Source organism: Callionymus lyra, chromosome 1 (genome assembly GCF_982586985.1).
Source record: "Callionymus lyra chromosome 1, fCalLyr1.hap1.1, whole genome shotgun sequence".
Lineage (NCBI taxonomy): Eukaryota > Metazoa > Chordata > Actinopteri > Syngnathiformes > Callionymidae > Callionymus > Callionymus lyra.
Window position 1 is genome coordinate 27,428,168 of NC_141818.1, and position 72,089 is coordinate 27,500,256.

At 43.1% G+C, this 72,089-nt stretch overlaps 1 pseudogene across 1 annotated transcript; it reads right to left on the reverse strand.

Moving 5' to 3' along the window:
- Positions 1–18,893: 18,893 nt before the first annotated feature.
- LOC148088698 (uncharacterized) lies at positions 18,894–39,332 on the reverse strand (annotated as a pseudogene). The gene is made up of 9 exons (XR_015712926.1): positions 37,698–39,332; positions 37,453–37,626; positions 36,135–36,308; positions 33,979–34,152; positions 32,423–32,596; positions 30,625–30,798; positions 30,244–30,290; positions 29,172–29,582; positions 18,894–19,090 (listed from the first exon to the last, which is right to left on the reverse strand). The product of XR_015712926.1 is annotated as an uncharacterized LOC148088698 (transcript).
- Between the last annotated feature and the right edge of the window lie 32,757 nt (positions 39,333–72,089).

Sequence of the window (72,089 nt, forward strand, 5' to 3'; positions counted from 1 at the left end):
TGACCTTGGGAGTTTTAGCATCTCTAAGGGCAAAAAACTCTACCCATTTGTAGTAGTAGTCCACTACGGCCATCAGGACCAAGTTCCTGGCCTTGCTTAGAGGAAATGGCCCCATGAAGTCCACGCCGATCATCTCTCCTTTATGTGCCTTTATGTGGGGACTGTAGCAGCCCAGCTGGCTTCACATTAGCATCTTTATACTGCTGGCAGGTCTGACACGCACGCACATGACTCCATACATCCCTCCGTATAGATGGTCACCATGCCACTTCTAGTACCTTTAAGAGGGTTTTCATTCTCCCCAGGTGGCCTCCGAAAGGACTGTCATGGAAGTATGCAAGAAACTCTGGGACCATGGTTGCGGGCACCACAACCTGATAGTTGTAGCCACTGTATTTGGATGGGACGCCACGATACAGGACCCCTTGTTGTAGTTGGTAGTGGATGCGTCCCGGTTTAGGTGGCTCAAGAGAATGACAAGCTTCCTGACAGTGTGTGTCTGCGGCCTGAGCTGTCTCTATATGGTTCAATGAACTAGGGAGACTAGCCCAGTAGGAAGTTTGGAATGACAAACAAACCCCACCATCGTCGTTCACCGGTGCACGGGAAAGGGCATCAGGGACCACATTACAGCATCCCTTCTTGTAGTGAACCCTGAAAGTGAAAGCTTGGAGCCTCAGTGTCCAGCGGGTGAGTCGGGAGGATGTTTTGGGGCATTGAAAGACCCAGGCCAGGGCATTGTGGTTTGTAAAGACATCAAAGATTTCTCCTTCCAAATAGTGCCTCCATTTCTCCACCGCCCAGACCACCGCAAGACATTCCTTTTCAGAGGTGGAGTATCTCAGCTCAGGACCCTGAAGAGCTCGGGAAGCAAAGGCGATGGGTCTGTCTTGACCATCAAAGGTCTGGACAAGGACTGCGCCCAGACCCACATCGCTGGAGTCACAGTGCACCTGGAAGCAGAGATGGGGATCTGGTTGGGCCAACAAAGGCGGGGACTGCAACAGATCCTTCAGTTGCTCAAAGGCCTGTTGACATTTAGTGGACCATTCCCACCGGACGTCTTTCTTTTTAAGATGGTTGAGTGGTGCTACTATGTCAGCCAAACGAGGAAGGAACTTATGGTACCATCCCACCATGCCCCAAAAATTTTGTAGGCTTTTAAGGTGCTTGGGGGCTAGAAAAGCAGAGATAGCCTGAACCTTTTCCCTGTCCACTTCTACTCCTTCTCCGGTCACGACATGGCCAAGGAAATGTAGAGTTGTCTGGAAGAGATGGCATTTTTTTATGTTTAAGGTCAGGTGGGCCAGGTGCAGTCTCTCAAACACAGCCTCCAGGTCTTGCAGGTGTTGTTCTTTAGTCTTGGAAAAGATAATGATGTCATTTATGTAAACAAAGCAAGACTTTCCCTGTAATCCTCTCAATACAGACTCCATCAGCCACTGGAAGGTGGCTCCGGCGTTCCTCAGTCCGAATGGCATGACTTTAAATTGGAACAACCCCATGTGGGTTATCATGGCGGTCTTACGTTTGCTTCCTTCGTCCATTACTACTTGCCAATAGCCACTTTTTAAGTCCAATGAACTAAAGTATCTGGCTCCCTGCAACTACTCCAACACTTTGTGGACCAAGGGCATGGGATAGGCGTCATGGTGTGTCTTGGCATTGACACCGCGGTAATCTACACAGAAACGTGGTGTGTTATCCGGCCTTGGGACTAAAACCACTGGTGAGGCCCAGGCTGACATTGATGGTTCTATAACCCCGTCTGCCAACATGTTTTTTAATTCTTCCTCTATCACTACTTGCTTTTGAGGAGACACTCGATAGGCTCTCTTCCTCACTGGCACCTCGTCAACGGTCAGGATTTTGTGTCGGACTAAGTAAGTCGTGCCCTTCTTGAGGGACCAAACCGAAGTCCACTTCCGCAGCAGTGGCCTGACTACCTCAGCTTGGGAATTCATATAAAGTGCATTGGTCTTTATTTCTGGGAGAGGTTCCCTCTCGGCCATGTACAAGTGAATTGCTGCCCCGGTTGGTTGCCAGTGCAGTGATTCCCTTTCCTTTAAGAGAAATGTATATTCTTTCCCCCCGGTAGGCTGTACTTCTGCAGGTTGGGCTTCAAAACAATCTGACCTGCACACATAAAATCAATGCCGAGGATTAATGGCATGCAGAGCTGGTCATCGTCGAGCACATGGATGGCCACGGCAACTCTAGAGTCCTGCAGGTTCAACATCAGGATGGTTTTGCCCAACGCCTTGCCTCCTTGACCATTAGCCATAATAAATCGGGGTATTTCACTCTGGCCCAAACACTCTTCTGCACCTTTAATACACTTCCACAAAGAACTACTCATCAATGAGTGAGTGCTACCCGAATCTAGGACTGCATCCCCCGGAGCGCCCCTAATATGGACAGGAACAACTAATAAAGAGGGCCGCCCTGAAACCGCCGCAACTTCAGCCCCAGCGCCCCTAGATTGGCCTGGTTCTGGCCTTCTGGACGATCTTTTAGGTGCGTTCAAGGAACCTGCTTGCTGAACTCGATTCCAGTAGTCCTTTGAATTACTCCAATCTCGTTCTATGAGTGAGCCAACTTTAACCACTTGTTCTACAGTGGAGACGATCCCACGCAAACCGCTAGTCAACTTTGGGTTACAGGCATTTAGTATCCTGCGCACAATCTCCTCTTCAGGCATCTCCGGTCTCCATTTCAGACAAAGTGCTCGATGGTCGTACGCAAAGTCTCTGAGACACTGAGTAGGAATTTGGACATTTGAGCGCAGCTGTTCCTCAATCTCTGCCTGGTAGTCGGTGGGCAGGAAAGCTTGTGGCGTAAAGGGTTATTGGTCCAAGATCACTGACATCATCCTAATGACTTTTCCAGCTACTTTCATCATGTTTCTCAGTAGTCCAGTCCATCAAATTATCATCATCATCATCATCTGCAGTCGGTCTGATTGTTCTTCATCTTCCATAGTCGGTGTGACTGTTCTCCTTCGTCATCTAGTCTTCTTAGTCCATTTCCCTATTCCAGGCGTCCATCTTCTTCAACCTACAGACAAATAACCTTCATTCAGGAGTAGCTCTGACCATGACATTTTTTTTATTATTATTAATGTAATAAAATTTGGTATTTTCCCCATGTACTTATCCGTGTGTTTCTTTGGATAGGGGAAAATGGTTGATGATACTTCTCTTTTGAGTGCGTCTACTCATCCAGGTCAGAAAATCCTGCGTTCCCTTGACTTGATTTTTTATATCCTCCACTGATTTTGACCCTGGTTGGAGAGAGTAAAACACGTCCACTGCCCTCCTGCCTATAATCTGGCAGTATTAGCCGTAATAAATTTTCTTTTACCCCATTTGTTTTGTTGTTCGTATTTATTTTGTATTTTTATTATTTCCATATTGGATCTATTAACATTTTCTTTTCTTTTATTTTTAATTTATACTTTTAATATATATTTTATTTCTTCTTTAGTTTATTTTAAATCTAGTTTAGTTCAGTTTTAGTTTTAAACTAAATGAGTTTTCATTTTTCTTTTCTATTTCGTTTTGATTTACCCCAGGCTTCCCCCATTAGGACATAAAACCAGGAATCCCCAAATTAGGAACATCATTTTCATCAATACTGTTCACTGTTTATTCATTGCTCATTCCATTCATTCCATTCATTTCATTCATACATCAACCTCCCCTAGAGGACACATAACATTTTCTTATGTTACCTGTCCTTTGGGCTACTGTTGTCTGATCATCTCATAGATCACCTTGATCCAACTCCCCCCTAACTGCATCGTCTCCGCTGTAGCCCTTCTTTTGGAACACTGCTGTGTTCCATTCCAGGTATCTCCACCTGAATGCAAATTCAAACCTGGATACTCCATGACCTTTGTTAGGTCAGTCTTTAGGCTTCCTTTGTCTCCTTCAACTATATTCTGCAAAGGAGGACTAGACACATATGCGTTAAATACAAGCAAAACATACAACTTTTATTTCAGCAGAATTGAAACTGGGGTGTTATGTTGTCTGACCTCACCTGTGCTGTACCTTGGAAATCATTATTTTACCATTGAATTAAAACCTACATCTATTTTATATGAAAACTTTTTAGTTTTCTTTTTCAAATTAATGTCACCACTATTTATTTATGTTGCTAAGACTTGTCAGAACCATGCCTTCTAAATGAGATTGTCAAACATTGCACAGTAAGGATGCAAGATTAACTATTTTTACTTTCAATGGTAAATTACAAATATTTGTGTAATTAACAAATTCCTGATAAAAAAGATATACAGGTATATCTCATGGGCTTTGTAATGCAATGTTTTTTCAAAGTCAACTAGAATCCTCTGTGCATCATCGTCTTGCCCCAAAAAACATCTTTCCTTCTGACCAAATGTTTTTATCATTACTTATCCACAGACCTTTCTTAACCGACCATTTCGGCAACTGATTCACACCTCCACTTCTACAATCTGATTCACACCTCCACTTCTACTCAAAATTCTTCCCCTTACCTACAACTTACAACTGATGGACACAGGAGTCACTTTTCTCCATGAGCCTGACATCATCTCTCCTGCTGCACCACGGCTCATGTGGAATTGTTTTCAACCTGTGGAATGTCAGCAGGTGGTCCGTGTCCTTTATTTTATACTGTCCTCACAACACAACTCACTACAGCCTCTGTGCAGCTGATTTAAAACATCTCCCTTCCTGTAATTACACAACTTAACACATTCAGTTAGTAATAGCCATACAATTGAATTATTTTGTCTTTCTGATAATTAATCTGTCATTTTTAGCTTTTATTTCTGCCACCACTAGTTTGAGGGCTGAGGATTCATATCAGGTAGTGGCAGGTGATGCCGGCCCCTCCTACTCAGCTTGCGGAACTGTGGTCCTGCATGACTACTAAAGCCTCTACATCCCCTTTTTATTTTTTTTTATTTTATTATTTTTTTGACAAATGTATACAATACACAGGTATACAGAACTCCGGTGACGGGTGAAGATATAGAGGGGAGAGGGGGAGGTTGAAATGTTAGAGGTAGGTGTGTGTGTGTGTGTGTGTGTGTGTGTGTGTGTGTGTGTGTGTGTGTGTGTGTGTGTGTGTGTGTGTGTGTGTGTGTGTGTGTGTGTGTGTGTGTGTGTGTGTGTGTGTATGGTTTTGTGTGTGGCTGTGTGTGTGTGTGGGGTTGTGTGTGTGCGTGGTTGTGTGTGTGTGTGTGGTTGCGTGGGTGTGTGTGGTTGTGTGTGTGAAGAGAGTGCAAGTAGAGACCCAGAGGCACCAACCACCCAACCCTGCATGGTGGGCAGGCAGAACCCAGTGACACCAAGAAGCCACCACACTCCCAGCCAGGCCAGAGGGCACATACCTAGCACAGCAGGATCCAGACATGCGGGCCCAAGCCGCGGCAGGTACCCGCGGGAGACCAGGACCCGGCAGGCGAGATAACCACCAGAGCCGAGCCCGACCCCAAACACCCGGCGGCGCGCAAGGGCAAGCACCAGCGAGGACGACCGAGGAAGCAAAGAGGGGGAGGCACCAGGCGCAGGCACGGAGGCAGAGGGGCCAAGGGCCCGCCCTCCAAGGGACAGCCAGAAAACCAGTCAGGGGATAGAGCTCCGGGGCCAGGCCGGGCCACGGAAGACCCCCAGATCATCAGGCCGCCACCAAGTCCATAGCAGGGGACCGCGAGAAGACAAGCCAAGGAGATAGGGATCCACTACAGCAGCGGCAGCGGAGCCCCCCCCAATACCCTGTGAACACGGCCAGTAGTCGGGTCGAGCGCCACCGCATGAGCCCAGGGGAACAATAATAATAATAATAATAATAATAATGGCCAAGTACCGGCTCAGGTCTTCCGGTGAGAGTCCCCCGGGTCACAGGGGGGCCACGGTTGTGTGGGCAGGGATGCCATTAAACTTTCTTTTTTTTTTTTTTTTTTAAGTTGGCAGGGCGGGACTAATGGAGCTGCAGCCGTCCAGGAACAGCCCCCAATCTTCAAACTGTAGACCGTCCCCAACAGCCACAGCCCACCTCCTCCATGTCATGAGGGAAGTTGGGGGGCCAGCAGTATTACATGGGCGGTCAATGGTCTCTACGGTGCCAAGGCCCCGCCCATCATACGTACGCCCCACCACCCGGGAAGCCCCCGAAAGACCGACCAACCCGGCCACGCACCCCCAGGACCAAGGGCGACAGACTCCCCCACCACAGCACATGCCACACAGGGCAAGTAGAGGTCCACAGCCACCGCTGCAACAGACACCCACCCCAAGACAGGCCCCCCCCACCACAGACCAGGTGAAGCCATCGGGGCCGGAGGGCCATCCAGAACACCCCGCCAACCCCGTCAGCCGGACCAGCAACCCCCCAGCCCCAGCACCGCCCCCAACGCAACAATATAACAATATACAAATCCTTTCACAGTATGGAATGGTTAAGTTCAGAAATGTTGATATATTACTTGTAACATTAAGCCAAAATGATTCGACCGGTTTGCAAGTCCACAATGAGTGGAAGTAGGAGTCTTTTGTGTAAAGGGAGCAGCTGGTGCATCTGTCTGATTCAGTGAAGCCCATCCTGTGTAGTCTCGAAGCAGTATAGTGACTTCTATGAATAACTTTATACTGGATAAGCTGTACATGTTTGTTTACATTCTTAAAGAAAATATTGTTGCAAATTTTACTCCAAAAATCAGGGTTTGTGCTCATAGCCAGGTCTTCTTCCCATTTTGAGGTTGGTATGCATATGGAGGTGTCTGCCTGGTTCAGTACTGAATATATTTTGGATATTATTTTCTTTATCTTTATTATTTACATCTTTATTAGGGATGTTTAGTATTTTATTCACTAAGATAGAGTCTTTAGTCGCCATATTTTGTCTGACTTTTGGTAAAATAATAGAATGCAATTGCATATATTCCAAGAAATGTGAATTTGTCATATTAAATTTATCAACAAGCTCAGAAAAGCCAACAAGCGAGTTACCTTTTACGATATGGTGCAGGTGTGTAACATCGTTTTCCTTCCAGCTGCTGAAGTTTACCATTTTTTTGTTGATCGTAAAGTCTGGGTTTTGCCAGATGGGTGAATGTATTGAAGGGGCTATTTTTTGGGATTTGGTGATTTTTAAGGTTCTCCACCAAGCTTTTAATGTTGTATTTATCGTTAGAGTATTAAAGCATTGGTGATTTTTAATAGTTTGAGTTATAAATGGAAGATCTGACAATAGGAGGTTGTTACAATGAGCCTGTTCTGTGTCGAGCCAGGAAGAGTCAGACTTTGGACCATGCAGCCATTGAGTTAGGTATTTTAGCTGGTAGGAGAGGTGATAGAGTTCTAAATTAGGGGCTTCAAGTCCACCCTGTGTCTTTGATTTGTGCAATGTAGTTAGTTTTATTCTTGGAGTTTTATTTTTCCAATAGAATTTGATAATGGCAGTATTCAGTGATTTGAACCAAGAACAGTTTGGTGTGATGGGGAATCATTGTAAATAGGTAGTTGACTTTCGGCAGGATTGACATTTTAACTGTTTCTATTCTTTCTATAAGTGATAATGGTAATTTCGTCCAGCGACTTAAATCATCCTGTATCCTTTGAAGTAGTGGAGAGAAGTTCAAGGAGAACAATTCTGATAGATTTGGGGAGATGTTGATTCCTAAATATTTTATGTTGCCTACTGTTAGATCGTGAGGAGAAACTAACATTGAATGACATGATTTAGCCTTAAGAGGTGGTAAAATAGTTGATTTTGACCAGTTCACAGTATAACCAGAGATACTAGAAAATGTTTGGATGCTGTCAAAACATTCTTTAAGAGATGACTCTGGCTTCCTAAGGAAGATCAGCACATCATCTGCATAAAATATTATTTTGTGTTCCCTAGTTGGTGTTGGTATTCCTAAAATTGTTTTATTTTCCCTGATTAAAGCTGCAAGGGGTTCGATGAAGAGAGCAAAGAGAGACGGTGACAGTGGACACCCTTGTCTAGTGCCATTATTTAATCTGAAGTTTTTTGAAATTATCCCGTTAGTTGTGATTGTGGCCATTGGAGAAGTGTAAAGTGCTCTGATCCACCCTGTAAATGATTCCCCAAAACCAAATACTGATAGACATGAAAAGAGGAATTTCCAGTTAACTTTATCAAAAGCTTTCTCTGCATCTAGTGATAATACAAAGTCATCAGCATTACTTTTATTTGAAATTTGTATTAGATTGAATAGTTTTCTTGTGTTTTCAGAGGACTGTCTACCTTTGATGAAACCCGTTTGATCTGGATGTATTAGAGTTGGCATGACTCATTCTATTCTAGAGGCTAGCACTTTGCTAAAGATTTTAATGTCTGTGTTGATCAGTGAAAGGGGTCTGTAGTTAGCTGGGTTGGAGGGGTCTTTATCTGGTTTTAATAGTAGTGTGATCATAGCTGTATTCATTGACGAGGGAATTCTAGTTGTTGATGTGAGTTCTGTCAACATTCGAATGAATAGATTTGAGATAGTTGGCTAGAAGTGTTTGTAAAACTCAACTGGAAAACCATCAGGGCCTGGAGATTGATTAATGGACATTTTATTAAGAGCTATGTAAATTCCCTCTGGTGAAATTCGCCTGTCTAAACTTGTTGCTTGTTCTCTAGATAGGTGTGGTAATTTTAACCCAACAAGGAACTTGCTGATATTGTCTGTGTCTGGGTTTAAATCATCACTGTATAGTCGTTTATAAAAGTCTTCAAACACCTTATTAATTTCTGCCTGTGAGTTAACATATTTTCCATTGCTATCTTTTACGGTGGAAATAGTTGATTTTTCTTTTCCTTGTTTAATTAAATTTGCCAAATATTTAGCCGATTTGTTGCTGTGCTGGATTTCATTTATACGTAGTCTTTGTATTTGGAATTTCACCTTTTTATTCAAGATATCATTTAACTCCAGTTTAACTTTCCTAATCTGACACAGAAGAGTGTCGGCTGGGTTTTCTGAGTATTCTACCTCAAGTTCTTTTAGTTTGGTCTCTAGATCTTTTTCTTTCTGTTCTTCAGTCTTCTTCTTATGGGAAGAGAAGGAGATTCTTTTTCCGCGTAGCACAGCTTTAGCCGTCTCCTAGAGGAGGGACGCAGAGATGTTTGGTGTATCATTGGTTTCTAGAAAGAAGGACCATTCTTTTTTAAAATAATCATCAAAATCTTTATCCTTCAGTAGAGATGTGTTCAACCTCCATCGAGTGGAAGACTTCAGTTGAGGTTGGATATTAAGACCAAGTGAGACTGGTGCATGGTCACTTACAATTATGGGATGGATTTTTGTAGAGATTTACTGGTCAAAAAGAAGTCTATTCTGGATGAAGCGTGATATACCTGTGAGAAGTATGTAAATCCTTTCTCATCCTGGTGGTTTAGCCTCCAGCTATCAGCCAGTCCAAACTCCTCCATGTACTGTTTTAGTACTGCTGTTGATACTGAGGTTTTGGTGTTTGCAGTTGAACTGGATCTGTCCTGGACTGGATCGAGCACAGTGTTAAAGTCACCGCCTATAATAAGATTAGAACAGGGCAAATCAATTAGATTAGAGAACAAGGTGTGAAAGAAGTTTGGGGCGTCCTTGTTTGGCCCATATAAACTCACTATAGTCAGATTTTGTTTGTTATTTAAGGAGATATGAATAATGACGTATCTGCCTTCTGGATCAGAAATTGTGGTGTTAAGTGTGAATTTGATTTTATTATTTATTAAGATTGCAGTTCCTCTTTGTCTGGAATTAAAAATTTGCCATAAAGGTGTGTGGGAAGTTAGGAGATTGTAGGAGACAGATGTCTGTATTCAGTTTTTTTAATTGGTTTTTAAATTTAATAACTTTTGCCTGAATTCCAAGTCCACAAACATTCCAGCTTGTAAACCTAACCATGTCCATTGAACAGTATGTCTAAGAGGCTATCATCCCGACGTGTGTGCGAATGTGTGAGTGTGAAAGAATGAATGAAGTGAAACATGTTGTAGAGCAAAGGGGGATAGGTGTGGGGAGTAAACAGAAAAGAACAACAAGTGCCAGTGAGATGCGAGCAGATGTGAGTATATTATGTGTTCATCGTTTTATATTAGCGGTTGTAGTTTTTGTATCAGTACAGCCATGGCGTTAGATTGCTGTCACGGAACAATTGACCGTCGATGTAGAGTTTATCCACTGAGATAACAGCCCTCCTCTGTTTCTCCAGATACTGTCTCCTGTTCGGGAACAGGATCTTGCGTCGGGCATGGATCTCGCGGGGATATTGGTCGTTTATTCTGAAGTTTGTTCCTTTGAGCTGGACTCCCTGTTCCTTTTGTTTGTAGTGTTCAAACTTGGCGATGATGGGCAAGGGTAGTTCTTGTCCTTCCTGACTGGACCCAGGCGATGGACGCGGTGAAAATTGATTTTACTCACTGTGTCGGGGGGTAACTTCAGATTGTCCGTCATAAATTTTTTTAGGGCCAATTCTGGGTCGGTCGGTGCCGTCGATTCAGGTATCCCGGTGAATATGAGGTTGTCTCTCATGGAGCGGGTTTGGAGGTCTAATAATGATTCCTTAAGTTCTTTGTTTTCTTTTTTTATTTCGGTCATCTCTTTTGTTAGAGAGGTGACATTATCTTTTAGGTTTATTTGTTCTGTCGTAAGCGTTTCAATGCGCTCATGACAGAACTCTAAACTATTTTTTATGAACTGAAAGTCTTTGTGGAGTAATTCCACGAGGGCGATCCGTGACTCCAGAGCGTTAAGGGTTGTATTTATTGACATTAGACTGTCACTAACCTCTCTGTAGAACGGTGGTGGTGATGATGAAGGTAAATCCGTCTGGGTCGGCGAATCCATAACTTTAGGCGAGTCTGGAGATCTTTGCCGCTTCGCGGCTGGTGTGGAGGATTTTCCCTTCAAACTTTTCCCTCGGCTTCCCATGTTCTCTTGTCCGTAATAAAGAGTGTCAATATAATCCTCTAGTTGTTCGAGGGATTCAGTTGGTTTATTTTTCTTTCAAATTATAGCGTTTAGCGATTGTTTTTGATCAGTGAGAGGGGGCCGCCATGTTTTTTTTTTCCACTCACATCAGACTCTCGCGAGAACGTGATTCACAGCGTCATCCTCAATCACCCCCTCAATCCCCTTTTTATTTTAAGAGATTTGTAATATGCTGGGATCTGTGGGTAGAAAGGACATTCATTACTCCAGTGACCTGGTTGTCCACATGATGAGAAAAAGGTGCTTGATATGGCTCCCTACAAGTTCCTGCTTTTTCCTCTTTTTAACAAATTATCAAAACTCACACATGCCATAACAATTTGTCTCCAATCTCCAATAGCCAAAACAAACCCCTCCATTTCCGTGATGTAGACCTGTATCCATAGGCTTGCTCCTATTTCTAACTGCGGAAGTTCTTCTTTCAAACATTGCACGTTTATCGCACTTGGTGAGATGTAATCAGAAGAATCCCTCTTTCTTTCACTCTTCACCATTAGAGGAAACCGTCCATAGGCCTGTTCCCAATCCATCTAATCTCCCTTTCAGTGTCCCTTTCTCACCTTTTCTAGTTTTAACTTTATGTTTAGAGGGTTTCAGTGGCGTGCCTGGGTCAAGTCTATAATTGCAATGTTTGTCTTGTTCCTCATTCTTACTGCTGCTTCTTTCCTCACTGTCATTTTTCTTTTTCGATTTTTCTGATTCGTCATCTTCATCCTCACGCAGCTGCTCTATAGTCTCAAGTGTACTGTTCATGGCTGCACTCACATCTTTTTCTTCTTTTTCTTGTCCTTGTCTTATTGCTATCTCAAATGGTCTATTCTGCTGTGTCTAACAGATCTCTTGTGAGAATTTCTTGCCTGTGTGTTATTATTGTTACATTATTTATTATCTCTTTTAAATTGATCATTTTTGTTTTATCTATTTTATTACCCTCTTGATCCAACATCAGCTGCTCTCCTGTAAAATTGAGCACTGGTGCCTGGGTTCTTACGTTCTCTTTTATTACCATTTCTTGCAATACAGCAGACAGTTGGGCATAAAGTTCAAAATATTTTTTGTCTGACAGTTCAGTAACATTATTTTCATCAACAACTTCCTTTTTAGCAGCTTTCACTGGTGCCATCACTTCAGTATTCGACTTTATCATTTTTACCATTTCAATGAACACAGAAAATCAGTTTTTGTTTTTTCTAAAAGAGCCAGTTTGTGTTTTTCACTAAACAACATTCTTGTTCTTCTCCCCCTAATGACTTCAAGTCAAACAAAATACAAGCTTTACGATCGATCGGGCGAACTTTCTTCCGGCAACTGTACAGTTCAATAGCCCCGGGAGAAACGGTCCCGAGCTGTAGAAACACAGCGATATTTAGGAAAATTTCCCGCCCAGGGGGTTATCAATTTTATCTTGACCTTTAAAGTATGTACTTTATTGAATATTGTTTTGATTGTTTAAGCGCTTTGTGACCCTGGTCTGTAAAAGCGCTATACAAATAAAAATTACTTACTTACTTACTTTTCCGGGGCAAATGGTTCTTTCAAGTTGCCTGTGTCTCGATCACCCGCAGAGCGAACTTCCTAGCTTGCCCATTTGCAATCTATGATTCAAATGTTCTCGGGTGGGGGCCTCCATCTTCCAGCCCCCCCTCCTGGATGTGTCCCGCTTTGTTCTTTGATCCATGACCCAAGGTGTGAAAAGGCAGACAAACAGACATTTTTTAAATAACCGGTGTCATGTCTCTAATTCTGTTTCAAGCTTGTTTTGAAACAGTGTAAATCACTCTGAGTGAAAAGTTGATTGTGACTGTGTATTCAAACATTTAAGCTCTTAGATCATATGTGTCAAACTCAAGGCCCGCGGGCCAAATGTGGCCCGCCATGTGATTTTATGTGGCCCGCCTGCCTTACCTTGACCAATGAGCATAAAAAAAAAAAATTAAAAAAATTGTCCGACAAACCAATCCCACAACAGACAAAATGGTTTCCCTTATTTTATTCGCGCTGCTTGCTTTCCCTTCTCTGACTCTGACTCGGTAAGGTTTTCACAAGCGCAGGCACGCACGCAATCCATGGCGCAGCAGCGCTGTGGCGGTGCGCTGCAGGGTCGGGTTCTCATTGCCCAGCCTGTTGTAATGAAAGCGAGAGGCGATGGACCATACAGTCTGTCTGTCGATCTGTCTGTCGGTCTGTCTGGCTCGAATCAACAACATAAGCCCACCCGAGATTGTCATCCAGGCTACGTGTTTTCATTAGCGCCGCTGCTTTGGGAACACCGGCACACACGCACATACACACACACACACACACAGTCCGTGGCCTGTCAATCGCTCCCTGTCACATGACCGATTTCAGCAGGAAAAAGTGTCGCACAAGTTGCTGGCTGCTGGCTTGTAAAGAAACCTACATTTACCCACAATGCATGCCTACCGGTATTATGTTTCCCACGATTGACGCAACACTAGGCTGCAGCGTCTCCAAATCAATGCCAACAGGTGGAATTGAGAAATTCAAATACATCCTCGCAAAATGTCCAAGAAGAGAAAAGTTGATGTGGAGGGAAGGCTATTTCAAGAAAGGTGTGAAGGCGAACACATGTTTGTGCTTCAAGGAGAAAGGCCTGTATGTCTTTTGTGTTATGAGGCAGTGTCGGTTGTCAAAGAGTACAATCTACGCCGGCATTTTGACACCAAACACGGAGCTAAGTATGCCACATTTACCCATCAAGAAAAACAACAAATTGCCGAAGAATTAAAAGGCAAACTGCAAGCACAGCAGAATGTGTTCATGAAAGCCACAGCTAAAAATAATGTTATTTTCAGAACATGACCAATGGATGGTGGAGAGGGGATCCACTTGTCGTGTACAGGCATCTACTCATCAACAAGAATTGACAGCCAATATATAAGCTGGGGAACCTAAAAACGTGACCAATAACTGGTTGTGAACTGAGACTTTCTTTCTTGTTGGGACATATAAAGACTCACCAATCTGATTTTCCTGCAATGTATTTATTTTTTCTCTGCTTGAGATGACAAGTGTGATGACACATGTGCATCAACAGCAAAAGTTGCTTGTCAGACTTATTTCAGTTGCAACTTATTAGTCTTGAGCTGTAAGTTTTTACTTATTTTTATGTGTAGCAATATATTTAGTGCACCACATGCAAGGCTGTGTGCAGCCATTTTTATTTTATTGTAAAATGCTACATCACACATGTTGTTAGCAGCTCACAATTGTTGGTTTTACAGTAGTTATGCCCCCTCTCAAGTAATAAATTCAAAGTCATTTAACATTAAGGAGTAGTTACATTTATTATACATTAGCTTACATTTAGTTACATTTATAAGTTACATCTGGCCCTTTGAGGGCAGCCATTATGATGATGTGGCCCCTGGTGAAAACCAGTTTGACACCCCTGTCTTAGATGAAGCTAGTAATTTATACTTTATATTTTGATTATCTTTTAGCGTTAATTTAAGTATGGCGTATACGTATAGTGTATAATAATTTTTTATCTAACATAGTCTTTGATCAACAGCCCCTATCTTACTCTACTGATCGAGCTAAGGTAGCATTTTTAATGAATCTTCTTCGAGTTAGAGGTGGGAGTCTTACTTAACTGTGTTGTCATCTCTTGATAGTTTCACTACTGAGTTAAGTCGTGTGTTTGACTCGCCTTATCCTTCCTCTTCATCTCATAAGCTACTCAGTTTGAAACAAGGAACCAACTCTGTTGGACACTATTCCATTAACTTCCGTATTTTAGCTGCCAAGAGTAATTGGAACGAGCCAGCACTGATTACTGCTTTCACCCAAGGTTTACGTAATTGTGTTAGGGACCAGTTGGCCACCGGGGAGGAGTCCTTCTGTTAAGATAATCTTATCAGTCTTGCCATTAGATTAGATAATCGACTGAGGGAGCGACGCAGAAAGTGGGGTAGGGAGGAATTTCCCCAGTTTCTCTCTGCTACCAGTTCTCGATCTCCTCCTAAACAAGCCCTTCTCAGGGACTCCACAGTGGTTCCCGACGAACCCATGCAATTAGGCCATACTCGACTCACACCCAACCAACGCTCACAAAGAATTTCGAGGGGCCTCTGCCTTCACTGCGGTCAACCGGGGCACTTACTGCGGGCTTGTCCTAACCAGGCCCAAGCTACCCCAGGTCAGTACCACTTGACCACGACTTCTGAGACCGTGTTAATTGACTCTGGTGCTGACGAGAATTTTATTGACAAGGACTACGCCCCCTCCCTTAACTTACCCCTGATAAGGCTGGATGTCCGCTTCCAGTCTGCGCCATAGAAAATATTGATGGACGGACAAACAGAGAGGACGCTGGCACGCTTGGCTGCTGCTTCTCGCTCTGAAAAAACGTTGTTTGTTCTTCACCTTATATGTGTCTACCTGGACTTTTTCGCAAACAAACATCCACAGTGGTGCTAGCTACTGAGCCCTCTCAGTGTTCTGTGCAGTGCGTCAGTTTGGACACTTACCGACCGGTGTCGAAGGACTCTCCGCCACAGGATCCATCGCGGTAACCTGGTTGAAGGTAAATCCGGACGGATCTCCACCTGTACCGGTGCGGCTGCTTCAGCCCACTGCCGTGGCCAAGACCGCTGCCTTCCTATTAAAGCCAATCCTGCTTCCATCCAGTGGACGTATTCCATCACCGCTCAGTTGAGGGTAGAGATCCGGACAGGTTTTCCACCTGTCTCGGTGCGGTTAGCCCCTTGCTGGCTGGGACCGCTACCCTTCGACTGGAGCAGGCTAGCCAGCCAGTAGTGGCTCCCTGAGCTAGTTGCCTGGCTACGCTGGCTGCAATAGCATCCTGTATGGTCTCCCCTCCACTGTTCTTCAAAAACTGCAATATGTTCAAAACTCCGCTGCCCGACTGCTCACTCACACCCCCTCCAGAGAACACATCATGCCCATCCTGCGTTAACTTCACTGGCTTCCTGTAAAACAGCGCAAACACTTCAAGATCCTACTCACCACCTACAAAGCCCTAAACAACCTTGCCCCTTCATACCTGACAGATCTCCTCCACCGCCTCCATGCACCCCCACCGAACACGTTCCTCTGCTGCCAACACCCTCACCCTCACCACCAGGACCAAATATTTCACCATAGGGGACAGAGCCTTTGCCATCGCCGCCCCTACCCTCTGGAATTCCATCCCCCTGGCCAGCCGCAATGCTGACTCACTGCCGTCCTTCAAAAATCACCTCAAAACCCATCTCTTCAACATCACTTACAACACCTGACAAATTTCTTCTTGTTCTGTGTCTTTGTAAAGCGTCTTTGGGTACCCAGAAAAGCTCTATATAAAACCTATGTATTATTATTATTATTATTATTAGAAGGCAGTTATAGTTTTTCTTCTCCATATTCCCCTATTTTTCTTTGTCTCCCATGGCTCTGTCTACATAATCCCCACCTTGACTGGGTGAATCCTGCTATACTGGGTTGGAGTTGTACTGGCGGACTCAACAATATCACGATCAAGAATCGTCACCCTCTCCCACTCATTGACTCGTCATTTGAACCTCTGCACAAGGCCGAACTCTTTAACAAGCTGGACCTTAGAAATGCGTATCACCTAGTGCGCAACAGAGAGGGAGATGAGTGGAAGTCGACTTTTAAGACTCCTTTAGGACACTTTGAGTACCTGGTCATGCTCTTTGGACTGACTGAGGTGTTGATGGACTTCTTGAACAAGTTTGTGTATGTCTATCTTGACGATATCTTCATTTTTTCCAGGTCCCGTGAAGAGCACATAAACCATGTTCGCCGTGTTCTCCAACGGTTATTGGAGAACAGAATATTCATTAAAGCAGAGAAGTGTGAATTTGGTATTTCGAGTCTTAGTTTTCTTGGATTCATTCTGGGGCAGGGTCAATTAAGACCACATCCTTAGAAAGTGGAGGCAGTTTTTCAGTGGCCCATGCCTGATACCCGCAGACAGTTACAACAGTTCTTAGGATTCACAAATTTTTACCGCAGGTTTATCAGAGGTAATAGTCAGGTTGCCGCTCCCCTTACTCAGCTCACTTCTACTAAGAGCCCCTTCTTCTGGTCGGCCAAGGCTGAGGACTCTTTCCTCTGCACCCATCCTACGACACCCTGACCCTGTTTGTCAGTTCATCGTGGAGGTGGACGCCTCCAACATTGGTATTAGAGCTATACTTTCCCAAAGGTGCTCAAGAGACATCAAGGTCTTCTTTTCTCGGAAGTTGACTCAAGCGGAGCGCAACTATAACATTGGGAACCGGGATCTTGGTGGTCGTGGCTGTAGAGCTCAGAGGTACCTTTTCTCGTCGTAACGGATCACAAGAACCTGACATAATTACAGGCAGCCAAGCGCCTGAACCCTCACCAGGCCCATTGATCTCTGTTCCTGGGATGTTTTGACTTCTGTCTGACTTATCGTCGCGGAGGTAAGAATATACAACCTGGCGTTTTGTCTCAGCAGTCTTTTCTTCCCTAGGAGGAACGCTCTGAGACCATTCTCCTATAAGTGTCATTAGGGCCGGCAATTGGGATATTGAGAGGGTAGTTCTGGAGGCTTTGGAGAATCACCCTGGACCCAGTTCAGGACCGCCTAATCGACTCTTCGTTCCAGAGCCTGTTCGTGCCCAAGTGCTTCGGTGGGGGCTACCCTGGAGTTACAGACCGGTGGCACTGACTTCGCAGCTGATGAATACACTGGAGCGGCTGGTCCTCAAACATCTCAGGCCACAAGTCCAGCACGTGCAAGACCCCCTGCAGTTTGCCTACCAGCCAGCAGTTGGTGTGGAAGATGCCATCCTTCACCTCCTGCATCGGACCTACTCCCACTTGGATAAAGGAAGCTGTTCAGTGAGAATCCTGTTCCTGGACTTTTCAAGTGCCTTCAACACTATCCAACCCACTCTGCTGCAGGACAAACTGACTAAGATGCATGTGGACCCTGGTCTGGTCTCCTGGATCTTACTGATCGACCACAGTATGTCAGGCTGAAGGATATCAAGTCTGACACTGTGGTGTGCAGTACAGCACCTCAGGGGACAGTACTGGCCCCTCTCCTCTTCACCATCTACACTTCAGACTTCTGCTACAACTCAGAGCTGAGTCTCGTCCAGAAGTATGCTGACGACACTGCCATTGTTGGATGCATCAGGGACAACAGCGAAGACGAGTATACGAGTCTGATAAGTGACTTTGTGGACTGGAGTGAGAGGAACCACTTGCAGCTGAACACCTCAAAGACCAAGGAGCTGGTCTTGGACTTCGGGAGGTCCAGGACAAAGCCACGTCCAGTGTCCATCAGAGGCGACGAGGTGGAGATAGTGGACAACTATAAGTACCTCGGTGTGTGGATGGACAGTAAACTGGACTGGTCCTGCAATACAGACCATGTATATAAGAAGGTTCAGAGTAGACTGTACTTTCTGAGGAGGCTTCGATCATTTAACATCTGCTAGAAGCTCCTCTGCATGTTCTACCAGTCTGTGGTGGCCAGTGTCATGTTCTATGCTGTGGTGTGTTTGGGTGGAAATGTGTCCAAGAGGAGTGTCAACATGTTGGACAGGTTGATCAGGAGGGCTGGCTCTGTGGTTGGAATGAAGCTGGACTCACTGGTGACAGTTGCTGAGAGGAGATCATTGAACAAACTACTGTCCATCATTTTACGTTTTACAAGATGGCATTTCATTCCTCTGCCCAAGTTGCTGTCCGCGTTGGAAACAGCGGACCTGCTGGTCCAACACATTCACGGCAACCCAGTTGACATCGTCTCTGACCGTGGACCAAAGTTTTCCATCCCAAGTCTTGAGATCTTTCTGCAAGTCCCTGGGGGCAAATCCTAGTCTTTCGTCAGGCTACCATCCGCAGAGCAATGGTCAGACGGAGCGGGCTAATCAGGACCTGGAGTCAGCGCACCGCTGTGTGTCAGCTCGTCACCCCGCCTAGTGGTGTCACCACCTCCCTTGGGTTGAATATGCTCACAACTCTCTGACGTCTTCAGCAACAACAAGTAGCAGAAGAATCTGCATTCAGAGGTGGAACTCTCCAGGTAGGACAGGGGACGACTCATTCTCAGTGGGTTGTCATCTGTAGGTATAAAGACAACGCCACGGGAACTCTTCTTCAGTTTCAGTCCGCATGCCCTCGCAACACATTCCTGTGCGTTGATTTCAAGTTTCTTTGCATATGCTTGCATGACTGCTCTCAATTCATCACACTCATTAACAATGTCGGTGTTGGAGTTGTCAATTACCGTTTTCAAGTACTCGGATAGGCCGGACTCCTTCTTTGTTTTCTCACAAGCATAAGCATTGAGAATGTACAATGTTTGCGTCCCAAGCTGTTAGTAAATGTGGATTGTAGGAATTAATCCAGGAGTCTTTTGGATCTTGCTTCAGATGGAGGACGCTGCATTTGCTCATGTTCGCCAAGTAACATTTGTCTTCCATTTGACATCCATAGTCAGGTTGCTCTGAACCAGAAGCTGATACGAACTCACACAGAGGTGTTAGCTTACGCTTTGCAGCATCTACGTTGTTTTCTTCACTGGGACAGGTTATCATCGTCGCTCTACAAGGTGGTTTGGGAAATCCTAAATGAAACGAGGACCCAAAACTCTTGAAAAACGTTTTTGTTTGTTTACGGCTGTGTTTCTGCACTTCGGTTACTTTTTTGTAGAGATCAGGTTGCCTCTGTGGGTCAGGGAGCTGAGCTGTGAGGTGTCGGATTACAAAATTACAAATGGTGTAGTCGTTGTCCACCTCACAAACAGGTGCTCCTTCAATCCAGAGAAGGCAGTAGATGTGCGGGCTTCCTCTATGTTGGAATTCAACTCTGTAAAATAAATCTACGACTTTACCCAGTGGTTCAGCCGGCAATAGCAATAAATGTGTGAATAGGGCCTTGACACGTTTGTCAAACATTTTCATTGCTGTCACAGGATTGCTTCGTAGAATGTTGATTTGTTACATACCTTAACTTGGTTTTTAAACTATGCTTTATTAAACACACTGCAAAAAAAAAAGTAGGACCAGCACTTATTTTTTGCCTCAAAGTAGAAATGCTTCCACAATTGCACAGTGGTCTTGTTGATGGGCCCGTCGATGAATATCTCTATATTTTCTTTCGATGTTCATAGCAAATATTATGTTGTGTATCCTCCTGAATGCAACTTTTTTTTTTTTATACCTGTCCTGCATGATTTCTTTCATTTTTCAGTGGGTAATTTGTGTTTCCCTGTACTTCAAGTTTGCTGTGGAATATATATTTTTTTTACTGTTTCGAAATGCTTCCTCATCTCAGTACCTTGTAGTTGTAGTTGTTTTTTTATGACTGCGAAATGTTTCTTTGTTTTGGTATATCATTGTGAAGTACTGCCTTCGCCCCTCTTGAAATTCGGAATTATTTTGATGACGACATGTAACATAAGCTCTCCTTTTCCGCCTGAATTCAGAATTACAGGTATAGAGGTGCTCTGGAATTTTCTTTTTTTTCTGTCGGGGGTCCCCCTTTTTCTCACTATTTTTTGGCTGAGTACTGGCATTTTATGCGTCTAATTTCCACATTGTCTCTGTACAACTGTTGCATGTGCTCTCTGTGCCGTTTTTTTTTTTTAATTAATTCATTATTAAAAGCTTACTACAGCACAACTTCAGTCCTGCAGGTGCATGTCATTACTGTATCCCTCCGCCGTGCACGGAAATAATACAATTAGATATTACACCATGGATGTAAATGTGTGCTTGTATAAAGACCAAGTTCAGTTTTGCAGTTTCAGCGTCTGCTAAAAGGTTTTCAAACTTCCGCACTCCACACGCAACTTATTCCAAATCATCGGATGTTGACGTCACTTGTTGTAACTCGTCCCAGAACAAGCGTTTTTGTGCTCACAGTTCTGCACTAACTGGACGGAACAAGGTGCGGGTCATTCATCTATTGAGGTTAGATATAAATATTGCTTTGACTCAGAAATAATCTTTCCACATATATACAGAAAATAGTGTTTAAGTTAATTTTAACCCTTTTGGATGAGGGATTTGATCTGTTGTTGTTTTCTTTAACTGAAAAAATATATATAAAATAACAATGAAAACTATTTTAAATTCCAACATAAAGAGGTAAACCAAATGGGAAACACCAAAAAAACAATGGATTAAAACAGGGGTGTCCAAACTTTGGCCCGCGGACCAGTTTTTATTGGCCCGCCGCAAATTCTGAAAATATAATTGAATATGGCCCGCACAAGAAGCTTGAGATCAACTCTGTTGCACTTCTCAGTTTCAACACTAGATGGAGCCAGCCATGGAAACAGTGCTTTGCAACTGTGTAACATACCATGATGTCACAAGGTGTATATATACATTATGACAAATATGAGCATGTTTTGTTTAATGTTGATGCTCTGTAAATTATGTCGTTATATATTCTGTTTGTGTTTGGTGTTTTGAATGGCGGGGAAATCGGGGGGAAGTTTTTTTTAAGAGGTTGAGGGGAGAGAGTGCGAGGTGAGCGGAGACACCTGTGTGGAACCAGGTGAGACGCGGGACAGAAGCACAATCCAGGTGGACAAACTATCCGTGCACATCAACCGGGGAGTATTCTTTCTTCATCATGCCGGCACCACGGATAAGTAGTTGTTTTTTTTTCACCGATCGTTAATGCAGTGATTGCGCTGATGACGCGACTACACGTCAGACCAGCGTAGCACCTCACCGTGGGGGTTTTACCTTTGGATTCACTTATCGCTGATCGCAACCTTTTTTGGACCTTAAGTTGGACTTGAACATTGGACATTGATCGCGGGGGTTTTGACTGTGGGGTTGTCGCGGGTGTTAATTGTTTTGTTTCCTGTTTGTTTAATCCCTCTGTTAAGGAGCGCTTTTTGTTAAATTTCTGATTAAGTTATTAAGTAAAGATATTTAGATTAATTTCAATATCAGCTTCATGTGTGGTCAGTTTCACTTGAATAAACGCTGTCACTCTGGAGCGTCAAAGTCCGCACCAGAAGCTCCGCCCGTTGAAAAATGCGTGTGAGACGATCTCTCGAGGTAGGAGTTAGTTGAGAAGGTCTGTTTCAACTGTTACAGCTACTAAACAAAATTAAGCAAAGAAAAACTTTTACCCCGAGTCACCAGAAATGGCAGCACCAAAGAAACGAAAATTAGCAAGTGAGTGTAGAAAATTTCAAACACGGTGGAGAAATGATTATTTTTTCAAAGAAATCAACGGAAAGTGTGTCTGTTTGATTTGTAATGAATATGTTACTGTGATGAAAGACTATAATGTTCGTCGGCACTATGAGACCAAACATCAGAGCTACACATCGTACACTGGTGCCGAAAGAGCACAAAAAGTCAAGCAAATGGCAGCTAGCCTGCAAGCTCAACAATGGGTTTTTTTCGTGCCAACAAAATACAGGAAAACGCCACAATAGCTCTGTTAAATCAGAACAAAAGCAGACTGAGAACCAGAATGACTGATAGCAATCGATGTGGAGTCGTTCGTATTTCAACCACCAAACTTTCTCCTGACATGTCAGCCATCCTTCAATCCAAAGGACAGCTTCACTGCTCCTACTGAGTGCAATGTTCTTCACATTATAAGTGAGTTAGAAATACACACTGTTACGACACCCTGAGCCACCTGCAGGCCTGTTGACACTTTTTACTTTAATAATAAACAGTTCTTTATTTAAAATCTAAATTATTTCTTTGTGTTCCTTTTTATGTTAAGACCTTGAGTAATGAACCAGGTCGTAACAACACAGTATCCATGTGTCACCTCTAGTGTGTGACCCGGCCCTTTGTTTATTTTTCTGTATTTGGCCCTCACTAAAAAAACTTTGGACACCCCTGGATTAAAACGACCAAAACACGGAGTCCGTTCCATCGCTCCAACACGACATCACTTCCGTCCCGGGTCTTATACTTTGCTTCGTGGAGAAAGATGAACAATCCAGAGTGTGTTAGGGGTTGTTTATTCGCCGCCTCAAGTCAAACAAAATACAAGCTTTCATTTACAATCGGACACACTTTGTCCTGGCGACTGTACAGGTCAATAGCCCCGGGAGAAAAGGTCCTGAGCTGTAGAAACATCGCTATATTTAAGGCAAATTTCCCGTCCGGGAGGTCGTCTCTTTCCGGCTAAATGGTCCTTTCAAGTTCCCTGTGTCACGATCACCCGCAGAGAGAAATCCTAATTTGTTTTCTTGTAATCTAATCATTCAAATTTTTCTGGGACGGGGGTGTTAGATAAAAAAAATATTATACACTACACGTATACACCATACTTAAATTAATGCTAAAAAGAGAATCAAAATATAAACTATAAATTACTAGCTTCATCTAAGAGCTTAAACGTTTAAATACACATTCACAATCAACATTTCACTCAGACTGATTTACACTGTTTTCCAGGCAAGCTTGTAACAGACGTAGAGTCATGTCAGCGGTTATTTAAACGTGTTTGTCTGCCCTTTTCACACCTTGGGTCGAGGATCAAAAGAACGAAACAGGGACACACCCGTGAGGGGGGGACTAGGAGACAGTAACCCCCACCCAAGAACATTTGAATGATTAGAAAAGGAAACAAAGTAGGAAGAACTCTCCACAGCATATCGTGACACAGGGAGTTTGAAGTAACCAATAGGGCGATAGGGGGAGGACCTCCCGGGCCGGAAATTTGCCTTAAATATAGCGATCTTTCTATCGTTCCGGACCGTCTTTCCCGGAGCTATCAACCTGAAAAGCTGCCGGCAAAGAGTGCGGCCGATCGATTTAATCGTTTTAGGGGTTATCTTTTCTTCCGTCTTTTAGCCCCCCTTTCTGCACTGCAGAAAACTGACCAGAAACTGTTTCCTTCAACTGAGAAAAATCTCTAAACTTAGGAAAATTTTGTCGGAACATGATCTGGAGCTTGTAATCCATGCGTTTGTTTCTTCTCGTCTGGACTATTGTAACAGTTTGTTTTCATGTCTTAACAAGAAGGAGCTGTCTCGTCTGCAGTTGATTCAGAACTCTGCAGCGAGAATTCTAACCCGCTCAAGTAGAAGAACTCACATTTCTCCGATCCTTAAAACTCTTCACTGGCTTCCAGTTTCTTTCATGATCAACTTTAAAATTCTGGTTCTTACTTTCAGAGCTATTCATTGTCAGGCTCCTCCTTACATCACTGATCTGATCCAGCCTTACACCCCAGCTCGGGCTCTGAGGTCTGTGGATCAGAATCTACTTATGGTTCCACGCACACGACCAGAGGAGAGAAATCTTTTCAGGCTATTGCTCCTAAGCTTTGGAACAATCTTCCTCTCTCTTTGCGCTTGATGGAGTCTACTGATTCCTTTTTTTGTTCATGCTTTTCCTTGATTTTCTGGAACTCCTGTGTTGTTCTCAGTATTATCTTGATCTTTAAAGTGTATATACTTTTTTGAGTATTGTTTTGTTTGTTTAAGCGCTTTGTGACCCTGGTCTGGAAAAGCGCTATATAAATAAATATTACTTACTTACTTACTTCCTTACTTACTTTCTCGGATGTCTTGCTTCATTCTTTGATCTACAATTTAAGGTGTGATTGGCAGATAAAGAAATGTTAGAAACTATTAGTAACATATCTTTAATTCTGATCCAAGCTTGCCTCGAACCAGTGTGAATCAGTCTGAGTGGAATGTTGATTGTGAGTGTGTGGTCAAACGTTCCCTTCTTAGATCAAGCAGTCATTTATACTTTATATTTTGATTATCTTTTAGCATTAATTTAAGTATGGCCTATATGTATATAATAATTTTGATCTAACATGATGAATTAAACATGGAGCTCTTATCTCTTAATGCATGATCAAGTATACTTGCTTGTGTAGTCAGTTATTACTGCTGAAATCAATTCATAACTTTCATTTGTTTCTATTACAGTCTATTACAGTTCTACAACACGAATCCACCTGTCGCTGAACATGACCAGACAGAGGTAGTCTATGCTCTTGAGGCTGTTGTACTTCTATACTTTGTCTGAATCTGCAGGTTCTAGCATTTTGACTACTAATAATGACACATTGATGTTACAAACTTTCTTCACTCCTGACTTAATAGAGGCTTTTCTACAAGAACTCCAGCAAACTTTGAACGAACATCAACAAAACATCGACTGCGTAGTAGAATCTCCGGGACCTTCTGATCGGGCCTCTGTGACCCTCAGATATATGAAACGTAGTCTGTGTAAGCCCTGACACTTCTAAAATCTAATGTTGGTGGAACCATAATGATGGCTATCAAACCGGAAGTAGGTGCTTCCTCCTAGAGAAACACCCCTGAGAAGACATGTGTAAAAACGGAACGTGAAGAACATCTAAAAGTTTCAGATCATTTAAATTAACAATGGCCAATTTATAAAGATTCATAGTCCAGATTTCTTTAAGTTTCCAATGGTGCCGTGGAGCATAGGAAGAGCATAGCAACATCAAACCACAACAGTTCAACTAGGAATGGAGTCTAGAATAGCATATTCAAATATCAGCTCTGAGGTCCAAGTAGAAAAAAAGTTGCCCAAGTCCATTCCTGGAGATCATGTCTGATCATTCTGTTACACTCAGAGACCATCTTGACAGAAAAATGACAACCTCATTTTTGCACCGATGGGCACCAGATTTCTCACATAGATACTAGGGGACCGTCAGACTCTGTAAATTAAATTTCATCTTTCTAGCTTCACATGACACAAGTCTCTTGAATTTATAGAATTAACCCATTTGTAGTAGTTTTATATTCCTTATAAAAATGTTTATTTTCAGAACATCTAACTTCTGGTAGATTTAACTTTAAAATTGCCTCTAGGTAAGATTTACCTGAAGAAAAGGGACACCACCCTTGTTTTATAGCGCAAGGGAAACTATTACATTTACGTGGATAATAATTAATTGATTGGTCTAATTAATTAACTATGAAACCCTAGTTTTAATCAATCTCATTTAACTGAAGTTTACTACTTTTTGTCGTGATTATCTGTTCTTTACTGAGTAAGAGGCTCTTAAATTGACCGTTAATTACACCAGAATAGAGACGCGAACAACGAAGTGACGTTTTATACATTTATTTAAAAAGAGATGAATAATGAATGACAAAAATGAGTATGTTATGGTAAATTTCGGAACCGAGGATAAAACGGAAAAGGGAAAAGAATCGTGAACAAAATATTACTGGACTACCCGCATATTAAACAACCCACAAATCAATTTGCTCAAGATGAAGTGATCAGCTTCTTACTTGACGGTAGATGTTGTAAGGAGACGGCAGGAAGTGAAAGATTCTTGAGAAAGTGATGAGCCTACACTGGAAGTCTCTGTCAAGTCGTTGTGATTCACTGAAAGAACTGTCTCGCATGCAGCGTCACAGCAAGGTAAGAGTTTATTTAGCAAGTGAAGAACAGAACTAGTCCAAGTACAGCTGCTCATTCTTATTGTCTTATTCTTTTTAGATGCACCATGGGCTTGACTGGTGAGGCTTTGAAGGATCTTCAGAGCATTTTAGGAGCAGGAGCAAGTCAGTCATGACGTCACTCGAACCATGACTTGGACCAGAAACTACTACACACAAGTCTTGGCTGAGGATGAGACCATCAACATCGTGCAGATTGACTCTGATGGTTACTCATGACATTTGTGACGATCTGTGAACAATTGTTTGATATGAAACCTGTAATAAAGCCCAATTCTATTTTATTTTATTTATTTATTTATATCATTTTGAATAATGTCCCATAGTATTCATCCCAACATGATCAATGCAGTTGTAACTTCAGAGATGCCTATAATTGATACCAATGAATGCTTAAAAAGTTAAAATAAAGTTTTTATGATAACAGTTCATATCTTTTATTATGACAGGGTGATAAAAAGCAGTAAACATTTTAAAAAGCGTAAAAAAAGGTAATTTGAAAACGTGAAAACTCTGATATAAAATGACAATAAACATTTTAAAGAACATAAAAATAGTCATTTAACTACGTGAAAACTCTGACATGAATGAAAAACATTTCAAAAAACGTAAAAATAGTCATTTAATTACGTGAAAACTCTGACATGAAATGACAATAAAAAAAATTAAAAACGTAAAAATAGTCATTTAACTACGTGAAAACACTGTTATGAATGACAATAAACATTTTAAAAAACTTAAAAATAGTCATTTAACTACGTGAAAACTCTGATATAAAATGACAAACATTTTAAAAAACGTAAAAATTGTCATTTAACTACGTGAAAACACTAACATGAAATGAAAATAAACATTTAAAAAAAATGTAAAAATAGTCATTTAACTACGTGAAAACACTAACATGAAATGACAGTTAACATTTTAAAAAGTGTAGAACTTGTCATTTAACTACGTGAAAACGTTATGACATGAAATAACAGTAAACATTTAAAAGAAATTTTAAAAAAATGTAATTTGTTTATTATGTAATTTGTCCGTCATGGTTGTCACAGTTTTTATTATTATTGTGTCTTGTACAAATCCCTCCATCTTCGTCTTCGATAAGTCTTTCACGCAATTAAAAAAAATGGAATAGTTAGTCTGAGGCCACTTCCGGAATTGGCCACGCCCCGAACGCTCGTCTAAACTTCCTGTCTGTATCGGCGGGTCTGCCTCTGCAGCTGGACATACTTGGTTGTTTCTGGACCATTAGTAAAGCTCCCAGTTGTTTGCCTAGGGAACCAACTTTGCATCTTGGAGCTAACCCTGACTGCTTTTTCCTGTCAGTGCCACCTTGCTTTGTTTTCTTGAACTTCTTTTTTTTTAAATTGGACTTGTAAATACTGAGATTTGGACTCTGTGAACTTTTGACTTTTTGACTGTGAAATTGTGGACGTTTTGTGTACTACATCGTGTTTTGTGTGATTATTAAACTGTCTTTTGTGAACCTCCCGCCTGGTAACTTATTATCCTCCTCTTCTGGGTCTTCTTGTAACTAAACCGTTACAGTGGAAGAGGGAGTTCCTCTGTATGGAATCAGGCCCGAAACAGTATCATTGTGTTTAAGTGCTATTGCTATCTTGTATAAGAAAAATAAAAGTGTCCTCTAGTGGTGAAGTGTAAGTAATGCAGGAAAAAGATAATAATAATATTATAAACAGGACTTTTGTGCTATTCTGTGTTTTAAGTGATATTTCGAGGGATGGTAAAAATAACATCTTCACGTTTATTACACGAGAAATTTTGTTAAATATGAGTCAATCCACATGTAAAATATATGCTCGGACTACAGTGACTCAGATCTTCATTTCTTCAGTTGAATGTTACTTTATGAATTCATGGCTTTTTTTTTGATCCAGCAGAAAAACAACTGGATGAAAATAAAAGTATTTCAGAACATATTTGTCAAGTTTGGAGCATCTGCCTTTGATACCTCTTGAATGTTTTGTCCTCTTTTTATATCCAGTCAGTTCTTTACGCTGCCGTCTCCCTCGTCACAGCATCTTTTGAGCACCCCATTGATAACTTTTAAATAAAGCTGTGTTATTTTATCTCATAGTTTTAATTGGTCCATGAACGCACCACTTAATGTGAAGTTTAGAGCGTCAGTCGACAGTTTAGCTGCTGAAGTTACTGGTGAGTGTCAACAATAGAGTCAATGATCAGCTTTTGCTTAAGTTCAGAGACGAGTGTTTTCTTTGATTTTATTTCAGGTCGTCAGGTTTATGCTTCATGGAGACTGATGCACTTTATTGTCAGAATAAAAGAAGAGAAAGAAGTGACAAAATTATGAACGCTACACTTCATATTCATGTTGTCACGTGTGTGCATCATTAGAACATCAACCATCAGAAGATCCCGACGTGTGCTCGGCTGTACTTGAGGTTCAACTCTTACAGTCGACTGAACAACTCAACAAGTGATGAAAGAGAAAGTTTCTTCAACAATTCTTCACATTCTTTCTTCCTTCAAAACAACATGTTTGTTTCAGGAGCAGATTTCTTCTTTCCTCACTGTCAGAACTTTTCATGATGATTGACAGCAGCTACACACGTTTGATGGATGAACACACTCACACACTCAGCTCACGCACACACACTGAAGAACCACAACCAGGAACCTCTCTGAGTCCAAATCCCAGGTACAAAGGTTCAGTGGAGATGAAGAAGGTGTTGAGGAGTATAAGAAGGCCATATGAGGAGACACTGTAAAACTTCAAATATCCAGATTCAGGAACGTTGATCTTCACTCTTACTCTGTGAGAGACTTCTTGACTCTGGATGACAGTTTCTATCTTATTGTGACAGAATTTATATCCAGCATCATCAGAGCAGCTCAGACTCCAGGAATAATGGTTCTGTCCAAACTCGGACTCATCTTCTTTCCCTCCGTCTCTTCTGAGAGTCAGTGCGATAGAAACTCCTCCTCTCCACTCCAGCTCCCAATCACATGGACCAGTCACAGCTTCTCTGCTCATCACCTGAAGACACCGGTCGAATCTGTCGGGATGGTCCAGATAATGCTGATCCTGCGTCACAAGTTCCACCGTCCTGTAGTCATTGGACAGTAGGAGGCGCCGGTGTGCTGTGTCCGGGTCCAGTGAGAGTGGACGGAAGTCTGAGAGAAGAAGACACGAGAGGTGATGATGGTGGAAGAACTTTCTCTTCCAGACACAATCATGGACTCATTGTCCCAGCAAACCAGGGAAGGCTGCTCCATTTGTTGACATCTAGTGGAGATCATCATCAAAGTGAAGTCTTCTGAGACTGGGACCACCTCCAGAGAAGAACCAGGAGAAGTGGAACATCCCATAATAATCTTGAGGCGATGACTGTCACATTTGATTGACACTAGTGTTTCCATATCAAGTCAGCAGCTAAACTATCATGTAGCTAACATGATGTTTCATCATGTTGTTGAAACATCTCTGCGTTCATCTCCACCATCATCCAGGTGAGATGCTGCACTGAGATCTTCTCACTCCACTGAGAACGTGATGATCTTCATTTGCACTCTCAAGTCAAAGAGTGAAAAGAGTGAAAGAATGAGTGTGAGATAAAGAGGAAAGTCAACATTGCTGCTTCTACATCTGCACGGAGGCTCCTCACCAGCTGCTGCTGGACACCATGTTGGTGACCAGTGTTCTGGGCAGTGACCTTGACTTGATGAAGCTCCATCAGCAGATTCAAGTGTAACATGAAGTCACCAACATCACAACTGCTCCAAGAGAAGCTGACAGAGTTGAGGAGTTCTCATCCATCAATCAAATCAAACTTACACTTCTCTTCTCCAGATGTTGATCTCTGTGGTCCACAGTGATCCAGCCTGGAGGAAGAAACATTGAGAAGATCAGATTCATTTGACTTCAGATGTTTCATGATTTCATGCTGCTGTGGAAGTGGACGTTCTTTCATGACTGTGTTGACCACAACAAAGATGGATCTATAAACACTCGCTCAGTCTCCACTGTATCCTTGTTCTTCCACTGGTGTCCAGCAGGAGAACATGGAGAAGCTCTGAGGGTTTGATTCATGTGCTCAGTTCAGATGAAGAGTCTGAGCAGCGTCACACACTCACATCTCTCTGTCTGCTTCTGATCACATGTTCAGTCTGAAGATCTTTGGAGCTCAGTCAGTGAGTTCTGCTGCTCCGTCCATACCTGAGAATCTCCAGCCTCCAGTCTGGACTCTCCAGTCCAGCAGACAGCAGCTCCAGTCCTGGTCCTCCTGGATGATTGAAGCTCAGGTCCAGCTCTCTCAGATGGGACGGGTTAGATGTCAGAGCTGAGGCCAGAGAAGAACAACCTCCCTCTGAGATCTGACACCTTGACAGACTGTAATGAAGGAGAAACAGTTTTATTAAATCAGAAGAACTGAAGACATGATGTTCTGACCTGAGAGTCTCCAGGTGACAGTGTGGACTATTCAGTCCAGCAGACTGCAGACCAGCTCCACTCCTGGATCCTTCAGGTCGTAGTTGTAACTCAGGTCCAGTTGAGTCAGACTAGAGGACGGAGAGCTGAGGACTGAGGACAGAAGTGAACAACTTCTCTCTGACAGTCCACATAAGCTCAGCCTGTGAAAGAGACGAGTGTCGTCAACAAGTGACTTTTTCTCTATTTTGACTTGAAAGACTTGATTTGAGGACACACTGAACTCTTTACATTCATAAGATCATCACATGATTGTGTGAATATTTGAAGACTTTTCTATCAATCAGGATCAACTTGATCAAACACATGAAATAATGATGTTTTCATCAGTTCAACACTTTCCTGACTTTGTTTCATTATTTATAAAAGTGTCACATGATACACAGAGACTGTTGTGAGAGGATTGATGTTGTTTTTATACCAGAAACAAACACAAGAGAAGAAAAAGAAGAAAAACTAAAGTCACAATAGAAATAAATGAATAAAAGTGATATTTGAATCGACTGGGACTCATGATTTGTGACTCGAAAGTTGAATTGAGACTTGACTCAGACTAGTGGTTATTGACTAGTTGACTTTGACTCATTAGTTGTGACTCAAAACTCATTTTGATTTGCAACTTGAGAGTCGATTCGGACTAGTGATTTGTGACACACGATTTGACTTGTGAAATTTGACTCAAGAGTTGACTCGGATCATGAATAGGACTAGTGATTTATGACTCGAAACTTCAGTGGGACTAGTGATATGTGACTCAAGACTTGACTCGGACTAGTGATGTGTGACTCTACACTTGACTGGGCCTAGTGATGTGTGACTCGACACTTGACTCGGACTAGTGATTTATGACTCGAAACTTCAGTGGGACTAGTGATACGTGACTCGACACTTGACTGGGACTAGTCATGTGTGACTCGACACTTGTCTCGGACTAGTGTTGTGTGACTCGACACTTTACTGGGACTAGTGATGTGTGACTCGACACTTTACTGGGACTAGTGATGTGTGACTCGACACTTGACTCGGACTAGTGATGTGTGATGAACAAAACAACGTGAAAGAGAAACGAAGAGAGAAATCAAGAATCGTGACAAAGATGAGTTGAAATGAAGAGATACGAGCAGGATGTGTGATGACACTGTTCAATATTGTGATGATGATTTGACATCAACATGTTTCAGTTTTCATACAGTTCCCGATGTGTTTATCACACATGCTCACATCACCATGAACATTATCCTGCATTAAAATCTAGAAACAGAACAAGTTAGAACATCACAAGTGTCACTCAAATGTCTTTGAATGTATTTGAGATCAGTAAATATGTGTCAACATACTGAACAACACGACCCCATCAGAAGTCAAAATAAACAAAGTTCAAGTGTCAGAACCTGCTGAAGACTGATGTCACTTATAATCAGCTGCTTCATTGAAGAACAAACTGAAGACAAAACTTTGACTCTCTGGAGTCTCCACCTCTGACTTTCACATTTCAGCTCTGAAGCTGTAGAAATGATGTTCTGACCTGAGAGTCTCCAGGTGACAGTGTGGACTATTCAGTCCAGCAGACAGCAGCTCCACTCCTGGATCCTGCAGGTGGTTCTCATGTAGGTCCAGTTGAGTCAGACGAGAGGACGGAGAGCTGAGGACTGAGGACAGAAGTGAACAACTTCTCTTCGTCAGTCGACAGAGTCTCAGCCTGTGAAAGAGACGAGTGTCGTCAACAGGTGACTTTTTCTCTATTTTGAATTGAAAGACTTGATTTGAGGACACACTGAACTCTTTACATTCATAAGATCATCACATGATTGTGTGAATATTTGAAGACTTTTCTATCAATCAGGATCAACTTGATCAAACACATGAAATAATGATGTTTTCATCAGTTCAACACTTTCCTGACTTTGTTTCATTATTTATAAAAGTGTCACATGATACACAGAGACTGTTGTGAGAGGATTGATGTTGTTTTTATACCAGAAACAAACACAAGAGAAGAAAAAGAAGAAAAACTAAAGTCACAATAGAAATAAATGAATAAAAGTGATATTTGAATCGACTGGGACTCATGATTTGTGACTCGAAAGTTGAATTGAGACTTGACTCAGACTAGTGGTTATTGACTAGTTGACTTTGACTCATTAGTTGTGACTCAAAACTCATTTTGATTTGCAACTTGAGAGTCGATTCGGACTAGTGATTTGTGACACACGATTTGACTTGTGAAATTTGACTCAAGAGTTGACTCGGATCATGAATAGGACTAGTGATTTATGACTCGAAACTTCAGTGGGACTAGTGATATGTGACTCAAGACTTGACTCGGACTAGTGATGTGTGACTCTACACTTGACTGGGCCTAGTGATGTGTGACTCGACACTTGACTCGGACTAGTGATTTATGACTCGAAACTTCAGTGGGACTAGTGATACGTGACTCGACACTTGACTGGGACTAGTCATGTGTGACTCGACACTTGTCTCGGACTAGTGTTGTGTGACTCGACACTTTACTGGGACTAGTGATGTGTGACTCGACACTTTACTGGGACTAGTGATGTGTGACTCGACACTTGACTCGGACTAGTGATGTGTGATGAACAAAACAACGTGAAAGAGAAACGAAGAGAGAAATCAAGAATCTTGACAAAGATGAGTTGAAATGAAGAGATACGAGCAGGATGTGTGATGACACTGTTCAATATTGTGATGATGATTTGACATCAACATGTTTCAGTTTTCATACAGTTCCCGATGTGTTTATCACACATGCTCACATCACCATGAACATTATCCTGCATTAAAATCTAGAAACAGAACAAGTTAGAACATCACAAGTGTCACTCAAATGTCTTTGAATGTATTTGAGATCAGTAAATATGTGTCAACATACTGAACAACACGACCCCATCAGAAGTCAAAATAAACAAAGTTCAAGTGTCAGAACCTGCTGAAGACTGATGTCACTTATAATCAGCTGCTTCATTGAAGAACAAACTGAAGACAAAACTTTGACTCTCTGGAGTCTCCACCTCTGACTTTCACATTTCAGCTCTGAAGCTGTAGAAATGATGTTCTGACCTGAGAGTCTCCAGGTGACAGTGTGGACTATTCAGTCCAGCAGACAGCAGCTCCACTCCTGGATCCTGCAGGTGGTTCTCATGTAGGTCCAGTTGAGTCAGACGAGAGGACGGAGAGCTGAGGACTGAGGACAGAAGTGAACAACTTCTCTTCGTCAGTCGACAGAGTCTCAGCCTGTGAAAGAGACGAGTGTCGTCAACAGGTGACTTTTTCTCTATTTTGAATTGAAAGACTTGATTTGAGGACACACTGAACTCTTTACATTCATAAGATCATCACATGATTGTGTGAATATTTGAAGACTTTTCTATCAATCAGGATCAACTTGATCAAATACAAGAAATAATGATGTTTTCATCAGTTCAACACTTTCCTGACTTTGTTTCATTATTTATAAAAGTGTCAGTGTACATGATACACAGAGACTGTTGTGAGAGGATTGATGTTGTTTTTATACCAGAAACAAACACAAGAGAAGAAAAAGAAGAAAAACTAAAGTCACAATAGAAATAAATGAATAATAGTCATGAGAAAAACAAAGATGTTTGTGGATTATCTTTGAAGGTTGTTCATCAATCAATACATCAACTTGTTTTCATCTGGTGACACCTTTTATTTGTGATTCATGAAAATGTCTCAATTGAAGTTTTCTTTCTATAAACGTCTTATTTTCTACCTCTAATTATGTTTTCATTCATCAAAGTCTTCCAAGTTTCCCTCCATCATTGTTCAAACATGTGTCGTGTCTTTAAATCTCCAGGTTTCAAATGTTTTCTCTGTATTTCCAGGTTTGAATATGGAGGCCTGCGAGGGTCAAATCAAGCATTTACTGTCACCTTTTCACTGATATTTGGAAATAATCTCCTTCCATGTTTCAAGACAATACTTTTGGCAGAGATGGAGACTCGAGTCAGGGACTTGGACTCAACTCACACCTATGACTCGTGACTGAGACTCGTTATTTGTGACTCGAGTCAACTGGGACTTATTAATAGTGACTCGACTCATACTAGTGATTTGTGACTCAAGACTTGACCTAAACTAGTGATTTGTGACTCGAGAACTGAATTGTCCTTGTGATTTGGGGCTTGAGAGTCGACTCAGACTAGTTATTTGTCACTTCAGTGTTCACTGGGACTAGGAATTTGTGACTTGTGAGTTGATATGAGAATTAACTTTAACTTGTGATTCGAGAGTCGACTCCTACTAGTTACTTGTGACTCGACACTTGAATCGGACTTGTAACTCTAAACTTGACTCAGACTCGTGATCTCTGATTCAAGACTTGACTCGCACTAGTGATTTATGACTCGACACTTGACTCGGACTAGTGATTTGTGACTCGACACTTGACTCGGACTAGTGATTTGTGACTCGACACTTGACTCGGACTAGTGATGTGTGACTCGACACTTGACTCGGACTAGTTATGTGTGACTCGACACTTGACTCGGTCTAGTTATGTGTGACTCGACACTTGACTCGGACTAGTGATGTGTGACTCGAAACTTGACTCGGACTAGTGATTTTTGACTCGACACTTGACTAGGACTAGTGATTTATGACTCGAGACATGACTCGGACAAGTTATGTGTGACTCGACACTTGACTCGGACTAGTGATTTATGACTCGACACTTGACTGGAACTAGTGATGTGTGATGAACAAAACAACGTGGAAGAGAAACAAAGAGAGAAATCAAGAATCGTGACAAAGATGAGTTGAAATTAAGAGATATGAGCAGGATGTGTGATGACACTGTTCAATATTGTGATGATGATATGACTTGTGATGAAGAAGAACATGTTTCAGTTTTCATACAGTTCCTGATGTGTTTATCACACATGCTCACATCACCATGAACATTATCCTGCATTGAAATCTAGAAACAGAACAAGTTAGAACATCACAAGTGTCACTCAAATGTCTTTGAATGTATTTGAGATCAGTAAATATGTGTCAACATACTGAACAACACGACCCCAGCAGAAGTCAAAATAAACAAAGTTCAAGTGTCAGAACCTGATGAAGACTGATGTCACTTATAATCAGCTGCTTCATTGAAGTACAAACTGAAGACAAAACTTTGACTCTCTGGAGTCTCCACCTCTGACTTTCACATTTCAGCTCTGAAGCTGTAGAAATGATGTTCTGACCTGAGAGTCTCCAGGTGACAGTGTGGACCATTCAGTCCAGCAGACAGCAGCTTCACTCCTGGATCATTCAAGTCGTTGTAGCTCAGGTCCAGTTGAGTCAGACTAGAGGACGGAGAGCTGAGGATTGAGGACAGAAGTGAACAACTTCTCTTTGTCAGTCGACAGTTGTTCAGCCTGTGAAAGAGACGAGTGTCGTCAACAGGTGACTTTTTTCTCTATTTTGACTTGAAAGACTTGATTTGAGGACACACTGAACTCTTTACATTCATAAGATCGTCACATGATTGTGTGAATATTTAAAGACTTTTCTATCAATCAGGATCAACTTGATCAAATAAATGAAATAAAGATGTTTTCATCAGTTCAACACTTTCCTGACTTTGTTTCATTATTTATAAAAGTGTCACATGATACACAGAGACTGTTGTGAGAGGATTGATGTTGTTTTTATACCAGAAACAAACACAAGAGAAGAAAAACCAAAATCACAATAGAAATAAATGAATAACAAAACAAAAGATGTTTGTAGATTATTTTTGAAGGAGGTTGTTTATCAATCAATACATCGATCAACTTGTTTTCATCTGGTGACACCTTTTATTTGTGATTCATGAAAATGTCTCAATTGAAGATTTCTATGAAGTTTTCTTTCTATAAACTTCTTACTTTCTACCTCTAATTATGTTTTCATTCATCAAATTCTTCCAAGTTTCCCTCCATCATTGTTCAAACATGTGTCGTGTCTTTAAATCTCAAGGTTTCAAATGTTTTCTCTGTATTTCCAGGTTTGAATATGGAGGCCTGCGAGGGTCAAATCAAGCATTTACCGTCACCTTTTCACTGATATTTGGAAATAATCTCCTTCCATGTTTCAAGACAATACTTTTGGCAGAGATGGAGACTCGGGTCAGCGACTTGGACTCGACTCACACCTATCTGACGTGTGACTGAGACTCATAATTTGTGACTCGAGTCAATTGGGACTTATTAATAGTGACTCAACTCATACTAGTTATTTGTGACTCAAGCGTCGACTAGGACGAGTGATTTATGACTCAACACTTGACTTAAACTAGTGATTTGTGACTCGAGACCTGAATCGTCCTCGTGATTTGGGGCTTGAGAGTCGACTCAGATTCTGGACTTGTTACTTGAGACTTCACTCAGACTAGTTATTTGTCACTTCAGTGTTCACTGGGACTAGGAATTTGTGACTTGTGAGTTGATATGAGAATTAACTTTAACTTGTGATTCGAGAGTCGACTCCTACTAGTTACTTGTGACTCAAGCTCTGAAGTTGTAGAAATGATGTTCTGACCTGAGAGTCTCCAGGTGACAGTGTGGACTCTTCAGTCCAGCAGACAGCAGCTCCACACGTAGATCACACAGGTAGTTGTGACTCAGGTCCAGTTGAGTCAGACTAGAGGACGGAGAGCTGAGGACTGAGGACAGAAGTGAACAACTTCTCTCTGTCAGTTTACAGTCCCTCAGCCTGAATAAAATGAAACAGGAAATCAAACGTTAATGTTTATATCTTTAGAGATGTTCCAATGATTCACTTACAGAACTGTATTTGAAGCTTGAACCATCGGCAGAAGCCTCTCAAGAACCTCCTCTGAAGCAGAGTATTTCTTCAGGTCAAACACGTCCAGATGTTCCTCTGAGGACAGAAGAATGAAGGCCAGGGTGGACCATTGAGCAGGAGATAGTTGATCTGTGGAGAGATGTCCTGATCTCAGCTGCTGTTGGACCTCCTCCACCAGAGAAGTGTCCTTCACTTCATTCAGACAGTGGAACAGATTGATGATTCTCTCTGGAGACACATTCTCACTGATCTCCTTCTTGATGAGCTTTGCTGTGTCCTGATTGGTCCAAGAGCTTCTTCCTGTTTGTGTCAATAAACCTGTCAGGAGACTCTGGCTGGTCTGCAGAGAAAGACCCAGAAGGAAGCGCAGGAACAAGTCCAGGTGTCCATTTGGACTTTCTACAGCATCATTGATTTCTTTCTAGTAGAACTTTTCTATGTCAACGATTCTTGACTGCAGGTTGACTTCAGAGTTGAAGAACTTCTGGTGAACATGAAGAGCAGCCAGAAACTCCTGAAGACTCCGGTGGATGAAGCAGAACATCTGGTCCTGGTACAGTCCTCTCTCCTCTCTGAAGGTCTGAGTGAACACTCCTGAGTAAAGTGAAGCAGCTGTGATGTCGATGTCACACTCTGTCAGGTCTGATTCATAGAAGACCAAGTTTCCTTTCCTCATGTGCTCAAAAGCCAGTTTTCCCAGAGACTCCATCATCTTGCTGCTCTCAGGATCCCAAGCTGTGTCTGTCCCAGCTGCTCCATGGTACTTCAGCTTCTTGACTTTGGACTGAACCACCAGGAAGTGGATGTACATCTCAGTCAGGGTGTTGGGCAGCTGTCCTGTGTCTTCACTCTTCAACATGTCCTCCAGAACTGTGGCAGCGATCCAGCAGAAGATCGGGATGTGACACATGATGTGGAGGCTTCGGAAGTTCTTGATGTGAGAGATGATGGTGCTGGTCTGCTCCTCATCACTAGACCTCTTCTTGAAGTACTCCTCCTTCTGGAGGTCAGTGAACCCTCTGACCTCTGTCACCATGTCCACACACTAAGGAGGGATCTGATTGGCTGCTGCAGGTCGTGTGGTCATCCAGAGACGAGCTGAGGGAAGAAGATTCCCTCTGATGAGGTTTGTCAGGAGGACGTCTACTGAGGTGGACTCTGTAGCTGCTGTCAGGACCCGACTGTTGAGGAAGTCCAGAGGGAGTCGACACTCGTCCAGACCGTCAAGGATGAACAGAACCTGGACTTCTTCAAAGCTGCTGAGATCTTTGGTTTCAGGAAAGAAAAGATGAACAAGTTCCACCAAACTCAACTTCTTCTCTTTCAGCAGGTTCAGCTCTCTGAAGGTGAAAGGAAAGATGAAGTGGAAGTTCTGGTAGGCTTTGCCTTCGGCCCAGTCCAGAGTAACCTTCTGTGTCAGGAGGGTCTTCCCAATGCCAGCCACGCCCTTCATCAGCAGGCTCCTGATTGGTGGGTCTCTCTCAGGTGAGGCTTTAAAGAGGTCTTCTTGTCTGATGGTGGTTTCTGGTCTGGTCTGGTTCCTGGTGGCTGCTGCGATCTGTCGGACCTCATGCTCCTGGTTGACCTGGTCTGAGCCCCCCCTCAGTGATGTAGAGATCTGATTCAGAGGAGCAGAGTTTCCGGCTTTAGCGACCCCCTCAGACACACTGTGGAACTTCTTCTTCAGGCTCCTCTTCAGCAGTCGTTGACACTTTCCTGCACGACTTCCTGAAGAAGAGAAGTCACATGAGTCACAAGATTCTAGAAGCTGAAGATCAATCTTCTCATCAGTTGCAGGAATTTCAATCTCAAATGCTCTAATAGATCAAGACTTCATTTTCAGCAGGTTGAAGGTTCAAATCCTCTTACTTCCCCACAGACGACCAGCAAGCTCCTCCTGCTTCATGCTCCTCAGGAGGTTCATGATGAACATCAGGAAAGCTTCTCTGCTGCTCCTCATATGCTCCTCTTCACACTTCAACTCCTCTTCCTCATCATCCAGGTGTTTCTGCTCACCTGTTCTGAGAAACTTCTTCACTCTCTCCAGTTCCTTCTTCACCAGGGTCATGGCCTTGTCTTCCAGCAGCTGAAACACAAACATGTGACTTGATCATGTGACCTACAGAGGTCACCAGTCCAACCAGGACCCGTTGGGCAATACTTTCTTCAAGTGTAGGACCAGAGTCTGAGTCACATTCAAATCTCATCTTCTCTCTAAAACTAAACAAGAGTCTCAGCCACACCAGAACTTCTACTTCATGTATGACAGGTGGAGTTGTCCAGGATCAGAGCTTCATGAAGCAGCAGAAGCAGCTGACAGGTGAGTTAGCGGCTGTTGTAGTCAGCAGGTGAGGCTGCAGACTTGAACGTACCTGAAGTGTGGAGTCCACATCTGTCTGATGCTGCTGGAGACACTGGAGACTGAGAACGTCCGAGACCTGCTGATCCTCTCTGTGAAGAACATCAGGCCATCAATAAGTTCTGTCTACTTCTACAAGTACACCAATGATCTGAGCAAGACTCTGACTCTTCCATGTGCAGACCACCTAAGATAGAATCTTCCACATTCATGGAAAACCAGGTGAAACACACGTTTGTCTCACACTTCAGACGTGATTTCATTTTCATGGCTGCAGTTTGTTGCTTCTTCTCTTGTGAGTCGACTTTCCTCCACGACTGTCTGCAGCACTTTTGACGAGCAGTTCATGAAGCTCAATAAAAGTTTTGAGCTGCATTGATTCATAAACATCTTCAGTTGAAGTCACCAAGAGTCACTAACTGCTGATAGAAACACACACAGCTGTGAGAGAAAAAATGATTGTTGAGGATCAACTAACAGTCTTTGACGACTCAAACATTCCCTCAATCATTGAATCAGTGACTCTTGAATCGCTTGAAGTATTTTCTCCCACACATCAGTGACCTTCATCTGAGGCGCTCATATTATCCACGTGAATGTTGCATCACAAGAAAAACACTCGAATCATATTTGACTTTTGATGAATATTTCATCACGTTTGTTGTGTGTCAAGTTTCACAAGATTTCAGGTGGAGGAGAAGAAAAGTAGTTGCACTATTTAGAATTATTCTTCTTTGACTCAACAACTGAAGAGACTGTAGGTCGTCACATGATACAAACTTCTTCAACAACAGATGGAATGATCCAGTGGAATGAATTCACTGTATTTGACATCAAGTTGTGGATTTCTTCATAAGTCCAACAGCACCTGTCTGTCCCACAGCAGCTGTTATTGTCTCCATGACTGTTGCTCATGCTAACATGTCAACTGTGATGAAGAGCTGAACATCTGAGGGCTTCAGTCCAAGTAGAAGGAACCTCAGAGACCTTTGTACAGACCCAACATCACATCAGTGAGTCAAAGAGGGACAGAAAACCTCACCTGTCTTCTGAAGACTCTTTTCCACCTTTGAAATCAAGAGGAGGTCTCATAGATCTGTCACTCTTGAGAGAATCACAGTTGAGTTCAGACTCTTCTTGTTTCTCCTGGTAGATCCTGAAAGACACACAACTCTGATCAACACTTCAATCTATTCATGTTGCTCCTGTTGTCTCTCACCTCTGATGCTTCTGTTCACCTTTGAAGTCAATTCCTAGTCCCTTAGATGCATCACTCTTCAGAGACACACAGCTGGGAGCAGGTCCAGGTCCAGGTCCAGCAGATGTACGTAGCTTTGATCTGAAAACACAAACAAATTGCAGTGAGAAAATGTTTCCAGTATTCGAAGGTCTGAGGTGTTACAACCTTCTCCTCCAAAGCCTATGTTCATCCTCTGTCCCTCTCATCCAGGCCTACAGAGGACTGATCGAGAGCATCCTCACCACAGGCGTAACTGTCTGCTATGGTAACACCACAGTTGCAGAGAGTCAAGACTGCTGAGAGGATTATCCAGACAAAACTTCTTACCATAAATGAGGAGCATTATAGGACAAAAGCAGAGAGAATCATCAGAGACTTTTTCACCATGCTCACCTTCTGCTCAGACACAGACGCTGCAAGAACAACCTAAGGCACAGCAGAGCCTACAGCATCATAACCCACAGGACTCCATTCTTTAACAGTTTTCTCCCGACAACAGCCAGACTGACTGCAAATAAAAAACACTGAACACTGCAAAAAAGAACGAGACACTACCTCACATGCATAATTCTGTGGTGAATGTAAAATATACATTCAATTGAAATACTGCAAACACTGCCATTAATTCTCTCCCTCTCTGTCTGTCTTTCACCACCAGTTTCCACTGCTTCGATGATGACACCCAGCTCTACCTTCCATGCAAACCCAAATCGTCACTCCCGCCCCCACACCTCACTTCTTTTCTACACCAAATCAAATCATGGTTCACCTCAAACTAAATTCAGAAAACCGAAATCCTCCTCATTGGAACCAAATCTACCCTGTTCAAAGTTGACAACTTCTCCCTCACTATCAACAGCTCCTCAGTTTCCCGCCAAGTCAAGAGTCTGGGTGTCATCCTCGACAGTAAACTTTCATTTCAATCCCACATTAACAACATCACCCGGTCTGCATATTTTCACCTCTGAAACAGCAACAGACTCCACCACTCCCTCACCCCCTACACCGCCGGCATCCACAGCCTCGTCACCTCCCTCCTCGACTACTGTGACTCCCTCCTCTTCAGTTTCCGTCAAAATTCCCTCCACAAACTCCAAAACTCCGCCGCTCGCATCATCACTAAAACCCCCACATCCCACTACATCACCCCCATCCTCCAGCAGCTTCACTGCCTCCCCATCAACCAAAGAAGCATCTACAAAATCCTCCTGTACACCTTCAAGTCCATCCACAACCTCACCCCTCACAACCTGTCCAAACTTATATCTATCTACGACTCGCTCCCTCCGTTCCTCCTCCTTCATCCACCTCTGTGTGTCTACTGCGTGCCTCAGCACCGTGGGCAGCAGAGCGACTTTGGAACTCTCTCCCACCTGACTTCCAAAACTGCGACTCTCCCCCTCTTTACATCTCAGCTCAAAACCACCTGTTTTGTGTGATTTTAATGTATTCGTGATTTTATTGAATTTGTGATTTTATTGTGCAGCAACCTTGAGTCTCCTGAAAAGTGGTTTTAAATAAGATTTATTGTTATTATTATTATTATTAATTTCGTCTTTCTCTCATGTTTATAGATATACTGTTTAGTTTTCTCTGCATATTTAAATAACTACTAGATGTTCTCATGTTGCTCCTGTTGTCTCTCACCTCTGATGCTTCTGTTCACCTCTGAAGTTAATTATTCTTCCCATAGACACGTCACTCTTCAGAGACACACAGCTGGGAGCAGGTCCAGGTCCAGCAGATGTACGTAGCTTTGATCTGAACACACAAAAGTTTCAGTGAGAAAATGATTCCTGTATTTGAAGATCTGACAGGAGAAGTGATCTTCTCACCTCTGGGCTCTGGTCTGACTGTCATGGTCTTCACCCAGAGGAGATTTAGAGGTAGGATCTTCCTCCTCTTTGTCCACACCTGCACACAAACACAACAGCATTATGGCTCTCAATGTTTGTGGCACTTGTCCAAACACTAGTAAAATGTTTGGGTTAAAGAATAAATCAATTCATGTTGTTAGATTAAAATTATTATATATGTATACGTCATACTTAAATTAATGCTAAAAGATAATCAAATATAAAGTATAGGTATAATATACTCTGCCTGATGCTAAAGCTAGTTGAGTCGCAAAAATAAATGGGCCGGGTCGATCGTGAAGGAAGCTTGTATTTCCTTTTGCTTGGAAGTGCTGAATAAACGACACAAACATACTCTGGATTGTTCCTCTTTCTCCACAAATCAAAGGATTAAGACCCAGGCGGAAGTGACCAGTCTCTGTGTGCAGACGTTGTTTTGACTCTTTTAATGTGTTCACTGATACTGACTGATAGATAACAAGTTGTTGTCGCTCTCGACATGAACTTTGACTCTGTTTTTGTCGCTCATACACTTCTATTGAGGAAATAAAAAGATGCTGGAACACAAGTTATTAAAACAGTCAAGGATCGGAGTTCACCTGGTGCTGCCACACCTGTGTTTTATATCCCTCAACTCTTCATCCACTCATGAGTGTCTTGAACTTGTTGATATGAAAAGGACTTTGATCTCTTTGACTTTGTTCCAGTTCAATTTGTTTCATCTCTTTTTGATTCATTTATTCACCTCACGACCTCACCCTTGATTCATTTATTCACCTCACGACCTCACCCTTGATTCATTTGTTCACCACATGACCTCACCCTTGATTCATTTATTCACCACACGACCACATTCTTGATTCATTTACTCACCTCACAACCACACTCTTGATTCATCCATTCACTCTTTCTGGGCAGATATGGTAGATTGTAGATGGTGAGAAAGTCACTGACCTGTGAGGAGCTCTCTGCTCTGAAGACTTGTGTCCATGTTTGTAGGTGAAACTTCTAGGTGAGCTCAGCTCCTTCTGATCCAGACTCAGGGAAACACTGATCGATGAAAACGCCTGTGAGTGAGGGGGTGTGTCCTGTCAAAGACCAACAGTGCAACATTGTTTGTTGTTGTTGTTAATTAACACTGTTACAGTATAAAAACAAAATATTTACCACGAGGGTCAAGACGTCTCTGTTTTACACTTTTTTGTCAAAATGTTCAAGTAGAGGAAAGAATCCAGGAGTGGTCACAAGCGCTTCAACAGTTTTGTGGAGATCCCCTGTTCAAAGTTCACTTTATTATACACTCAGATTGTTTCATTTTTTTTACAACTTGCATTTTATTGTAGATGCATAAGTTAGCACTGACATTCTTACAAAAAAGGTTACCAGCTTTACATGCATGAGCTTTTCAAAATTAAATGGAAAAGACAAAAACAACTCAAAACAAAAATAAACTAAAAACAAACAACAAAAAACAAGGCTTGTGTAGATAACGTTCAAACATTCATTTTATATTGTTATACATGTTTCTTAGTATATGAACCAGTTTTCCATCGAACAGTTCCTTTAACTTCAGTCTATACATAGTTCTCGTAATCTTTGTAAGTTTTCTATTATATTAGTCCATTGTCTTATGTTCGGAGCAGCAGGTTGTATCCAGTTCCTGGTGATAACTTTTTTTTCCAGCTGTCAGTAAAATCTTGAAAAGATAGTTATCACGTTTTTTTAACAGATCCTTTTAAGATATATTACAGATCCAGTGAAGGGGATTGTGTAACCCAACATTTCTCCGAGAATAGAAGGAATACAATTCCAAAGTCATTGAGTTACAGGACAACTCCAGAAGATGTGAGTATGATTGAGATTTGGCTGTTTTTCTCCAACATTGCTGATTTTTTTCAATTGTTTGCCTTTGATTTGAGGAGTTATAAAGTAGCGTATTTCAATTTTCCATGAGAATTCTCTCCGTTCTAGTGATTGTGTTGTCTGCTGTGTTTTCCACATATGGTTCCACATCTCAACTGGAATGTTCTCGTTAAGAACCTTAGCCCACTTATTTTTTATTAAATTATTTAATTCTACCTTTCTTTGTTATTATACGAGTTGTTTGCATTGTGTGTCTAATTTAACTGGTTCAAAGTCTTTATCAAATGAAATCTATCATGGTGTGAAGGGAGAAACCCAGGCGCAGAGGTAATTTGCATAGACTTGGTTTTATTCTGTGGGGAAGGCAGAGGCGTAGTCAAACAGTCCAGTAAACGGCAACAAAAGGCAATAGCAAGGGTAAGGCAAACTGGGCGTCAAGGGGCAGAAACAGGTCGATAATCACAACAGGCAGGAATGAGTCTTGGTCGGGACAAGGTAGGAGACAAGGTAGGAAGGAATACCCAACGGCCGGATACAGGTACTGGAGAACGGTGATGACAAGACAAGGACGTGACAGAGAGTGGAGGCTTAAGAACACAGGGGAGCAATCAGCAGCAGCTGGGGGCGGGACTAACGAGACACGGCTGGGAACAATTACTACTCAGACACAGAAGGGAGCGGATTTCACAATACCGAAAACCGGAACCACAAGGGGGAACATGTAGACTCATGACAGTACCCCCCTCTCAATGGACCTAGGCCAGCCGGACCGCCCAAAGAGAGGAGGACACGGGGGGACAAGACAAAACGAAAGTTACGTATGCAACTACGGTTCTATGAGTCCCGGATGACCGCCAGAGGCGGTGCTTCAAGCACTGAATGTATCCATCTCGCACATGCGCTGTTTGAGTTTAATACCAACAAAGTCACCTGTGACCCCTGATGACCCGGATAGGGTATATCTTCCGGTGACATCAGAGGATCTGTTCCTGCAGAAACTTCTCGCGAAGTCACAAGGATTCTGAGTGACAGAACGCTCTGGCGGTCATCTGGGACTCATAGAACCGTAGTTACATATGTAACTTTCATTCTATTTTGTCCCTACTGACCACCAGAGGCGGTGCTTCAAGCACTGGATGACCCATAACAACAAGGTCACGAAGAATCCCAGTACATACTTCATTGAGGGGAAGCAACAGAGTCGGGCAACAGGACCACACCTAATGGATGAGGAGGGGCGATGTTCACCCGATAGAACCTGAAAAAAGTGTTTAGTGAGGCCCATGATGCTGCCTCACAGATGTCCTCCAGGGGTACCCCGCCCATGACGTAGACATCGCTCTGCTAGAGTGGCACCTCACCCCGAATGGCAGGGGGTGACCACTTCCTTTATATGCGTGGGTAATAACATCCACGATCCAGTGAGACAGTCGCTGTTTGGAAAGAGCACAGCCTTTCCTAGGGCCACCATAGCAAAGGAAGAGCTGGTCCGACCGTCTTATACTTGCGGTTGCAGCTACATAGGTCCTCAGAGCCCGCACAGCGCACAGCAGTCCCAACCTGTCTTCCCCTTCCGGGGGAATAAATTGTGCCACTTGAATGGGACGGTTAAGGTTCGATAATGACAGAACCTTTGGGAGACATGACTCACTCACAGACAGGGCATGTAGCTCCCTATGCAGTCTTAGCAGAAACCCACTTCAGCTCTGCCTGAGCCAGGGGTTCAAAGGGAGGCAGACACAAAGCGTCGAGCATCAGGTGCAAATTCCATGCTGGGGCACGCTGTGTGCGTGGGGGGCGTAATCACCACGCGCCCTTTAGAAAGAGGGACACCAGTCTGTGGGACCCCACTGTGTTATTATCCACCCGAACATGTCGAGAGGAAATGGCTGCCGCGTATACCCTCAGTGTAGCAGGAGACCGGCCATCGTCCAATAGTGACTGGAGGAACTCCAGAATCTTTGGGACTGAACTGCACAGGGTCCTCACCCCTGTCTGAACACCATGCAGTAAACAGTTGCCACCTATTTGCATACTGCAGCCGGGTAGAAGGCGCCCTGGCGTTTAGTATAGTATCGCAGACAGCATCTGAACACTCCGTCAGAAGCGGGTTGGGCCCTGCAGCGGCCAGACCCATAGTTGCAGGCGAAGAGGGTCGGGATGCCAAATCTGGTCCTCTAGCTGAGACAGGAGATCCTTCCTGTCAGGGAGGCGCCATGGGGAGCTGCGGCAGAGCCTGCGCAGCAGTGGAAAACATGTTCTCCCTGGCCAGAAGGGGGCTACCAACACAGCCTGTGACCCTGCTGGAGGACCCGCTGTAGTGTTAAGAATATCAGAGGGATTGGGGGAAAAGCATAGAGACCTTCTGGCCAGTCGTGCGCAAGAGCATCCTGGCCCAGAGGACTGCTTTCCTCTTTCAGGGAGAACCAGAGGGGGCAATGGGTCGACTCCTCTGTGGCCAACAGATCTACCTCTGCTCTGCCGATGATGTCCAAGATATTGAGCACCATCTCTGGATGAAGCCGCCACTCCCCCGATGGAGGTTTGCCCCGAGAGAGCAGGTCTGCGACCTGATTCCGGTCCCCGGGCAAATACATTGCTCTCAGGTTGGCCAGGCGTGGAGCCGCCCACAGCAGGAGGTCCCGGGATGCTTGCAACAGCTGTGCAGACCTGGTGACCCCTGGTGGTTTATATGCTATACGGTCGACACATTGTCTGCCCGCTCAAGCACATGTCGCCCTCTCAGGAAGGGAAGAAAGTACTGCAGGGCCATATACACAGCTCGTAGGGCTGAGCATGTGGAATTTCAAGACCTTCAGGAACTTGTTGAGTCCCCTCAAGTCGAGGATAGGGCGGAGTCCGCCATCTTTCTTTGTTACCAGAAAGTAAGTCGAGTAGACCCCTCCTGGTTGTAACAGGGGATCTATCTGCTCGATTGCACCCTTGTCCAGGAGGACGGACAACTCCTGGATGAGGGTTTGGGCTTTTGCCGGGTCGCGTATGATGGTCATCTTGACGCGGCCAATGGTTGGGGGCCGGCGTCGGAACTGAAGTTTGTACCCGTTGGTCAAGGTGGAGAGCACCCAAGGGTCCTGGGTGGAAGCAGCCCAAAAGCTGAGCTGCTGCTGGGAAAAACAGCCGACGGCCGACCCCAATGCCTCAGTGCTGGGTCCCCTGGCCTCGAAAGGCTCTGGGGGTACGAAGGACAGTATGCGAGGCCTGAGGTTGCCTAGAGGGCAGCCGCTCAGGGGCTCGAAAGGTCTGTTCCACCTGCTGAGCAGGCTGTTGACGTGGGCGCTGAGACCTGAGGTAGCCTCTGGGGTAAGCCTGCGGATGAGAGCGACGCTGGGGGGGAGCTGAAGAACCCCTGGGTCTGCCCGGAGGAGGCACACTCCTGCGAAGCCCGGACAGCTGCTGTTGAGTTTCTCTGTCTTGGACAGTTCGCTCAAGTGCCTCTAGCGCTGCCGGTCCAAACAGTTCCCCCGGTTCCACTGGAACACTGCGGAGGGTTCTCCTGCATGCCTCTGTCAGAGGTGATTGTGCCAGCCAGACCTGGCGGTGAGCCTGGTCGAGAGTGGACATCAACCGCCCCAGCTCTCTAGACATCAGCGCGAATGCCTGCAGGGAAGCGTCACTGAAATTATGGATGGAAGCATCCAGTGGAGTCTCCTGTAGGGATGCTGATAAAGCTAGCATCAGGTGGGACATAGAATTACCTATGCGTGCCGCTGCGTCATAGGCTTTGGAGAGCAGGTCATCCGTCACCCGACACTGGGGACGAGGACACCTCGCATCCGGTCTCAGAGCCTCATCTGGTGAGACAATTAACGCAGCTATGGTCGGCTCAACCGCTGGTATGCGGCCCAAGCCAAACTTGGGTGCATCCTGCATGGCTGCCAGGGTCCGGCCGCCTGAGTTTGCATGAGAGAGGGCTCTAGAGTCCCTCCAGCATGCATGTAACTCCCTCAAATATTCATTAGATGGAGGCACAGTAAAGTTGGCGGGAGCTGATCCGCGCCTGAAAAAAACGTACAAATGATGGCCCCCATTAAGCCATCATTAGAACCAACAGTAGAGCTGTGGGCTGAAGAACGGGAGCCCGCCGCGGAGGCGTGGGAGGCTACATGCTGTGGTACCACCTCCTCTCCATATTCGTCGAACTCAGTGGCTGAAGCTGCCATGGAGATTACATCTTCCTCCGGTTCCAAGATGGCTGGAGGAGGAGCAGGATCACCCAACTCTCTTTCACCAGTCCCAGACTTGAAGGCCAGGAATAAGGCTCTCATTTGATTAACCTCCTCCGTTAATTGGTCCTACTTGGAAGCAAGTCCGGACCCTTTAACCTTCTTCCTAGAGGTGGGGCCTCTAGTCTCAGCAGCCTGCCGTTTAGATCGGCGGGATTGAGCTGGAGTCTGCCGCTGGGCTGAGGTTAACTGCTCAGGCAACAAAACGAGGCCCAACAGTTGCTCCACCTCAGCAAGTCTGGCAGCCCTCACTCCCCGGGGCATGAAGCTGCAGTTCATACAGGGATCTTCTGAAAGACCTTCCCTCAGATGCTCGAGACCAAGGCATGAGGGACAAATATCATGGCCATCTTCAGGCTGCAGAGAAGCCATACAGACTGAACAAGAGTGGCCGCCAAGCATGTTAGCAACGAGCGAAAGGCCACACAGAGAAAAAACAACAAACGCTGGGAGCGGGGGCGAAAGCACAGCCTTCACCAACGAGTGTTACACATAAGAGACAGAAGTATAACAAACGCTGGGAGCGGGAACGAAAGCACAGCCTTCACCAACGAGTGTTACACATAAGAGATAGAAGTATAACAAACGCTGGGAGCGGGAGCGAAAACACAGCCTTCCCCAACGAGTGTTACACATATGGGATTGAAGTAGCACAAATGCTGGGAGAGGAAGCGAATACGCAGTCGTCACCAACAAATATAAAATAATCCACTTCAGTAGCTGAAAAAACAGCAGTACAAATGTCGGGAGAGGGAGCGAAAACACTGCCGTGACCAACAAATGTAAAAAATAACCAAGAGTGCAATAGGTTGCACCGGCACTCAAACGGTAGCTGTATATCAGCGGTATAAATGTCGGGAAAGGGAGCGAAAACACTGCCGTCACCAAAATAAATCAAAATACAACCAAAAGCGAGTACAACAGGTTGTACTGATATTCAATGATATATAAATATAGAGTACAATGTCGGGAGAGGGAGCGAACACACTTCGTCACAGAAAGAAATCAAAATACAACCAAGCGCGATTACAACAGGTTGTACTGATATTCAATGATATATAAATATAGAGTACAATGTCGGGAGAGGGAGCGAACACACTTCTTCACCGAAATAATATCAAAATACAACCAAAAGCGAGTACAACAGGTTGTACTGATATTCAATGATATATAAATATAGAGTACAATGTCGGGAGAGGGAGCGAACACACTTCGTCACCGAAAGAAATCAAAATACAACCAAGAGCGACTGATATACGGTCTCCCGGCAGTTGGCTACAGTCATATAAGCGGAGATAGAGTTCTGGAGCTTCAGGCGTGCTTTGGCCCAAGTGTCCCGACATAGCTGAACCAGCGCCGCAAGCCGATGGAACCTGGACTTCCCCTTCCAGTTCCGGGAAGAGTGGGGGCTGATAGCGGTAGGCACACTCAAACGGACTGGTCGAGGCGCAGGTCAGAGAGTTGTGGGCGTACTCCACCCAGGGCAGGTCCTTGGCCCAGGCGGAGGGGCAACAGGAAACCAGGCAGCGCAGGGAGGTCTCTAGGTCCTGGTTTACCTGTTCGGTCTGTCCATTGCTCTGGGGGTGGTACCCCGAGGACAGGCTGGGGCGAGCACCGATGAGGCGACAGAACTCGGCCAAGAACCGGGAAGAAAACTGGGGGCCCTGATCCGAGACAATGTCCCTCGGGAGGCCTCGACTCGACCAGGAACTGCTGGTGGGGATCAGGCTGGCGGAGAATCGGGGCAGAGGTGAACTGTTCCTTCAGTTCCCGGAAGGCTCCCTCAGTGGCCGGGCTCCAGTGGAAAGGCTGCGAGGTCAGGGCACAGAGGGAGAACAGATAGAACTAAAATTTCTAATGAATCAAACTCATTAAGAAATTCTCTCAGGACATCATTAACTAGGCTTTGAAACACAGCGGGGGCGTTCGTGAGACCGAAAGGCATTACAAGATACTCGTAGTGGCAAGAGTGTGTGTTAAAAGCGGTCTTCCATTCATCCCCTTGTCGGATTCTGCTGAAACCATTAATGGTAAGGAGTAACGATTATTAACCGTAATGTCATTAAGAGAGCGGTAATCAATGCATGGGCGCAGGGAGCCGTCCTTCTTACCGACAAAAAAGAAGCCAGCCCCAGCCGGGGATGAGGAGGGGCGGATTATCCCTGTGGCCAGAGATCCCGAGATGTACCGGTTCATGGCATCGGTTTCTGGACGAGACAAGTAGTAAAGGCGACCACGCTGGGGATGGGAACCAGGCAATAACTCAATGGCACAATCATAAGAGCGATGAGGAGGAAGACTTACAGCATGGCCTTACTAAAAACCTCACCCACATCGTGGTACATAGACCAACACGTCCTCACACCCGAGGGTCATACTGTCCGACGCCGTGCAATTTCCCCCTGGAGTCCCTAAGGGGATGTTACAGGGGGGACAAAAACGTCGGTTTTAGCCTACCCGGGTCACCAAGTAATATACAGAGCACTCCCCGACGTCGGATTCAAACGACCTGGGTTACATTTGACGTGTCGCCTAACTCATCATTGCCATGGTAACGTGACGTGACGTCTCGCTGTTTTCATTTGGCTACCGTAATTCTACAACTATGAAGCGCACTTGAAATGTTTTATGTCAACACTGTGATTCTACCCCCGATTGTGCTTAACGACCTCGAACCACTTTGAGGTCGTACATAAATCGGTAAAAAATGCTTCATTTGTATTTTTTGAAGCTTGGATTGTTCACGTATCGCGGAAGTCAAGAGGCTCTCGCGGAATCATACATGCTTAAAAAGGTCTTGTAAAAGTGAATATATTGTATAATTGTAGGTGTTTCAACTCCATAATCTAGACATTGTTTTATAAATGAGTAAAATAAAGTCCGGATGTGTTATTTTGCTTGATCCTCTTTATAATCCGGTGCGCTTTTCTATGAAAATAGAACCTTTCATTGAGATTGCGTTTATGGGCATATGTTTTCTTTTTATTTAGCTGCGATTATGAGCGATCTATGTGACGTTTGTCAACAGTAATCGCGATCCTGCAGAGGTGACGTCACACACGCTAATAAACTGATCGTGCAGGAATGTAGAGCCGTCACACCACAGGAATAAAATGAGATATTGTGCTTGTTTGTTTAAAAGCACCATGGAATACAATTGTAGATGTTTGCTTGTATAAAGACCAAGTTAAGTTTTTTATTTTGCTAAAATACAGCTAAAAAGTTTTCAAACTGCCGCCCACGCAACTTCCGCCAAACCCCCGGATGTTGACGTCAGATTTGTTGTTACTCGTCCCAGAACATGCGTTTTTGTTGCCCACGTTTGTGCAGTTACTTGACGGAACCAGGTGCGTGTCACTCTTCTATTGAGGTAAGATATAATTATTGCTTTAAGACTCAGAAATAAGCTTTCATTGCGTGTAATGTAACTTTCTGTGGTGCGTTAACACGAGAGCTAGTTCGCTAAAACTTCGCTTTTTAAATTATAATGTAACTCACACACGTATTTTGTTTGTTATTTTGAAAGGACGAAAATATATTTATACTCCTATAAAAAGTTTGCTATATTGGTAGGTCATGGTAGGCGATTTATTTTATTAATATTCAAGATATTGATTTCATTTATCACTTCCGCATATTAATACAGATAACATATTTATCGTATTTAATTATATAAGTATACGTTTATTTTAACCCTTTTGGATGAGGGATTTCATCTGTTGTAGTTTTCTTTAAATGAAAGAATATATATAAAATAATAATGAAAAGTATTTTAAATTCCAGCATGAAGAGGTAAACCAGATCGAAACACCATAAAACAATGGATGAAGGAAACATGGAGAGCTTATCTCTGAATGATCAAGTATACTTGCTTGTATTTATTGATTTATTGTATTTAAAAGGGAGCACTAGTATGTTTTAGTTTTGTTTTTGCATGGAAGTGACCTGCAAGAACTGCCCAGAACTCCAGACCTGCTTGACATGAAACCTTTCTCTCAGTGGTTCCTGCCAAATGATTTCAAATGTGAAGTAAGTGAGTAAGTAATATTTGTAACATAGTGAACACAAACTTGTAAACCTACAGCACATCCCATCATGGAAATAATCTAAAATGCAATTCTATGTTCTTTTCTAGGTGAGATGGAGTGCTGCATATCAGGTGCTGGACTAACCATCGGAGGTGGAAGGGGTCAACACATGTCAAAAGCAGGTGAGGTAGTTACATCATACACACTTTGGTCATTAAAATAGTCATGTTTGGTAAAAATGATCAATACATTACTGTGGCAGGACGCACTGACATGCTGACGCTTATGGCCAAGGTTTTCTGGGTTCTGTTGTTGGAAAAACTTACTGAAGAATCTTTTTCAATAGATTTTACACTTCAAATGATCGGAATCAAACGACTTCATTAATACAATGTTTTCCAGGTTCTGTTGACTTTCGGACAAAGAGGATTCGACGTTGTTATGGCAGTAAGGAGACGGCAGGAAGTGAAAGATTCTTGAGAAAGAGATGAACCACCTCTGGAAGTCTCTGTCAAGTCGTTGTGATTCCCTGAAAGAGTTGTCTCGCATGGCAGCGTCACAGCAAGGTAAGAGTTTATTTAGCAAGTGAAGAACAGAACTAGTACAGCTGATCATTCTTATTGTCTTATTCTTTTAAGATGCACCATGGGCTTGACTGGTGAGGCTTTGAAGGATCTTCAGAGCATTTTAGGAGCAGGAGCAAGTCAGCGTGACGTCACTCGGACTAGAAACTACTACACACAAGTCTTCGCTGAGGATGAGACCATCAACGTCATGCAGATTCACTCTGATGGTTACTCGTGACATTTGTGACGATCTGTGAAAAATTGTTTGATATGAAACCTGTAATAAAGCACAATTTGATATCATTTTGAATAATGCTCCCATAGTATTCATCCCAACATGATCAATGCAGTTGTAACTTCAGAGATGCCTATAATTCATACCAATGAATGCTTAAAAAATTTAAATAAAGTTTTTATGATAACAGTTCATATCTTTTATTATGACAGGGTGATAAAAAGCAGCTCATGTACAATATTCATATTGGAGTTAATAGCTTATCCAGTGTCAAAGGCATTTATGCCTTAAAAGTTTACTACTATTGGAATAATTACATCCATAATCATACGTTAGTAATCAATAACATGTATTGCATTAGTAGATACATAATCATACGTTAGTAATCAATAACATGTACTGCTTACAGCTAATCAATAATTAGCAGAGGCTTGATATTGAGGCTAGTGTGAACTATCATGCTCATTTTTAGACCCCCAGGGGCTGCTGGGAATGAACCGGGGCCAAAAACGTGTTTTTCATGACTGTTGCTCTTTTGCTCTTATTTGACCTATGTAACCCTCAGCCATATGAAACCTGGTCTGTGTGACCTCTGACACCTCCCGGACACCGCCCTTGAAGACATATGTGCACAAATAGAACATGAAGAACCTCTAAAAGTTTCAGATCATTTGAATAAACAATGGTTGATTAATAGAGCTTCAAAGTCCAGATTTCTCCAAGTTTCCCATGATACCATGGGGCACAGGAAGTTCATAGCAAGATCAAACCACCACAGTTCAACTCAAGTCTAGAATAACATATCCAAACATCAGCTCTGAGGTCCAAGTAGAAAAAAAGTTCCCAAATCCATTCCTGGAAGATCAGGTCTGGTCATTCTGTTACACTCAGAGACCATCTTGATAGAAGAATGACAACTTCTCCCTCATTTTTACACCGATGGACACCAGATTTCTTACATAGATACTAGGGGACCGACAGACTCTGTAAATGAAATTGTATCTTTCTAGCTTCACATGGGCCCACGTGACAGTCTCTTGAAGTTATAGAATTTACCCTTTCAGGCCACAATAATTAAGATAGATCAATAGGTCAGAGATTCCTAAATCTACTTAAACCAAAATGTTCATGTTTGATATTTAGTTCATTGTGAACACACACAGTCATTTTCAGACCTCCAGGGGCCTCAGAGCAGAATCAGGAGCCAAAAAGCACATTTTTTCATATCACTTGCTCTTTTGCTCTAATTTCATCTCTGTGACCCTCAGACATATGAAACTTGGTCTGTGTGACCTCTGACACCTCTAAAATCATATGCTGGTGAAACCATAATGATAGCCCCTCCCAAACCGGAAGTAGCTTCAGGAAGCACCTAGAAAAACGCCTTGAAAACATGTGTGTACAAATGGAACATGAAGAACCTCAAAGTTTCAGATCATTTGAATTAACAATGGTCGATTTATAGAGCTTCAAAGTCCAGATTTCTCCAAGTTTCCCATGATACCATGGGGCACAGGAAGTTCATAGCGACATCAAACCACCACAGCTCAACTCAGAATAGAGTCTAGAATAACATATCAAAATATCAGCTCTGAGGTCCAAGTAGAAAAAAAGTTGCCTAAGTCCATTCCTGAAGGATCAGGTCTGCATATTCTGTTACACTCAGAGACGATCTTGACAGAAGAATGACAACCTCTCCCTCATTTTTGGACTCATTGACACCAAACTTCTCACAGGATAGTAGGAGACCATCTGAATGTGTCATATAAATATCAGCTTTACAAGGGCCTTCATGACTCTTGAAGTTAGAGAAGTAACCCTTTGATGTAGCACAGGCCACTACAAACAAATAAATCATGTCGGTGTGTGTAGTTTTTGATAGTATAACAGCAGTCTTGAGTCACGTATCAATAACATAAATATTTATATTTTAAAGTTCAAACATGTACTGTGGGTCTCACAAAGCTATTAGACGTGCTATCTTCTATTTCATAGTTTGAGTGTAATTTACAAATAGCTCTTCAGTTGCTATTTTAAACAATGATGATTACTAATGAATTAAATCAATTTTTACTGTTACCCATATCACAAAATTATGAAAGTTATTGCAAGTGTGGTGATTTCAAGAAAGCAGTGGTTTATCTCTATTTATCTTAAATATCTCCACTGCGTTTTGCTGCATTTTTGTTTGTTTATGTTTGTTTTTTATGTACTTTGGGTGTTGATGGTTAATAATTGAGTAGTGAAGGGTTAGGTATAGACAAACTTATGCTTCATCCTTCTTACTTTGGACATGTTGGGTTAATATTATTGTTTTGACTATAATTATCGTTTGACTAATGTCATTGGTTTTGTTTGTTTGTCTTAAGTTTACTTTCTTATGTAACATGTTCTAAATAAAGCATTTATTCATTCATGATTCATTAACATATGATGTCTGCTTTGCCTGAATATTGTTCATGTTGTACTCTATGTCGATCTCAAACCAGGGTAAACAGAGACCTTTTTACAACTTTTAAATCACCAATAGTCATTTTCACAACACATTACCTGCATTGATGATGAATACTATGGGATGTTATTCAAAATTATATCAAATTGTGCTTTATTACAGGTTTCATATCAAACAATTGTTCACAGAACGTCACAAATGTCACGAGTAACCATCAGAGTCAATCTGCACGACGTTGATGGTCTCGTCCTCAGCGAAGACTTGTGTGTAGTAGTTTCTAGTCCGAGTCATGGTTCGAGTGACGTCACGCTGACTTGCTCCTGCTCCTAAAATGCTCTGAAGATCCTTCAAAGCCTCACCAGTCAAGCCCATGGTGCATCTTAAAAGAATAAGACAATAAGAATGATCAGCTGTACTTCTGTTCTTCACTTGCTAAATAAACTCTTACCTTGCTGTGACGCTGCCATTCGAGACAACTCTTTCAGGAAACCACGACTTGACAGGGACTTCCAGAGGTGGTTCATCTCTTTCTCAAGAATCTTTCTCTTCCTGCCGTCTCCTTACTGCCATAACAACGTCGAATCCTCTTTGTCCGAAAGTCAACAGAACCTGGAAACCTTCACTATGTTACAAATATTACTTACTCGCTTACTTCACATTTGAAATCATTTGGCAGGAACCACTGAGAGAAAGGTTTCATGTCAGGCAGACACACCCCCCCGTCCCCGTCCCCCCCTCTCACCTTCTCACTTTCCCAGTTATCTTTTCTTCTCGTCACACAAGAAAAATCATATGTACATTAAAAATGCTTTGTTCTTTCTAGATTCTTTTCCCACGGAGCGCGGACATTAAAATAACACCAAACATGACAAATTTAGGATAAGTATTAACAAAATAAAGGTTTTGATAATGATTAATTAAATTCTTATATTTCATATGTGATTTCTGCCTTCATTTTGATAACTTCAAACACCTTGCACGTAGCTCCATTCACTTACAAGTATATTTCTTTAAGCAGGTAATAAACATTTCAATGAATATTATCCAAGACACACACGCAAACATTTTGCCTGTGAAGACATCTGGTAATGGTTTCAGTGGTGAATAGCATTTTCACAGACTCTGCATCTGGAGGAAGAAATAAAGTTCTTATCTGATCTTTTGGGAAGAGTCTTGCATGGGGTTGTTGACCTGGTCATTGAAGGTTCAGCTTGACCATTTCCAAAATTTCTTACCCTTCTTGCTTTGTAAAACTCGGGCTAATGGAACTTATTGCCTTGAATTATTACCCTTCCTGCTGTGATTCCTGAAGCTACTTGAACTAAAATGTCTCTTGAAGTTATAGAATTTACCCTTTCAGGCCACAATAATTAAGATAGATCAATAGGTCAGAGATTCCTAAATCTACTTAAACCAAAATGTTCATGTTTGATATCTAGTTCAGTGTGAACACACACACTAATGTCCAGACCTCCAGGGGCCTCAGAGCAGAAACAGGAGCCAAAAAGGAACCTTTTTCAAATGTATTTATTTTTTGCTCTAATTTGTGACCCTCATACATACGAAACTTGGTCTGTGTGGCCTCTGACACCTGTAAAATCATATGCTGGTAGAACCATAATGATAGCCCCTCACAAACCAGAAGTAGCTTCAGAAAGCATCTAGAGAAACGCCCTTATAAACAATTGTGTATAGATGAAATCTGAAGAACCTCCAAAACTTCAAGATCATTTAAAACAATAATGGTCGAGTTATGGAGCGTTAACGTCCAGATTTCTCTACGTTTCCCATGATGCCACGGGTCACAGGAAGGTCGTAGCAACATCAAACAACCACAGTTCAGCTTAAAATGGAGTCTTTAATAACATATCCAAACATCAGCTCTGACGTCCAAGTAGAAACAAGTTGCCCAAGTCCAGTTCTGGAATGTGAATTTTTAAATGACTTTGCTGTTTTCCTCACCCATTTATCTTCTCTCTCACCAAACATAATACTTCTGGGGGATTTCAATATCCACATGGACAATATCAATCTCCCTCTCAACAAATATTTGATTTCTGCTTAGAGAGTTTTGGCTGCCAGCAACATACCACTTTTTCCCACACACTCCAAAGGACACATCCTGGATCTAATCTGCTGCTCTGGTGTAACCCCTTCTGACCTTACAGTTGATGAACTCCCCATAACTGATTACTTTCTCCTCTCTTTCACAGTAAAACTCACCCTCTCCATTTCTAAAAACCACGCTTCATTTCTTTTCGTAATATAAAAAATATCAGTCCTGCCACTCTCACTTCATGTATCCACGCCTCCCCCCTCCCTGACATCTACAATTTATCCACTCCGGATGCTCTGGTTTCTCACTACAACACTGGTCTCCATAATATTCTTGATTACCTCGTTCCACTAAAAACCAGATCTGTTTCCGCCCCTTGGTTCACCCCCGACCTTCGGCTCATGAAAGCCAAAGGTCGGCAACTTGAGCAGCTGCACAGGAAAACTGGTCTCACTATCCACAAAGAAATGTACAATAACCATATCCTATGCTATAAGGCGTCCATTGCCAGCACCAAAACCCACTACTACTCCAGTATAATCACTGCCAACAAAGGCAACTCTAAGCCACTTTTCTCCCTACTTAACAATATCACCCAACCCCAGGACTCCCTCCCACCCCACTTGTACACAACTTCCTTCTGAAACTCTTTAATGTCATTTTTCATTGCAAAAAATCCAGAATATTCACCAGCATCTTGGAACAACCCCTTAGCATCCCAGCCGACTCTCACCCTTCCATACATTCATTATCCTCCTTCCAGCTCCTCACTCTCCCAGAAATTACAGGACTCATTCAGAAAGCCAAACCATCCACCTGTCAACTTGACCCCCTCCCCAGGCAATTTGTTAAAGCCAGCCTCCCCTCCCTTGCCCCCATCATTTCTACTATCATCCACTCCTCCCTAACCACTGTAACTGTTCCTACATCCTTCAAAACTGCTGCCATAACCCCAATCTTGAAAAAACCTGGTGCAGACCCTTCCGACTTCAACAACTTCCGTCCTATATCGAATCTACCCTTCATCTCCAAAATCCTTGAAAAAACAGTCGCCTCTCAATTCCATTGTCACTTATCCAACAATAACCTGTATGAACAGTTCCAGTCTGGTTTCCACCCCCTATACAGCACTGAAACAGCACTCATTAAAATTACAAATGTTCTCCTCATGGCAGCTGATTCTGGTCTCCTTTCCATCCTCATCCTCCTTGACCTGAGTGCAGCCTTTGACACCATCTGTCACACCACCCTCCTCAATAGACTGTCTTCCATTGGCATCACACATACTCCGTTCAAATGGTTCACATCCTACCTCTCTGGCCGCACTCAGTTCATTCAGTTAAGGTCCCTTAAATCCATCCCTTCCTCTGTCACTTCTTTATCATCTACCTCCTTCCCCTCGGCAATATCTTCCGCAAATTCAATATTAATTTCCACTGTTATGCGGATGACACCTAGCTCTACCTCTCCAACAAACCTTCGTCCACTCTCCCACCCACCTCCCTTACCGATTGCATCTCTGAGATAAAAACCTGGTTCACCCAAAACTTCCTTAAACTCAACAGTAACAAAACCATTTGTACTAAATCCACTCCAAAACCAACAGCTTTTCTCTTTCCATTGATAACTCCTCTGTTTCACCCTCCCCTAAGGTTAAGAGTCTTGGTGTCATCCTTGACAGCACACTATCCTTTCAATCCCACATTAATAACATCACTCGGTCTGCTTATTTCCACCTACGTAACATCAACCGCCTCCACCCCTCCCTTACCCCCCACACTGCCGCCATCCTTGTCCGCAGTCTCGTCACTTCCCGTCTGGATTATTGCAACTCTCTCCTTTTGGGCCTCCCTCACAAATACCTCCATAAACTTCAATTGGTCCAGAATTCAGCTGCCCGCATCATAACCCGAACCCCCTCCATTCAGCACATCACTCCTGTCCTTCACCAGCTCCACTGGCTCCCGGTTCAGTTCCGCATCCAGTTTGAAGTCCTCCTGTTTACTTTCAAAGCCATTCATAACCTAAATGTTTTATGTATGTAACCTATGTATAGCGACCTTGAGTGTCAAGAAAGGCGCCTTTAAATAAAATGTATTATTATTATTATTATTACATATATAAATAACTATATATACATTTGAAAGAATAAAATAAAAAATAAAAACAGTGCAACAAAAGTACAAGTAGTGCAAATAGTGCATGAGGTAGATGTGGTTTTAACTGTTGAGGAGTCTGATGACGGTTGGAAAGAAAGAGTTTTTCAGTCTCGTTGTTCCGTACTTCACACTCCTGTACCTGCGGCCTGAGGGCAGGAGTGTGAACAGTCCGTGCTGGGGGTGCGTGGGATCTTTGAGGATGGAGGCAGCTCCACTGTGGACCCTGCGGTGGTATATGCGGTGGTATATGCTCTGCAGGGAGGGCAAGTTCTGGTGATCCTCTCAGCTGTCTTCACCACTCTCTGCAGGTGTTTGCAGTCCATCACAGTGCTGCTGCCGTACCACAGGGTGTTGCAGCTGGTCAAGATGCTTTCAACTATACAGCTGTAGAAGTTCCTGAGGATCTTTGTTGACATCCCGAACTTTCTCAGCCTCCTCAGGAAATACAGCCGCTGTTGCGCCTTCTTGACCAGCTGTGTGGTATTAAATGTCCACGTAAGATCCTCGCTGATGTGGACGCCCAGGTATTTGAAGCTGCTCACCCTCTCCACTTCAAGCTCGCGGATATATAGTGGCTTCCTCTTCTTCCTCATGTCCATTATGATCTACTTCGTCTTGTCGGTGTTGAGGGTGTTGTCCTCACACCACGCTACCAGACTGGCCACCTCACTCCTGTAGGCCGCCTCCTCCCTGCCAGTGATGCACCCTATCACTGCTGTGTCATCCGCAAACTTAAGGATGATGTTGTCCTCGTGGGTTTGCGACACAGTCATGGGTGTACAGGGTGTAGAGGATGGGGCTGAGGACACAACCCTGTGGCACTCCGGTGTTTATGGTGATGCTCAGTGAGGTCTTGTCTCCGATCCTGACCGACTGGGGTCGGCCTGTCAGGAAGTCCAAGAGCCAGTCACAGAGGGTGTGGTTCAGACCAATTGCAGACAGTTTGTGGGTGAGTTTGTGGGGAATGACTGTGTTGAAGGTGGAGCTGTAGTCAATAAAGAGCATACTTACATAGGAGTCTTTATTCTCCAGGTGGAGGAGGGGATAATGGAGGGCAGCAGCAATGGCATCTGAGGTGGATCTGTTGGACCGGTAGGCATACTGTAGTAGGGGTCCAGTGTGTCTGGTATGCTGCTCTGAATGATGGCTAGCACTACTCGCTAAAAACACTTCGCTATGATCGGAGTGAGTGCTACTGGTCTGTAGTCATTCATGCCGGTGGGTGGGTTTTTCTTGGGGAGGGGGACGATGGTTGTGGTCTTGAAGCAGGTCGGAACAATGCTCTGGCTGAGGGAAAGGTTGTAGATGGAGGTGAGAACATCAGCCAGCTCGTACGCACATGCTCTGAGGGCCCTGCCAGGGATGTTATCTGGTCCTGCTGCTTTCCGGGGGTTGATTTTCCTCAGTGCCTTGTTGACTTGTTCTGGTGATATAGTTGGTGGGGAGGTTGAGGGGGTCCAGGTATGTTTGTGTTGCCCCTCTGTTCTGTGGCCGGAGTCTTCAAAGCGGGTATAGAAGGTGTTGAGGTCATCCGCAAAACTGTCTGTGGAGTTGATAGTGCTGGTGGTGGTCCTCTTATAATCAGTTATGTGCTGCAGGCTTTGCCACATCCGCCCGGAGTCGGCAGAGGAGTAGAAGCTGTCCAGCTTCTCCTTATACCTCCTCTTGCCGTTGTGATGGCTTTCCTCAGTCCGTACTTGGCAGCTTTGTACTCCGCCTCGCTGCCTGACCTGAAAGCTATAGAGCGGGCACGTAGCATGTGGCGTACTTGACTGTTGATCCAGGGCTTCTGATTATGGAACTTTGTGACCTTTATTGTGGGCACGATGTTCTCCACACAAGTGCTGATGTAGCAGGTCACATAGTCCGCATAGTCCTCAAAACAGACAGAAGAGTCCTCCAGCGTAGCCGCATCCTTGAATATGTCCCAGTTAGTCCGGGCAAAGCAGTCTTGCAGGGTGCTCTCCGTGTCTGGAGTCCACAGTTTAATTTGTTTTGTGATAGGATTTGTCCGTTTCAATAATTGTTTAGGCTGGGTACATAAACAAGGATATGGTCTGAGTGTCCAAAGTGGGGCGTGGTGCAGCCCTGTATGCACCCCGTATGTTGCTGTAAACATGGTCAAATGTGTTTTTATCACGGGTGGGAATGTTCACATGTTGGAAATATTTCGGGAAAACAGTCCGTAGGTTGCACTGATTGAAGTCACCGGCAGTAATAAAAACAGAATCAGGGTGAGCTGTTTCTAAAGCGCTGATGACGTCATGGAGTTCCCCGAGTGCGGTCACTGAGTTGGCTCGCGGTGGGATGTAAACAGCGAAAAAAACACGTAAGTGAATTCCCTCGGGAGGTAAAAGGGACGACATTTAAGCAATAAAAACTCCACGTCTGGCGAGCAGTGTACGTGAACAGTCTGTGTATCTCCACACCATGACTTGTTTACAAACACACAGACGCCACCTCCTCTGGTCTTACCGGATGCTGCAGTACGGTCTCCTCGGTGAACAGAGTGGGTTTCTAGCCGAACAGCGCTTTCGAGGACTTTTTCAGAGAACCAGGTTTCAGTTAAAATGAGAGCGCAGCACTCTCTTATTTCCCGCTGTGATCTTATCCTCGCTCTCAGCTCGTCCAGCTTGTTCTCCAGGGACCATATGTTAGCCAGAAGAAGGCTGGGTAGCGGTGGTCGGCTAGCGCGAGCTTTTAGCTTAGCATGAAGTCCTCCTCTCTTGCCCCGCTTGCGTCGCCGTCTTCGGTGAAGAAGGGTTCTCCTCGGATCGGCATGCTCAGTCGCTTCGGGGCCTCCTTGGGGGTGATGGCGATGTCTGCGGGAACGGACAATGAGTTGCAGCTCGGGTGGTATATATCCGTTGAATTCTGCGTGTTCCTGTGAGCTATAAATGTCAAGCAGTGTTCCTTTACTGCATGTTATCATTGTGTGGCACTCTGGCGTGGCAAAAACGTGAAAAAAATATATCAATAAACAATAAAAAAAAACCGGCATCCTTGAGTGGGTTGACAAACACGTCTGCCTCGGGGGGCGCCATCTTGTTCATCATGAATGATTGAGTCTATTTGTTTTGCACCTGGGAAGGAGCATTCATGCACTCATTCTGCTTCTCTGCTCACTGATGACAGTGCTGAGAGGATGACTGTCATCATCCATGATGGACAGTAGTTTGTTCAGTGATCTCCTCTCAGCAACTGTCACCAGTGAGTCCAGCTTCATGCCAACCACAGAGCCAGCCTTTCTGACTAAATCCTCTGAAGTACATTGTGTACCTGGAGTGAGGTGAAGCTGGGAAGTGGTTGTGTGGAGCTGAGGGGGGCACAAGAAGGTGGGGCACGTCCTGAAGCGGGCAGCAGTGAGGGTGAGGTGACCTGCTCAAACCTGTTGAAAAAGTTTTTTAGTCCGTTTGCCTCCTCTTCCGTGTCCACTGCAGTCAGAGAGGCCTCAAGATGATGATAAAGCGTCAGGATGTTGATTCTGAAGTCGAGCTGTCATTGTGTGGATCACCTCACAGGCAGATGGCGCCGCAGCGCTCGGAGAAATGTAAACACACAGCGCGATCATGTGACTGAACTCACGCGGAATATAATATGGAAGCATGCTGACAGCCAACAGTTCTAAATCTTGACAACACAAGACTTTCTTCACAGTAACGTGTCCCGGGCTACACCAGCGTTTATTCACGTACATGATCAGACCTCCTCCTCTGCGCTTCCCGCAAGCGTCTGGGTCTCTGTCCGCTTTCACGGTGCTGAAACCTGGCAGGTCCACGTGAGTGTCCGGAGTCTGAAGACCCTTCAAAGCCTCATCAGTCAAGCCCCCATGGTGCATCAGCCAAATTTCTCCCCAAAACTGCAGAATAAATATGAAATATTTCTTCCCAAAACTTTGCTAGTCTACAGCAGGAGAAAAACATGTGAGCCAAAGTTCCCACTGATTGTTTGCATTTGACGCATATTGGTGATGTGGATGGATAAAAGGAGTGTAGTTTTTCTCTGGAGTAATGAAGTCTGTGTATGACCTTGAATTGTATCAATTGGTGCCTGGAATTTATTGAACAAGTGTAGATTTTATTAAGAGATTTGGACCACATTTCTTCAGTCAATTCTGTTCCCAAGTCATTTTCCCACAAGACCCTCTGACGGTCTGTAGGTGGAGCCACGTAAGTATCAAAAAACGTCACAAACAGAGAAACTAATCGCTTGCTTCCAGGTTTAGTTGATACGAGTGATTCAAGCTGATCAAGGGGGTAGTAAACCTCATAATTTGAGATGTTATTTCTAACAAAGTTCCTTACTTGTAGATAGCGAAAGAAATGTGACGTAGGAAGCGAAAATTTCTGCTGTAGTTGGGCAAATGATGCAAAAACATTGTCAATATATAAGTCTGCAACAGAAATAAGTCCCTTTTTCATCCAAGCCATGAAAACCAAATCGAGTTTTGAGGGGGTGAATAAATGATTATAACAAATTGGGGCCAAACTAGAAGTTTCTGGTACATTAAATACTTTTTTTATTTGTTTCCAGATCTTCACAGAGTTTTTTTTACTATAAAACTAAGACTTCTTTCAATTTTCGGTTTGCCTTCTTTAGTGTGTAGTAGTGCTGGGAGAGAGGTACCATTAATATCCTGTTCGATGGCAACCCAAGATGGTGTTGTGTCTTTAGGTTCCCCAGGGAATGCATTATTCCAATAGATGAGAGCATGAGCGTTAGCTGCCCAGTAGTAATGTTGAAACCAAGGGAGAGCCAAACCTCCTAATTCTTTTGACTTGCAAATATGTTTCTTACTAATCCGATGTGCTTTATAACCCCAAATAAAAGACATTATGATTGAATCTAAAGTTTTGAAAAAGGTCTTTGGTAAGAAATATTGGAATATTTTCAAAAACATATAAAAATCTGGGCAGTGTAATCATCTTAATGGCATTTACTCTACCGACCATTGACATTGGGAGTGTTCGCCAATACTCAATATTTCTTTGGAGTTGATGGATTAACTTAAGGTAATTTAAATCATACAAAGAATCTGGTTGTTTATCAACTATGGTTCCCAGATACTTTATTTGATCAGTTATCTTTACGGGGAGATGACTCAAAAACAGCGGATCTATCCCATTTCCCAAAGGCATTAATTCACTTTTTTGCCAGTTCACAGTGTATCCGGACAAATTACCAGCTCTTTCAATTATATTAAGTAAGAAAGGGATAGAGTCTTCACTTTGCTCCAGAAATAAGATAATGTCGTCCGCATACAGAGCGATGTGGTGGTCAACTTTACCGAGGTGTACAGGAATAATATTTTGGCTGTTTCTGATGGCAATTGCAAGTGGCTCTATACACAAAGCAAAGAGTAGAGGGCTAAGGGGGCATCCCTGGTGAACCCCACGCTGAAGGTTGAAAGAAGAAGATTGGTCAGAGTTAGTAATAATTGTAGCGGTTGGTGACAAATAAAGCATCTCCACCCAGGAAACAAAACTATTACCAAGGCCAAATTTTTTCAAGGTTAATAGCATGTATTTCCATTCTACTTGGTCAAAAGCTTTTTGTGCATCAAGTGCAAGAATGGCAGCCTTGGAATCTTTGCTCCATTTATTATATACAATATTTAACAATCTGCGCACATTAAAAAAAGAATGTCTTCGTGGAATAAAACCAGTCTGATCAGGGTGTATTATCATTGATATTTGTTCATTTAATCTAGTAGCTAAAATTTTTGTCAATATTTTAAGGTCACAGTTTAAAAGAGCTATAGGTCTATATGATGATGGGTCAGTTTCTGGTTTCTCTTTTTTTAACAACAATGAAATATTTGCATCACATAACGAACCCGGCAGTCTTTTATTCATGATGGACTCTTTAAACATTCTAAGCAATAAAGGAGCCACCTCCACAGCATATGCTTTATAAAACTGTACGCAGTATCCATCTGGTCCACTTGACTTCCCATTTGGGAATTCTTTGATGGCATTCAAGACCTCTTGTAGTGATATATCAGCATTTAGTTTTTCTGTGGCATTGTCATCTAATTGCGGAAATGGAATTGAACTGAGAAAGCCATTAATTTCGGTCTCAGTTGTTTTAGTATGAGATGTGTATAATTCTGAGTAAAAAATTTTGAAACAATCATTTATTTTTTGATGGTCGGTCAAAATCTCTCCTTCTGGAGACAGAATTTGATGTATGGCTCTGCTGGCTTGGATTCCTCTCAGTTGTCGAGCAAGTAAGGTTGTCGGTTTATCCCTGAGTTCAAAGTGTTTATGTTTTATCTTGAGAAGAAGTCTGTTAACTTGGTTGGTAAGAATTGTATTATATTAATGCCTCAACCTAACAATATTTTTAAGTGTAGTTTCAGATTGATTTTCCCTATACTGTGTTTCAGCTTCAGAAATCTCTTTGTCAATTTCAACTAGTCTGACAGTTCTTTTCTTTTTCTGCATAGATTCATAAGATATCACTGTACCTCGGATTACTACTTTAAAAGTTTCCCATAATATCGAATCAGAAACATCTCCCCTATCGTTCAATTTAATAAATTCTTTAATCTCTTCAGAACATCTATTTGAGAATTCTTCATTATTAAGTAAGCTTGGATTCAGTCGCCAATTATAATACCCTCTCTTCCTTCCAAAATCAATGTTTATAATGACCGGGCTGTGGTCAGAAATTAAAATGTTGCAATATTTTGATGAGGAGATCGCAGATGTTAATTTGCCGTCAATGAGAAAATAGTCAATCCGTGTGTAGGTTTTATGAACTGGAGAAAAAAAGGAATACTCTCTCTGAGTCGGATGTTGGATCCTCCAAATATCAATTAGATTCAATGACTTCATCAAATTATTTAAAACAGTTGTGGAGTCAAGTGGATTCGTTAGACGCAATGAAGATCTATCCATTATTGTATCTAAGACACAGTTGAAATCACCCCCTGCAATTAAGGTAGTTGTGGACAGGTCAGGAATACAGTTGAAAATACCACGGAAGAAGCTTGGGTTATCAAAATTCAGCGCGTAGATATTCAAAAAAGTGACATGTAGCGTCAACATCATACCAGTCACAATTATAAAGTGACCATTCAGATCAATCTGGTTGGATATGTGCTTGAATGGCACATTTTTTCGAATCAATATTGCCACACCAGGTGCTTTACTAGAAAATGTTGACTGATAAGTTTGTGCTATCCATCCACACCGCAACTTCAAAGTATCTGAATGTTTAATATGCGTCTCCTGCAGGAATATAACGTCACTATGCAAACTTTTCAGATGGGAAAACACTTTTGCTCTCTAAAACAAGACAAAACAAGAAAAAAAAAAAAAAGTGAACAACCCTTGTATCCCTCTACCCCTACAAAAAGGAGAAGAAAAGAAAAACCCATGATAACGGGACTGTGTGTCCGTGGACCACACCATGACTCTGGTAAACTAACCAGGAAAGCTATTCAACAGAATAGAGCAAAAGCAACATAAACATGGCAACCCCCACCCTCTTTTTTCAACTTTACTTTAAAATTAACCTAAAAAAAGAATCAATTACCCAGTTTTTAACATTGGAAATTAAACAAAACAACTTTAATGAATATATTAACAATATATTCTTGTTAATAACAAATAACAATTTAGTCAGTTAACTATGACAAACAAAGCAAAAAATATATAACAGGAAAATTATTTTAAGGAACAGCAATTTAAACAAGTCTTTAAGATGTGCATCTTTACCATTTTGAGATCAGTCTGCAGCAGCTGCTGCAGCTTTCATGTGATCGTTAACATACTTGTCAGCATCCTTTGGCGAGTTGAAAACTTTTGTGACACCTCCGAGGGTAAAGATGAGTCGAGCAGGAAAGAGAAATCCACTCCTGGCGTTAGCTTCACGTAACTTTTGCCTGACGCTGTCAAATTCTTTCCGGTCCTAACGACGTCAGCAGCGAGGTCCTGGAAGATGCTGATCCGATTTCCCTCGTAGTTAAGTGGACCCTTCGTCCGCGCCGTCTGGATGATCCTCTCCTTCACAGGGTCGTGGTGTATTTTGGCGATCATCGTGCGTGGTTTGTTGGATGGTGCGCCGGATGGTGCGCCGGATGGTGCGGTGAGCCCGGTCCACCTTAACGCCGCCCGGAAAGTTCTCCGCTCCCAGTAGTTTCGCCAACATATCGGCGACAAATGAAGTGGGGTTGCCCTTCTCGATATTTTCCGGAAGCCCCACAATCTTGATGTTCTGTCGCCGTGAACGACCCTCCAAATCACAAAGTTTAGCGCTCAACACCCGGTTCTGTTTCAGCAGCGCAGTACACGTTCTCTCCACCTCAGCCAAGCGTCCTCCATTTTCTTCCTGCTCCACTTTAGAGACTAACAATGCGGGAAGTGTTAGCAGCTACCTCCGACTTAACACTTTTAAGCGAAGTCTCCAAACTATCAAACCTTGCGTTCATAGAATGCTTGATAGAATGTTCCATTTGTTTAATAGCGTCCATTAAGAGCGAGTAGGAGCCCAGAGCCTCAGTCTTTTCAGGTGTTTCTCCTTGGCTCAGTGAGCTAGGTGAGCTAGGTGAGCTAGCGCCCGTTAGCTCCGGAGGTTGGCACTCGTCTTCGCTACCAGAGCGAGTTTCCTGGACTTTTTGACTCTTCTTCTTGCTTTTAGGCATAGTTCCAATCCTTGTCGACTGTTTCGTAGAATATAAGTGCGGATAAAAGTTAATTTAAGTAGTTTAAATAACGTAGGGTGGGGAGCCAAAGAAAACGCGACCTACTCCATGCCTAAGCCAGCCACGTCCCCCCCCCATGGTGCATCTTAAAGGAATAAGACAATAAGAATGAGTAGCTGTACATGTAATTCTGTTCTTCACTTGCTAAATAAACTCTTACCTTACTGTCACGCTGCCATGTGAGACAACTCGTTCAGGGAATCACAACGACTTGACAGGGACTTCCAGTGTTGGTTCATCTCTTTCACGATAATCTTTCTTTTCCTGCCGTTTCCTTACTGTCATAACAATGTCGAATCCTCTTTGTCCGAAAGTCAACAGAACCTGGAAAACATACATTTTACGAAGTCGTATGATTCTGATCATTTGAAGTTCAAAACCTACTGAAAAAGATTCTGCAGCCTGGTACCTACCAGATTGACGGGCACGACCAAGTGTTTCCAACAACAGAACCCAGAAAAGCTTGGCCATAAGCTTCAGCATGTCAGTGCGTCCTGCCACAGAAATGTATTTATCATTATTACCAAACACGACTTTTGTAATTATCAAAGTGTGTATGATGTAACCATCTCACCTGCTTTTGACATGTGTTTGGGGGTCACTGCTATTCCAGAGAGGAAGGAATTGACTCCTTCCACCTCCAATGGTTAGTCCAGCACCTGTCTGATATGCAGCACTCACCTAGAACACATAGAATTGCCTATAGATTATTATGTTCATGTTCAATGTTCATTGTTTGTGTTCACTATGCTTGCAAATATTACTCCACATTTGAAATCATTTGGCATGAACCAAAGAGAAAGAAATTCATGTCAAGCAGGCAGTTATTGCAGATCACTTCCATGCAAAAACAAAACAAAAATCTACTAGTGATCCCTTTTAAATATAAATGAAGATAATCATTAAATGTTTAATTTTGCTGTTGATGTAGTTCACGGAATCTGTGACGTCTTCATCATCCTTTGCTATGAAGACACCATCGAAAATGGGTTGTTCCTCTTCTGCTCCAGTTTGAAGAAGCCCGATCAGAAGGTCCCTGAGTTTCTACCACGCAGTCGATGTTTTCATCGTTCAAAGTTTGCTGGAGTTCTTGTAGAAACTCCTCTATTAAATCAGGAGTGAATAAAGTTTGTAACATCAATGTGTCATTATACGTAATCAAAATGCTAGAACTTGCAGATTCAGAAAAAGTATACAAGTACGACAGCATCAAGAGCAAAGACTACCTCTGTCTGGTCATGTTCTGCGACATGTGGATTTGTGTAGTAGAACTGTAATAGACTGTGTTAGATTAAAATTATTATACACTATACGTATACGCCATACTTAAATTAATGCTAAAAGATAATCAAAATATAAACTATAAACTACTCGCTTGATCTAAGAGCTTAATCGTTTGAATACACATTCACAATCAACATTTCACAAGCTTGAAACAGAATTAGAGATACGACACCGGTTATTTAAAACATCTGTTTATCTGCCAATCACACCTTTAATCGTTGATCAAAGAACGAAACAAGGGGCTAAAAGATGGAAACCCCCACCCGAGAACATTTTAATGATTAGATTACAAGGAAAAAAAATTAGGAAGTTCTCTCTACGGGGGATCCGGACACAGGGAACTTGAAAGAACCATTTGGCCGGAAAGGACGACCCCCTGGGCGGGAAATTTGCCTTAAATATAGCGATGTTTCTACAGATCGGGACCTTTTCTCCCAGGACTATTGACCTGTACAGTCGCCGGGACAAAGTGCATCCGGTCGCGATCGTAAAGCTTGTATTTTGTTTGACTTTGCAAAGTATAAGAACCGGAAGTGACGTCGTGTTGGAGCGACCAGAATGGACTTGGGATGACTGAACACGAGTTGTCGATCACAAACTGCCTGGACTGTATGCATGTCGATGAAGACCCATGTTGAGTCGTCAAGATGTTGCTCCACAAATCTGAGGATCCTCTCCTTTTCCCTCTCGGATCGCACGTCTTCGTGGTGTTCTGCTTGTGATTGCAGGGAAAGAGCATCCGCATCAGTGTTCTGTTTTCCAGCTCGATATTGGAGCTTGAAGGAAAATGTGGAGAGTGCAGAAAGCCATCTAAATCCAGTAGCATCCAATTTTGCGGATGTCAATAAGTATGTCAAAGGATTGCTGTCGGTGACTACAGTGAATTAAGATCCATACAAGTAATCACAGAACTTTTCCGTAACTGCCCACTTAAGTGCCAAAAATTCCAACTTGTGGGCAGGATAATTGCTTTCACTTCGTGACAGTCCTCTGCCTGCATAAGCCACCACTCTTTTCCTCCCTGAGTGTTCCTGGTACAGGACAGCGCCAAGTGAAACTAGCATCAGTATGCAGAATGAAAGGCCTATTCGCAAAGATCTGCAAAGGCAAGAACTGGCGCTGTTGTAAGGTCTTTAATTATTTCTTCAAATGCTTGCTGACAAGCAGGAGTCCAACGACCAAACAGTTCTTTGGGATTTAGAAAGCCTTGGGTTGGTTCTTCAACCTTTTCTGGCTGGGCGGATATCCAGATGTCAGCTCATTAAACGATGAGGTCATCGATGAACATAATAGCTTCTTTTAGATTCATGTCTCCCAT